Below are 70,044 nucleotides of genomic sequence, written 5' to 3' on the forward strand. Positions count from 1 at the left end.
TGGCAATCTTGATTCCAGCTTGTGCTTCATCCAGCCCAGCATTTCTCATGATGTACTCTGCATATAAGTTAAATAAGCAGGGTGACAGTATACAGCCTTGACATACTCCTTTTCTGATTCTAGTTAATAACTTGTCCATTGATGATGTTGCTGAAATGATATTTTAAGTGCTAAAAATGAGCCTATTGTAGTATAAAAAGCTCAGCCAACTTCCACCACTGCTAATATTTTTTGCCTTTTACTTTGATGATTAGGCACTTTCTTCAAGGAGAGAAGAAAAAGAGCTTTCGAATGAGATGACTCCGAAGTATAATTTGGCATAGGAGAGTTTACCAGGTGGGAGGTGTGCATGTGTGACTTTCAGGCTGGTAACGGTTGGTGGATTTCTCAAGTCATAAGAAATGCTGACCTACTCCAGGATGTCTCCTATGTGGCTCCACTGGTTGGAGCAGCACCTCCTCGATGTTTATTTGCATCCACAGTTTTGAAGCTCAGTTATCTCTGACGTTGTTGGCTCATTTATTCAAAAGGAAGAGAATGCTTACTGTGTGCCGGGTATGGTGTGCAAGATACTTTGAGTAGTATGTGTACTCCCTCTGCAAGGTAGGGATTTTCCTTGTTTTATGGAGGCAGAAATGGAAGTTCAGAGAGCTTTTTAAGCTTCTGAGTCTCTCACTGCTAATCACTGAGAGAGCTGAGATATAAACCCAGATTTCTCTGACTTTAGAACCTTCTTGCTACCACTGTGTTTTCTCAGTAACATTCTATCAGAGAATGTTTGTAGGCATTAATAGCTATTAATACTTTAGTGAGACTATTTGCTAAACTGGGAAACCTAGCTGAATTGGATATACTAGACGAATTGGATACACTAGCTGAACTGGTTACACTAGGGGAATACATGAACAGGTGGGCTGTTGCCGGAGGCTTTGAACTTGGCTGTAACACCTTCTGAGAGCCTGAAATACTGGTGCCCAAAGACTGCATGGGGTGGCAACTAGACAGGAGGAGTTTCACACCCTTTGACCTTTTTTCCTAGGGTAGTGCTTCTCAAATTTTAATTTCTTTTAAAAATTTTTATTTTTTTAACTTTTTTGAACTTCTAATTTTTTACTGGAGTATAGCCAGTTAACAATGTTGTGATAGCCTCAGGTGGACAGGAAAGGGACTCAGCCACACTGGCGGGATTTTGTTAAAGCATAGATTCTAATTTCCAAGTCTAGGGTGGAGCCCTAACATTTTGGATTTCTAACAAGCGGGCACATAATGCTGAGGCTGCTCATTAAGGAACTGCAGTGAATAACAAAGGTCCAAGGTAGACTCAGAAGGCGTGTGTGTGGGGTCATGGACTGGAGAGGTTTGGTAGACACATGGGTAGCTGGAGGAGTTTGAGGGGTGAGCAGTAGTGCAGCAGTTTTAAGGAAGGTGGTGGAGGCTGGGTGGTGGTGGTGGGGCAGGTGGGTGGTAGGCTTTCTGCTGTAGGTTCAGAGCCCAGGCTGAGCAGTGTCACTTGTCCATTATGGTGTCTGGTGAGTCACTGGATGTGGTGCTGCAGTACAGGTGATCCTTATGGCTCAGAAGCCAGCGAAAGCAGATCACGCTGAGCAGTGGAATTAGAGATGTGTTGGCCTGGCGGGCTGCGATTCATGGGGTCGCAAAGCAAAGCGTCGGACATGACTGAGGGACTGAACTGAATTGAACTGAACTTGCTTCATTGTCCAAGGACCCTTTGGGTATCATTCTGGAGCATTCAATGGCAAGCTTTCTGCACCTGAGGCTGTGAGAGGCTTTTTTTTTTTTTTTTTTCTCTTAAGCTCTGGTAGCAGAAAGGATTAGAGTAGCTGGCAGCAGATAAATAAGCAACCACAACTTTGTGGGTACTTACTTTTTTATTATCTTGAATTAGGGAAAAGTTGAAGCACTTTTAATAGGCAACACAGTGTGGGTAAAGGAGAGAATACTTATTGTTGGAAGGACTGAGTTTAAGCATGGTGTCACAGCAGCTGTGTGGCCCAAACTAAATCATGGAATCTCCCTGGACTTCCTCCTCTGTTAAATGGGGATGGCAGCCTGCTCAGTTACTGTGAGAGCTGACACTTACAGGAGTGCTTTGTAAACTGCAAGACTTTCTGTATATAGTTACTAATATGGAATATTAACATCAGAGACAGTAGGAATGGGAGGCTGCTTCCACGTAGGTGTGTGTTGCTTTCCAAAATAGGTTTTTAGAATCTGTCCTCAGCCCCAAATAAGACAGTTTTGTAGACATTCCCAAACATGAAATACTTCTGATCCAACTTTATTTACTTTTGGATGGGAGGCCTAAATTAACTAAATAATTATTTTAGTTTCTTATTTCATTTAAAATATTTAGATCTCAACAACACTATTCAGTTATATAAAAATATTTTCTAGAGTAAATAAGGGCTTTCCTTGTAGCTCAGTCGGTGAAGAATCTGCCTGCCTATGCAGGAGACCCAAGTTCGATCCCTAGGTCGGGAAGATCCCCTGGAGGAGGAAATGGCAACCCACTCCAGTATCCTTGCCTGGAAAATTCCATGGACAGAGGAGCCTGGTGGGCTGCAGTTCATGGAGTCGCAAAGAGTTGGACACGACTGAGTGACTAACACTTCACTTCAGAGTAAATAAGGGAAAGACAGAATATCGAGAAAAACTAAAGCCAGGTGACTTAATGACTGTGATTTTCTTTTTCTACAATTTTTGCCTCTAAAGTGTTTAGGTTTTGGGGATGGAGATTTGTTTAGCAAAGAATCTGTATTCTGGGGGAAAGGTGACAACTTCAGTCTTTTCCATACCCTTAGGCTGTGTTGTGAAACTGTAGGTCAGCGATTTAACCCCATTAAGTAAATTGTGGACTGAGGTCAGGTCACTGTCAATCCATACACTTTCAGGATTTCCTACCAGTATTGATGAGTTTAGAGGGAAGGACAAGATATTTTAAATTTCTAAGGTCAGTTGGGATGACCTTCAATTGTTAAAATAGAACTTATTTATAATGACTGACTACAGCCATGCTGATTTTAATCAAAATGGAAGTTATATGCATACATGTAGTCCTTAGGGTCCTTAGCCTACATTGACAGATATCTAGATACATCCTAGCTAACTTCTCAGTTTAGAGTTGAGAGGTAATGGCTAATTTCTTGAAATCATGTATAGTATATTTAACATTCATATTGATTGTTGTGAATTGATTCATAGATTTGACTCATTATTTTTCTACTTTTAAAGCGCTAACTCATCTACAGCAAAGCAATTTTTAGCTGAGTAGAGGGCTCCATAGGAGCGCAGGGGGACTTGTGATTCCCTGTCTAAGAACTGGGCCTCTGTAACCCGCCCCTTCCTTCCCTCCAGCGAGGCGTCACTATGTTGGGAGTTCAGCGGGCCAATCCCATGCTACTGTTCCCTCCCCACCCATCTTCCTGCTTTTTCCTCCAAAATTACTGGCTGACATTAAACACACCCATGCTGGCTCCGTTTTCACTTCAGTTATATATTTACCTTGGCAAGTGTGCTTGCTTATGTAAAATGAGTAGTGTTTATTTCATGATAACAGTAACCTTCAGAATATTAGTTTTTAAATATAGAATCGCATGCTTATAGAAATCCTTGTAGAAATGGCTTTATCCATCAGAGTATGGGATTATTTTCATACTTTATGTCTGTAAAGACTTTCAGTTTTCTGGAGGCTCATTTAACACAACCTGACCTGTTGAGTAAGACATGGGGAGTGCGCGTACCAGGCAACGCTGGTATTTGCAGGGCAGGAGACTGGCGCAAGTCGCTGAGAGCACACAGTCCGCCCCAGAGCGTCAGTGCTCACGCGCCTCCTGGCAGGGTCTAACTCATCCTGAGAACACACGGCGTTTGTATTTATTGTCATCTCACTCTACTGCGGCATCCCGTGTGTTCACCCAGGTCAGTCACTTGGAAGCGATCCCTGAATCCTCCCACCTTTTTGCTTCCTACGTCCAATGAGGTATCAAATCCCACTTCTGCTTTCCACCTATGCCAGGTAATCTCTCTGCCTCTGGGACAGACAGCTCTAGTTCAGTTCAGTCAGTTCAGTCGCTGAGTCGTGCCCGACTCTTTGCGACCCCATGAACCGCAGCACTCCAGGCCTCCCTGTCCATCACCAACTTCCGGAGTTTACCCCAACTCAAGTCCATTGAGTCGGTGATGCCATCCAACCATCTCATCCTCTGTCATCCCCTTGGGTGGGCATAAAACAGTAGCAGCAGCTGGCAAAATGGTTTCCATAGAAAGTCTCATCCATGCACATCTTTTTTTTTTAATTTAAATTTATTTATTTTTAACTGGAAGATAATTGCTTTACAATATTGTGTTTGTTTCTGCCATATATCAACAAGAATCTGTCATAGGCATAAGAATATCTGCTCCCTCTTGAACCTCCCTCCCACCTCCTACCCCAATCCACCCCTGTAGGTTGCCACAGAGCACTGGAGTTGAGCTCTCTGTTTCATACAGCAAATTTCCACTGGCTATCTAATTTACATGTAGTAATAATGTATATGTTTCAATGTTACTTTCTCAGTTCCAGGCACCTGCTTGAAACCCTTCATCAACTTCCCTTTATAACTAAGAAAAAGTCTAGACTCCTTACAGGAACAACAGAGCTCCTCGTGATCTAGCCTCTGACAGCACATCTAGTCTTCTCTCTGGCAGTTCCCCAGCCCACACCCCAGCCTCACCAAATAACTTGAAATATTACAAAGGCCTCATACTCTAGCTGTGGGTCTCTGTAAACGATGTTCCCAGTGCCTGGAACATTTTCTCCCAGTATTGCCTGGAATATTCAGGAGGGCCTGCTCTATTCCTGATAGAGAGTAGGCATTTAGTTCATATTGACAGAATGAACACCTAGCAGTCATATATGAACAGGGAAAGATGGTAGATGCGTGGGTCCCTGGGCAGCCTGGGGGAGCCTGTCCTGGCAATTACCCTGCTCCCTTCCTACCACTGCTGAGATGGCACCCCAGCAGGGCATGCAGCTTCCTATCCACATCTTGTCCCTCAGCACAGACTAGCTTACGGAGAGATGACAGCTAGCCTGATCTTCCGGTGTAAACTTAAACTCAGAGGAATTATTCCTGCTAAGGCCAGGGGCTGGGCCTCCTGCTAGAGATTTAGCTCCAGAGCGGCCTCTTCCTCTTCTTTGGAATTCTTGCTCCTTGGCTGTCAGTTGTCAGATTGTATGGTCTTCAGTCTGGGCCTTTAACTTCTCAAAGATTTTTCTTCCTCTTGTGTTTTTTAAATAATTTTATTTATGTAGTTGGTTATATTTGGCTGTGCTGGGTTTTCATCGCTGTATGTGGGTCCTCTCTGGTTGTGGCCAGCGGGGGCTAAACTCTAGCTGGAGTGCGTAAGCCTCTCGTGGTGGCTTCTCTTGCTGCGGAGCACAGGCTCTAGAGCGTGCAGGCTCAATAGCTGTGGCACATGGGCTGAGCTGCCCCGAAGCATGCGAGATCTTCCTGGATAAGGGATTGAACCCACGTCCCCTGCATTGTGAGGCGGACTCAACTGCTGGACCACCAGGGAAGCCCTCAAAGATTTTTCTCAAGAAGATAATTTGTAATTTTGAAAGTGGTGACACTTTTTTCTGTGGCTTGACAATGCCTTCGTGTCATTTCTTTTGTTTTCTGCTGCACTCTCAGCTCCTTGATGTCAGGAGTCATGCTGGGTTCTGTTTTGCTGTTTGTATCTCCAGAGACTAGAGCAGTATCTGGAGCATGACATAGTAGGTGCTCGGTAAATAATTCAGTGAGTCATGTGAATGAATATAGGGGTGAAGGAGCTGAGGTAAATTTTCAGTTTTTAAAAATGTTTAGAACTCTTCTTGATTTACAAAATTATCGCAGAGTTAGTACAGAGTTTCTGTATACACTGAATCCCCATTCCCCCTATTATTAGCATCTGACAGCGTTATTGGATCTCTTTCTCGCGCTCTTCCCTCTGTGATCTTTCCAGTTTTTTCCCCACTCTGGGCCTGTCCTTTTAATCTGTTGTCCAGAAAACTGGCTTTTGGTTACCCTGCTCTGCTGTACATTTTGTATGGCTAAGCCTGCGCCTGAGATTTAGCTAGGTGCCTAAGAAAAAACAACAGGGATTGGTCCCACTTTCTTGGGATTACAGCTCCTCCATTTGGAGAGAGATTTCCCCTCCTTCAGGATTTTAGGTGCCTACAGGCCCAGCTGCTAATTTTGTCACCCCGGAATTGTCTAGGGGCAGGGGCTCCAGAGAACGGAAAAAGGAAAAGAAGTACAAATGATGTCCCTCCACTGTCTCAACTTAGGAATCCCTTTTCCTGCTCTTGAGTCAATGAAAGGGCCTCTTCCAGAGCTTTCTCTGTGTGCGCCCCGACACCCACTCCTGAGTTTCACGCTGCCTTGGGGCCAAGATACAGGAGGGGGGAGAAACAGGGAACCTCCCTGCCTTTTCCGTGATACTTTGAATTTTGGTCTCTTCCCCTATCTGTCTACTACTGTTTACTTTGCAGAATCCTCAAATAGCTACTTCCTGTATTCTGCGAAGATGTTATAGCTGCATTCAGGGAGAGAGACAGGGAACAGCCTGCTTATTGTCCTTCCCCATCTCATCTGGAACTAGGACTCAGAAGGTTTAATTAGCTCTCAGATTTTTAATCTAAGTAACACATACAGGGGACTACACTATAGAGATACATGGATATATTTCCTTCAGGAGAAAATATGCCAACATATTAATCATGCTCATCAATCTATGAATGGAAGGATATAATATATTATTTTTCTTTTCTGTATTTTCTGAAATTTTCCCGCAGCTACCATAAATTACACCAGAATAAAACTCAACTTTTTTTTTTTTTTTAAGAAGGCCTACTATGGTTGAGTGCTATAATTAGAACCCCACAGCACCATTTAATCTGAAACGTTTTGCTTTTATTTCTCTATGAGAAATGAACCTAAAACAGCCCAGAAGTTTGGGAATGATGTATTGCTTTTTAGTTTTGGAAACATTTTGTTTATGCCAGTATTGGACACTGTTTTCATTACTGTAGCTTCTGTAGTTGAAATTGGAAAATGTGTGTGTCCTCCAACCTCATTTTTTTTTTCAAGATTGTTTGGCTATTTGAGATCTTTTTCAATTCCATATTAATTTTAATATAAGCCTTTATAATTCTGCAATAGATGCCTCTGGGATTTTGATAGAGATTGCATTGAATCTGTAGATTGCTTTGGGTTCTATTGCCATCTTGAAGATTTGTTTTCAAACCCATAAATATGGGATGTCTTTCCATTTAGGATTTTTAAAAATTTATTTCAGAAATTTTTAGTAGTTTTCCACTGTAAAACCTTGACCCCTGTTAAATTTTTATTTTATTATTTCTGATGCTATTGTAAATGGAATCATTCTCTTAATTTCCTTTTCATGTTATTCATTGATAGTATATAGAAATAACTGATTTTTGTGTGTTTATTATATACCCCAAAGTTTTGCTGAATTAGTTTATAAGCTCTAATAGTGTACTTTTGTGTGGATTCTTTAAATTTTCTATATACAAGGTTATGTTATCTGTAAATAGAGATAGTTTTACTTCTTCCTCTGCAGTTTCAATGGCTTTTATTTATTTATTTTTTCTTGCCCATTTGCTCTGGCTAGAATTTCCAGTACATTGTTGAATAAAAGTGGTGAAAATGGGTATCCTCTTGTTTCTTATCTTGGGGGGGAAAGCTTTCAGTTATTTACCATTGAGTATAATGTGAGCTGTAGGTTTTCCAAAAATGCTATTTATCATGTTGAAGAAGTTCCTTATACTCCAAATTTGTTGAATGTTTTTATCACTTTGATTTTTCAAGTCCTTTTTCTGCATCAAATGAGATGATTATGTGTTTTTTTCCCCTTCATTCTATCACTATAGTGTATTACACTGATTTTCATATTTACCCACCCTTGCATTTCTAGGTAAATCAACTTTGGTAATGATGTATCTTTCTCTTAATATGTTGCTGAAACATGTTTGCTAGTGTTTTGCTAAGACTCTTTCATCCATATTCATAAGGGACGTTGGTCTATGGTTTTCTTCTCTTCTGATATCTTAGTTTGCCTTGGTATCAGTGTAATGTTGGCCAGATAGAATGAGTTAGGAAGTATTGCCTCCTCTTTTATTTTTTGGAAGAATTTGGGAAGGATTGGTGTTAAGTATCCTTTAAGTATTTGGGGAACTTCACCAGTGAAATCGTCTGGATCTGGGGTTTTCTTTATTGGAAGGTTTTTGATTGGCAATCCAATCTCTCGTTTTTTTTCCTTCAGATGTTCTGTTTCTTTTTAAGTCAATTTTTTGTTGTTTGTGTTTCTAGAAATTTGCTTACTTCTTCCGGTTATCTAATTTGGTTACAGTTCTTGTATGCTCTTATGTTCCTTTTTACTTTCATAAGGTCTGTACTAAAGTCACCAACTTTATTTCTGCTTTTAATAACTCCAATCTTCTCTATTTGGTGTCTTTTGGTCCATTGAGCTAAATGTTTATCAATTTTGACTTTTTTGAAAGAACCAACTTTTTGTTGATTCTATTTTGTGTTCCTGTTCTCTCTTTCATTTATCTCAGTTCTAATCCCTGTTATGTTATTCCTCTGCTAGATTTGGATCTAACATGCTCTTTTCCCCTAGATTTTCAAGGTGTAAAATTAAGTTTTTGGTTTGGGATCTTTAAAATATATATATATAAGCATTTACAATTATACATTTTACTCTGAGCACTGCTTTTGGCTGCATAACAAATTCTGTAATGTTAATTTTCTTTCACATCAGAGTATGTTTTAATTTCATATGTAATTTTTTTGATTCATTTTTATTCAAGATTGTGCAGGTTAATTCTCATGTTTTGGTGAATTTTCTAGCTTTCTTCTGTTATTGATGTCTCTCCTCATTCCATTGTAGTCAAAAAAGATTCCTTGTATGATTTCAGTCTTTTCAGATGCATTGAAAGTTCTAACATATGGTTTACTCCAGAGAATATTCCATGTGCACTTGAGAATAATCTATATTCTACTTTCAAATGGACTTTTCTATGTACATTAGTTAGGTCTAGTTGGTCTACAGTGTTCTTCAAGTCCTCTCTTTCTGTATTGATCTTCTGTTTAGTTACTCTGCATATTATTAAAAATGAATACTTCAAATAGTTGAAATCTCCAACTATTTCTACCTTCTACCTTTAATTATGTCCATTTTGCTCTGTATATTTTGAAAGGCAATGCCAAAAAATGCTCAAACTACTGCACAATTGCACTCATCTCACACGCTAGTAAAGTAATGCTCAAACTTCTTCAAGCCAGGCTTCAGCAATACATGAACTGTGAACTTCCTGATGTTCAAGATGGTTTTAGAAAAGGCAGAGGAACCAGAGATCAAATTGTCAACATCTGCTGGATCATGGAAAAAGCAAGAGAGTTCCAGAAAAACATCTATTTCTGCTTTATTGACTATGCCAAAGCCTTTGACTGTGTGGATCACAATAAACTGTGGAAAATTCTGAGAGAGATGGGAATACCAGACCACCTGACCTGCCTCTTGAGAAATCTATATGCAGGTCAGGAAGCAACAGTTAAAACTGGACATGAAACAACAGACTGTTTCCAAATAGGAAAAGGAGTACGTCATGGCTGTATATTGTCACCCTGCTTATTTAACTGATATGCAGAGTATATATGAGAAATGCTGGGCTGGAAGAAGCACAGCTGGAATCAAGATTGCAGGGAGAAATATCAATCACCTCAGATATGCAGATGATACCACTGTTATGGCAGAAAGTGAAGAGGAACTGAAAAGCCTCTTGATGAAAGTGAAAGAGGAGAGTGAAAAAGTGGGCTTAAAGCTCAACATTCAGAAAACAAAGATCATGGCATTTGGTCCCATCACTTCATGGGAAATAGATGGGGAAACAGTGGAAACAGTGTCAGAGTTTTTTTTTTTTTGGCTCCAAAATCACTGCAGATGGTGATTGTAGCCATGAAATTAAAAGACGCTTACTCCTTAGAAGGAAAGTTATGACCAACCTAGATAGCATATTGAAAAGCAGAGACATTAGTTTGCTACCAAAGGTCCATCTAGTCAAGGCTATGGTTTTTCCAGTAGTCATGTATGGATGTAAGAGTTGGACTGTGAAGAAGGTTGAGCGCCGAAGAATCGATGTGTTTGAACTGTGGTGTTGGAGAAGACTCTTGAGAGTCCCTTGGACTGGTTGGATCTCCTGGGTGTTCATTGGAAGGACTGATGCTGAGGCTGAAACTCCAATACTTTGGCCACGTCATGCAAAGAGTTGACTCACTGGAAAAGACCCTGATGCTGGGAAGAATTGGGGGCAGGAGGAGAAGGGGACGACCGAGGATGAGATGGCTGGATGGCACCACCGACTCGATGGACATGAGTCTGAGTGAACTCCGGGAGTTGGTGATGGACAGGGAGGCCTGGCGTGCTGCGATTCATGGGGTCACAAAGAGTCGGACACGACTGAGTGACGGAACTGAACTGAATTGGCTTATCTTCATATTCACTGACTCTCTTGTCTGCCTAAATGTGCTGCTGAACCCCTCTAATGAATTTTTTATTTCTGTTATTATACTTTTGAGCTCCAAAATTCCCAGTTGGTTCATTTTTAAAATTTTGTCACTTTATTGATATTCTCTATTTGGTGAGACACCATGCTGACTTCCTTTAATTTTTTTCATCTATGGTTTCTTTGTATATTTGAGAATATATAAGACAGTTGATTTTAAGTCTTTGTTCCAGTAAGTATGAGTAAGTACAGTGCATGTACTTCCTCAAAGGCAGTTTCTACTAGTTTCTCCCCCCCACCCCGCCACCCCTTGCACAAGGGTTATACTTTTTTGTTTCTTTGTGTGCCTGGTAATTGTTTGTTGGAAAATGGACATTGTTTAATGTTATAATGTGACAACTTTGGAAAAAGATCTTCTCTCCCTGCCTTTGCTGTTGCCATTTGTTGGGTCACTGTTTCATGTTTTCCTGAACTATTTTGTGTTCTGTACTTTTGTCTTGTGTGAAGTCTGTGTTCCATGAGCTTGGTGGCTGGCCATTGTTTTGACAGAGATTCCTTATATACCAGGATCCTAGAACACAGACAAATGCCTTCCCAGTCTTTGCGGATTGTCTCCGTCTTAGGACATTCTTTAGTGCTTATCACAGCATCTGTAACTCTGCCTTACCCTCACCTTCCTGTTTTGAGAAGCCTGAAGTTCAGCCACAGATGATAATACATGGTCTTCCACTTGTTATTTTTGACATTTAGAGATTCCTCAGGGGTAAGTCACTTTCACTTTTCACTTTCATGCATTGGAGAAGGAAATGGCGACCCACTCCAGTGTTCTTGCCTGGAAAATCCCAGGGACAGCGGAGCCTGGTGGGCGGCCGTCTATGGGGTCGCACAGAGTTGGACACAACTGAAGCGACTTAGCAGCAGCAGCAGGGGTAAATCTAACTGAAAGTGGTATTTTCAAAGCCAAGTTTCTTCAGAGGTTTGTCAGCAAAGCTTTAGAGTTGAAGGTTGTTGCATGGAAATGAGATCAACTTTGGGCTTTTGACACACTGTATTGGGCATAGGTAATCAGTGGGGCTGCGTTGGGGGACATTGGGACAATTCCTGGGTAAGGGAGGATGGGACAGTCTGTGCATAAGGGAGGCTTTAATCTGAGTTCATGATGGTAGATTAGGGCTATGTAGTTGTTGTGGGTTCAGCTTTCTAGATAATTATGTTGTTGCTAATATCTGCCACTTCCATCTGCAAAGGACAGATGATGCTGCTATTTTGACTCTTGGTTGTAGTGCTGTTTCTGTTCTCTAACTGGGTAAAATTTATTGCAAGTGGGAAATCTTTGATCTAGTTCAGTGTTACCAGGGCCTTGCACTTTGTCTTGTTTTTAAAAGCATGCCAATGATTAGTATTTTCTCTGCAGCATCATGGTGACATTAAATAATTAGAGAAGTTGAAAATATCCAGCCACTGGGAGCTGACTGGTTAAATAATGTATTTTATAGCCTCATGTGGGATACTAGTCAAGTGCTAAAAATGAGATGTAAAAAGAGGAAAAAGTATATTGTCAACGAAAAACAAGACACAAATAACATACATATAGATATCTACTTTTTTTCTAGGAGAAAATCATGTACATAAACATATCAGGTGCTTGTGTGTTCACTCAGTTGTGTCACTCTGCAGCCCCATGAACTGTAGTCCACCAGGCTCCTCTGTCCATGGGATTTCCCAGGCAAGAGTACTAGAGTGGGTTGCCACTTCCTACTCCAGGGGTTCTTTCTGACCCAGGGGCTGAACCTGCTAATGCCTCCTGGGAAGCCCCTATAAGGTGCATAGGTGATATTTCATTAAATCCTTATTATGTGCTAGCAGTGTGCTTAGTACTTAACATGCCCATGTGATCTCGTATAGTTCTGACAACAGTGCTATGAGGTAGGTAATTATTTAACCCCCTTTAAAAGATGAGGAAACAGCACCCTTAAGAGGGTAAGAAACCCACCCCAGGGTGCATAGAGGATTAGAGGCAAAACAGGACCCCAGCCCTGAAGCCTATACTCCTATCACTGTGTTCTGTGTACTTTTTGTTAACATTCATCTGCTGAAAGAGCATATGGTGGCCTAGTATTTAGTAGGAATGTCATATGAGACTCATATAAAGTGGATTCTCAACTAGGTGCCTTCCAGATCCATCCCTCCCTCTGAATATTGTGTCCAGGCTGCAGAAGCCTCCTGCATATGTTTCTGAAGTGCTACTTCTCTGGACAGGACATTGTCCCTTCCACTTCCATTCACTCCCCCTCACCCACCCCCTGCCTCTTTACCCCATGATGCTATTAGTCATTTTGGAGTTCAGAGGGCAATTAGACTGCTTTGTTTTCTGACTTCTTGCTAGCTCTAGGAATCTGGATGCACACCTTGTTCTTAAAGCGTGGGAGGGGGGTTCAGGATTGGGAACACGTGTACACCTGTGGCGGATTCATGTTGACGTATGGCAAAACCAATACAATATTGTAATTAGCCTCCAATTAAAATAAATAAATTTAAATTAAAAAATAAAATAAAATAAAATGCAGAGTCATCACTTTGCCAACAAAGGGGAAAAAAAAAAAAAAGAACGTAATGACTATAGTTGTTAACTGCTAGTGTAATCCAGGTCTACAGCTTACATTAAACATTAGCTCATATTGCCTCCAGGTTTGAAACCAATGTACCCAGAAGAAATTTACAAAGGGACAATGATGTTGAAATATTTTAAGTGCAAACAGGATTCCTGTGTGTTGACAGGGACAAGGCCATGTTGTCTAAAGTCCCTATATTGATTCCTAGTTTTCCATTCCTTTCCAGTGGCCTTTTCCTCTTTGGACATTCTGCAATCTTGTGACTGAGCATTCCAGCTCCCTCTTTGTGAAATGCCTCTGATTGAATGTGTATATATAAAATCTCTTATTTTATCCCAGCAGAGGTGACTTTAATATGGAGGGATAGTACTGCCACTGTTGACCATGGAGGGGTAGTTCTGCCACTCTTGACCAGTTGGAAAACTTAGCATTTGGAGCACTGGAAAAAATTTTTTTGAATGTTCATCTTCTAAGTAAAGAGGGAATTCAGTTGCCAGAATTATTATTTCATACAACCGTGTTCTATTTTTTGCTTCCCACAGAGCAATGTTTGATGCATGAGGTTATGGTTGATTACATTTTATTGCATTCTAGTGGGAACCAGTTTCTCCACCCATTCTCACTCTCTGTGCTTTCAATTCCCTTTTGTTCCTTGGGCCAAAGGATGCAGCTAGATCTGAGAGCTGGAGAGAGTGAAGTAAAAGATGCTGGCATTTAATGCAAGAATTGGTTCAGTATATAATCCTACTTATTTTCTTGGTCAAAGCAAAAATAATGCAGATCTTGTGAGAAGGGTGTTTCTCAAGTGTATAGGACCTAATGTGTAGATGCTTAGTTTATCATATGGAAGCTTTGGGAAACTGGAGTCTGATAATTTCCCTATAATGAATCTGCCTCTCAGGATTTTGTTTCCCAAAAATCATTGTTCTCCATAGCCTATCTAGATATTTTTTAACATCTTGCTTGTTAACGTGACTGCCAGCATCTTAGAGAAGTTGACAGTTTATGTGATTTCTATTAGCAGAAAAAAAGTGGGCTCAAAAGCTTTTTCTCTAAATGAATCTATTGTTGAATGTCTAAACTGACTCAGAATACAGGTTCATGCTCTGCTCTGAGAAGGTAGAAGAAGGGGAAGAGCCCAATCCAGACAAGGTATGTGGGCGGAGGAGGCAGGGAACACAGAAGCGACGGCCAGCCACCCTGTGCTGTGATCCCAGCCTAAATCATATCCCTGGAAAGGAGTTTCTTACTTCCTATTTGTATCCCTGGGCAACCACAGACCCCCACCTCCTACGTGGGATGTTAGCCTTGGAGCACTGAGGAGATGAGCTGCAGAGCTAAAGCAGAGTCCCAGAGGAGCTTCAGTTCTGCAGAATCTATGCAGCCTTCTTTGCCATACATTGATCACACGCTTAGGGCTTGGGAGATGAGAGCTGAGGGCTAAAATTCCTCAAGGTAAGAAGATCCCCTCTCCCAGAAAATGGGCTCCTCCAGTTTTCTCGCATGATTATTCAGGTACTTTCACTTTTCCATATATAGGAGTCCCTCAGGAGCAAGCTCTGGCCAGTCAGAGGGAGTGACACACCCTCTCCAGTCCCTCCTCTTCGCCCATCCGCACCTTTACTCTCACGTGCTTGCGGGCACTTATGCAGAAGTGAGCCCCGTGGCTCTGCCAAAGACGAGCCTGTTGGGTTTAAAGGAGGAAAATTAAAAAAACCTTAGGCCAGGTCCCAGCATTAAAATTGTTACCTCGAAGAAGCTGAGTGGAGAAGTGTGAAGAGATGAATGGACCAGTGGATGGCCTGTGTGATCATTCTCTAAGTGAGGAAGGAGCATTCATGTTCACATCGGAATCTGTAGGAGAGGGGCACCCAGGTGAGTAGGTGGTCTTGGACAGATGGCAACCTATGCAGGGTAGGGGGCTGTTACTGAAGGCCTGGGAAACAATGTACGTAAATTACTATCAAGGATCTCAAGAAGAACAATATGCAATCTTTTTTTATTTTATTAATTTGCAGTTTTGTAAAACAGTCACTTGTTATGCAAATAATAGATTGTAAGTTAATGAAGCCAAGGGTCTGTGCTGCTGCCCACCACCAGCGTTTCCTTGGGGCTACAATAGAGAATATATGGTTGCTTGGATAAACATATTGTATGTGTAGAATGTATCATCAGGTATTCACTTTATACAGAGTTTTGTTTTGTTTTCTGGTAAAGCTTTTTTTTTTAATCAATGAGCAGCTTAAGTCAACAGAGAATGTTCCCACAAACAAGTCCACGGGTCACTAAGTTTCAAATGTAAAGCGTGTAGAGTTTAGAAATGAACAGCCATGCATTCTAATAGAGGCTGAGACAGATCTCTAGGTCCTGCAAGAAAATCCCGGCGTTTATTTTTTTTCATCTCTGAAAAGTGCAATGTGGATAAATGAGAGAGGCTTCCGTGAGGACCACGATGGGAGCCTCCAGTTTCTGGGACAGTGGTTCTCAGACTTCAGGGTGCCTCACCATCACCCAGTGGGCTTGTTAGAACACAGAGTGCTGGCCCCACCCCCAGAGTTCCTGATTTAATACGTCTTGGGTGAGGCTCAAGAATTTGTTCTGAAGAAGTTCCCAGGCAATGCTGATACTGCTGATGTGGGAGCCACAGTCTGCGGACCACTGATCTAGGAGAACCCTGGGGGCCAGACACACTGATTATGCTTTTAAGCACCTCTTGAAAGTTCACCAGAGTATTTGAACTTTTTGGTGACTTATCATCATCGAGTTTAATTTTTCTTCATCTTCCTCATCCTTGCTATTTCTCAAAGAGCTTTAATTTTTATACCTTGTAACTCAGCTTTAGATATCTCAGTGCACTGCCCCCTTCCATATGCTTTCGCCACTGGTTCTCAACTGGGGAAAGTCTTGCAACCCTTTCCCTCTAAGGGCATTTTGTAATATCTGGAAACATTTTTTGGTTGTTACAGCTATTCCAGGGGGTCGAGGCATAGCCTGATACTGGCAGTTAGTGGAGAGAAGCCAGGTGTGCTTCTAAACACAAGACCATCCCCCACAACAAAGAAATTTTCCAGCCCAAAATGTCAGTAGTGCTGCTGAGAAATCTTGGCTTAAACTGAATGTTGTTTGTAGCTTAGCTCATTTCAACGTAAACAGCATCTTTCATTCTGCATGACTTTATAAAGTTCCTAGGTTTACTTTACTCATAGTCTCAGATTCACTGCTATATCTGATGTATTTTGGACAGCTCCATGACTTATTAAGGCCATCTACAGGTCAGAAAATGGCCATATATAGAATTTGCTCCATGTGGAGGAAGTGGGTGCTTTTTCACAAACAGTGGCCAGTGGTCCCATTGTACACACAGCTATGTGCTCGGTGGACAGAAAATGAAAATTCTAGTCAATTGATTATTCTGTCTGCTTAATGGCAGCCATAATGGCAGCCCTTCAATTTATCTGATTTAGCTTATCACTGTACATTAGCTGTCCATGTAAAACAGTTTTTTTGGTGGTTTTCTTCTTGTCATTCCAGTGCTGAATGCCTCTCCATCAGAAAGATAAATTAATGCTTCCTTTTCAACTTCCAAGAAAACTATTAGCTATCTTAAGGCTACTAAGTGATATTGATAGAAAATTGAAAAGCCTTAAACAGTTGAGAAAGGACCTCCTAAGGCATTATCTTAATCTACGCAGCTATCTTAGTACCCTTGCTCAACTCCAGTTTATCCCTAATATCCCTACCCCATTTCCCGTGTGCACTGGAAACATGTCACCTGTGTCCTCTGAGCGAGCAGAGTCGCCCATGGTCAGCATGCGAGTATCTCCTAGGAGTCCTGATGGCTGGGTCTAAAGTGATATTTGAGCAGCAGGAGGCCTTTACTGGTAGGTGGTTGCAGGGGCATGAACTCAGGCAAACCTTGATTTATAACCAGGATCAGCAGGGAGATGGAAAAACTCAAATATATATTTAGCAGCAGCTTCTGAAGGAAAGATTAGAGAATTAACCTTCAGATTAACATTTTAACTACAGAATTTCATATGTACTTTCAAAATCAGAAATGCTTGATTCTGGGCCTGCATTCTTAATTTAAAAACTTATAAAATGACAAAGGGGACACAAGGAAATTTGAGAGGTGATGGATGTATATTCAATCTTGATTGTGGTAATGGTAACACAAGTATGTACATATGACCAAACTTACCAAATTTACATACATTAATTATATGCAAATTTTTATATAAAAATTATACTCCAATAAGTCTGGGAAAAATCTTATTAACTTACTAACAGTGGACTCTGTGGGTATTTTGAACACTAAACAAGATGTAATATGTGCAAATAGACGTCACTTTTATTTCTGAGTTTGTAAACATTGGCAGTACACATAACTCCAGAGCAAGAATGGATTTCTCCAGTGTCTACATGCTCGACCATGAGGAGTCTTTTTTTTAAATTATTTATTTTGGCTGCACTGGGTCTTCGTTGCTGTGCATGGTTTTTGTCTGGGTGCAGTGAGAGGGGGCTACTCTCTAGCTGCAGTGTGCGGGCTTCTCATTGTGGTGGTTTCTCTTGTTGTGGAGCACGGGCTCTAGGCACAGGGGCTCAGCAGTGGCCACACCCGGCTTGCTCCAGCACGTGACATCTTCCTGGACCAGAGATTGAACCTACGTCCCCTGCATCAACGGGCGGATTCTTAACTATTGGATCACTAGGGAAATCCCATCGACCATGGGGAATATTTAAGGCAAATCATAGAAGAACAAGATGAAGTACCAGCCCATGTTGCACTTTTGTCAGTCCCACCTTGATGAGGAGGTCAGACCCAGCTGCTGGGACATCAGGCCTTCAGGAGGCTGAATGATGGTGGGGAGGATCTCAGAGCGGCTTGTGGAAGTGTTCAGCAAAACAGCAGTGGCTGTGATGTCTAGAGGTTCTCTTGCAGGATTCTTAACAGGTGGAGTCATGGAAGTGGGTGTGGCTTTATGCACAGCGCACTATAACTGGTGGAACCAGCAGTACCACGCCTCTACCTGTTCTGTCCTCTTCTACCCGTCGGCCCTAATCTCACTGATGCCATTAGTGTTTTAAATTCTGTTTCTAGGACTTTTCTTAATGTTAGACTTTAAGGAAATATGCTGAGGAATGAGATATTTCTGTGTATCTTAGTTCCTTGCACATCTGTATCTATTATTTATTTAGATATAGTTAGATATTCCTATAAATCTAGTTTTCTATGAATGAGATACTTTTTGATTGGAACAATATACATGTGTGTATATGTGAATTACTTTAGACTCTTGTAACTGGCTTTGGAATATACGTTTCTTTTAGGGAATTCTATGACTTTATATAATATACATCATCCAAAATTAAGCCAAAAGTGGGAAGAAATAAAAATTCCAAAAATTTATAATTTCTTATACTTTAAAAGTGTCCTCTTGGGTAGACTTGATGTGCAAATTGACAAAATATCTAATCATTTTAACATTTCAGTTTTTAGGCTTAACATGTCTATGAATTTTTCTCATGTTCATTCTTGTCCAGATAAGATCTGTGACCAGATCAGTGATGCGGTGCTGGATGCCCACCTCAAGCAGGACCCCAATGCCAAGGTGGCCTGTGGTAAGAAATGCCTGACCCCTCCTGCTGGAGACCTGAGTGTGCTCAACTTGAAACCTGTGCCCAGGTTGAAACTCTCGGCACAGCAGAGGACTGGGGACTTCAGGGCCTAGAGGGCCCCGGGGTGATAGGACTCTTCAACTTTACAGAGGGGATCTTGGGTATCCCTCGGCCAAGATCATGGGGTAGGCGAGCTGGTGTGGAGACCAGAGCCCCACTCTCCTCACAGTCAGCAGCTTGTTTTGTCCGATGCTCAGACCCACCCTTCCCTCTCCAGCGCCACCCTAGTCCTCAGACTGAGCACTATAGGGACCCATGTCCCTCTCAGGGTGAACTTCACCCTGACGTGTTTATAAGTAACTTGCCTTGACTCTGTGCTCAGGACCCCATACCCTAAAGCCTGCAGTGGCACTTTAGCAGTAAAGGGGCAAAAGAGGCCTCATGTATGCTGGCTGCATTCTTTATGACCACATGCAGCCATTGTCTCGTTGCAATGCACACAGCAGCCTTAGGATTATTTCCATCCAACAGCTGAGGCTGAACAAGCAGTTCAGGATCGGACAAGTAGTAAGTGCGTGGTATAGAAACTTGGAATTCGTGTGCCCAATTCTTTCCAAAGTGCGGGTCTCTGAGTGCCTGTGAAGACGGTCAGAACTTGTGCTGGGCTGTACTGCCTGTTATCACTGTGATCATCCTTCTGGAGTCCGTTCCCTGTGTGGTCTCTTGTGCGGGTCTGTCAGCACTCTGGGAGGTCCAGGTGTGGAGCCCCATTAGCCAGCACGTGGCTGCTAGCCGGTCTCTTTGCCTTCAGAGACAGTGTGCAAGACGGGCATGGTGCTTCTGTGCGGGGAGATCACCTCCGTGGCCATGGTGGACTACCAGCGTGTGGTGCGGGAGGCCATCAAGCACATCGGCTACGACGACTCCGCCAAGGGTGAGGCCGGGTCCCCGGGACGGGGCCCACCTGAGGCTCTCCATCTTCTGGAAGAGCAAACACCTCTACTTCTGGGCCCACTTGCCAGGGTCCAGGGCTCGCAAGCTCTGGCAACAGCATGGCAGCCAGGCAGACTGGCCCTTGTCCATCTGTTGCTGACTCTGGTCTTGTTTACGGTCCTAACTTCTTAGAAGAGGAAGAAGCTCTGGGTCCAAGGGGCTGCCCTCTCTTGGGGACGTGTTGTCTGCCGGGCGCTGGGGCAGACCTCTGTGTGTGTGTCTTCCTACCTAATTGTTGGAGGAACTCTGCTCCACTCCCTATGATGCAAATGAAGAAACTGAGGCTTAGAGATGTCAATAACTCATATAGGTGGCACAATCAGTAAGTGGCTATCCCCAGTTGGGACTCTGTGCTTTCTGCTAAGCAAGGCTACTCTCCCACATAGAGAAGAAGGTGACTCAGTCCAGTACAGGTGCCGAAAGCAGGTGGAGGAGAGGCTGGTCCAGGGTGGCTCCAGTGCCAGGCAGTGTGGGAGCCTGTAACCCCAGGAAGAGGCCCAGGCACTGACTGAAGCTGAGGCGGAGCCCTGTGATGAGGTGGGGGTGAGAGAACTGAGGGCCCTGAAGCAGACGCCTGCACGGTAGGAACAGGCAGGTTGGGAAGGAGCCCAGCCTGGAGGGCGTCAAAGGACAGGGCATGAGGGCCCAATTCTAGGACTGGGGTACACTGGTCTATTTATTGGTTGTTTGGGGTGATATGTGGCATCTTTGTGGGTCAGGGCAGGCTGCGGTGACATGCACACGTCCTTTATGTGAGAGAGGCCCTCTCTGTGTGAAGGCCCAGACACATAGAAGCTCAGTGCGGCCACCTACCTGCTGGCTTGCCCAAAGGACTCACTTGAGCATACGGAAATTTTGCGGATATATCAAGAACCTCTGGGAAGAAGAAACCAGTGAGTACAGGTTGCTTCTCCCAGCCAGCACAAAGGGTGTTCACGGAGCAGGCATATTGTCCCAGAACAGCAGCTCCCTGCCATGTTACCTTGCAACCCTTCCCCCTGTTATGCCAAGAATAGCCAACTTATTATTTACTTATCCAAGAGCAAACTTTGTTCTGCATTAGGTAGCAGGAAAGTAGTTTCCCCAGGGGTGTTACTTCCCCTAGAAGAGAGAAGTGGGAGTGGGCCCAGCTCCTGTTGTCAGCACGCCTGCGCCAAGGGGACCGGCAGGCTGCGGGCTGGCCTGCAGTCAAAAGGCCCCCAGGCTAGAGGCTCCCACTGCTTTTTGCTGCAGAGTTGACCTTTCTAAGCCCTCCTCCTCTCCCCTTAGTGCCCTGAACTGTTTCCCCAAGTGACTTGGAGCCTTTCATTCTGTCTCAGCACTGAGATTTATTATTTACATAGGGAGTGTAAGGTAAAATGGGGATTTGGTGAGCCCTTGGCAGCTGAAGGCTGTTCCCTGGTTTGTGTATTCAGAAGCCTTCACTAGGAATAGGGGCTGTAGAGAACAAGGTGGCCTGGCACTCCTGAGTAGAGGCACTGCCTGGCATTAAGTGTGATGCGGTACGAGACGCTCGGCAGCGAGTCAGCGGCAGAGTGTGCCCTGAAGAGCCGGGGTGGGGGCCACTCAGGGATGTTTACTGAGAGCTGGATGGACTTGTGGAGGGGGACGGGGGTCAGAGGAGGAGCTTTCTAGGCAGAGGGTCCTCGTGGAGGTGGAAAAGGAGGTTGTGTTTAAGCTAAACCTGAGTTCACTTTGGTTGAGGGCTCAGCTGGGAAAGCCTGGCTGGAGCTGAGCAGATTCTAGTTTACTGCCTTTGGTGGTAGGTCTTCACTTGAAGCTTGTAGGTAAATCATAGGTTGAACCTAGGGGTATTTCTTGTGGTTTTATTTGTTTTAGTAAGCCCATTCTGGCCACATGGGTGGGAGAACAGATTGGAAGAGGGTGACAGTCAGTGTGTCACTGATACTTGGCTTTGTGGTGCAATCTCTGTACAGTTTTGCTCCTCATTCAGATCCATCCTGTAGCTGAGCCCAGCAAGACGGGGAAAACCAATTTGGGAAGAGTGTGCAGTGTGCCTAGTGGCATCCTCGTGGGGCTTCTTGGCCTGAGCTGCTGCTACCCAAGATGTCTGTGTCCCAGGCCCCAACCCACAGTCCCCAGCCTGGGCCAGGCAGGAGGAGGGGACTTAGCTCCATCTCTGTGCTTGAGCTTTGGGGGTAGGCTGGCAGGGGCCTCAGCCTCCAGAGGTGTGGTTTTTCTACTTTGCTCCAGGCCCTGTGTGCACCTCCGGCTCAGGGCACTCTGACTCGGGAGTGTCTCTGGATGGTCCACATGTACCTATTGTTCAGTATATTTGATACTTGGGTTTGGTGTATATTTCTGATACTTGGGCTCTGACAGGCAGTGTTGGAAGGGCCCTTGGTATTCACTTAGTGTAGTGATTTTCAACCTCAGGGAGAGCCTAAGGGGGCAGGCCCTTGGTCATCCACCGCCCTTCTACCAGAGCAGCCGTAGCTGTTATCTGGTTTCCATACTGCTGTTCTGTGTAGGGTATATATATTTAATTGAGGTGTAGTTTAATACACTGTGGAGGGTTTTTTTTTTTTTTTTTGACTAAAGAGTTCCATGTGATAGGATGAGAAGGATATTGACATTCCTCATCCTAGACCTCAGTTCTGAGCCCAGACTGATGGCAGAGACCACCCACCCCAACACTAAATGCCCGCTTGGGTGCCAAGCAGCCCCCAGGAGCTCCAGCCTCCCTCTGCTTAGGCCTGCTCTCCTTGTGTCCAGGCTTTGACTTCAAGACCTGCAATGTGCTGGTGGCTTTGGAGCAGCAGTCCCCGGATATCGCCCAGTGTGTCCACCTGGACAGAAATGAGGAGGATGTCGGTGCTGGAGATCAGGTCACTAAACACTAGGCGTGGGCACCGCATCAGAACTTCAGGGCAGTGTGCTCTGTGTCACAGGGCTGGCTGTTCGTGGGTAATGGACTGAGTGCGCTGTGGGCAGAGCTCCCCCGCCCCCTGTCTGGAGTCACACAGCCTAGCTGGAGGGCAGGATGGGTTGGGAATGCCCGGTGTGGCCTGTCTCCCTACCTAGAGTGTTGGGTTTGGGGACCCTGTCTTCCCCTTCACAAATACCCAGTATAAAAAGTCATATGCCTGGAAGGGTGGAGGACCAGTGGGGCTTTAGATCTGAAGAGAGTTGTCACCTGTAGCCTGGAATGGGTGTCTGCTACAGGGCCTGATGTTTGGCTATGCCACGGATGAGACGGAAGAGTGCATGCCCCTCACCATCATGCTGGCGCACAGACTCAACGCCCGCATGGCAGAGCTGCGGCGCTCGGGGCAGCTGCCCTGGCTGCGGCCTGACTCCAAGACCCAGGTGAGCCCCTGCTCTCTGACCCCCTGCAGGGCTCCAGAAATGCACCTCAAACTAACCCCTTCCTCTTGATTCTGGTCATATGTTAAGATCAAAATGTTCTGTCTGGGCACTCAAAGAATTGTTGAATCTGAAAAGAACTATTTATTTGAAAAATCTTCTGCTCCAGATAAATCTTTTCTTTTCTCCCCTGATCCGCCAACATTTTAGTAAGAAAAAGTTTTAAATACAGAAAAATGAACAGTTCTAGATTTTGAGGGGGCAGGACTTCTTAGCATATGTTTACTCTAGTAATATGATTCCCCAGTTCCTGGCGCAAACCTTCGTAACTGGTTTCAGACTTTTGGCCACTGGCTGTCAGGTCTCCATGTCTTGAGCAAAGCTTGAATACCCCATGAACAAGTGCTGTCTGTAGCTCGCTGCAGCCCTTTTGCTTTGCTTCTCATAGAAAGGATTTACCTTTGCTGATCCTGATGCTCTGTTGCCAGTGGCCCTGACCCCGTGTTCCCTGCAGTGATGAAATGCACAGAGTCCGGATTTGAGAGCTGGCGGTAATGCAAGTGCTGGCACATGCTGAGGCCTCTGTCTGCCTTCACTCTCCACATCCTGACAACCCTGATGGCCCCTTTCCTCGGAGCACCTTTACCAACTCTACTTCCGCACTCCAGTGGGGTCTGGACACTTCATTCTACATTCTCTTTCCTGCTACCCACACTTGTGGGTTATTTTCACGTCTGCACACTTGGCTTCCAGATCTTCCACCTGCAGGTCTGTCTGAATTACCAGCCCCCATTTCTCACTCTTCCTGCAAACACATGGGCCCCAGGAGTACTCCTCAGCTGAAGGGGTTTCATGGAGCCCACCTTCCCCGGCCCTCTCTATCTCCACTGTGTCTGGGTTACTCTTGTCCCTCTAGAACATCCCTTCTTCTCTGGCCCCCTTTCCCAGGCCAGGCTTTACTGTGTCCTCCTAAAGACTCTCTCTGTCTGGAAACTTCAGTTAACTTGCTTTGGACTTTGCTTTAGAACCATCTACAACTTTCTACTTCCTACTGGAGGCGAGAGGAGTACCCACTTGTTATTCTGGCATTTAAAGCAGGCATTTAAAGGTCTTCTAGCTTTACCTTCCTCGATCCCCACCCCCAGCCTTTGCTTAATCCATGCGCTTTCACTCACATTCCCTTCGTTTCTCAGTCCTTCGCACCTGTGATCTCACCCCTCACTTTCCTTGGAATCTTTCTCTGGTCCCCACCTGTCCTTCAGTGGCCAGCCTGGTTCCTGCCTCCTTCTGGTCTCCCCTGATCACTCTCAAATGGGACGTCTTCTTATCCTGCACTTGGAATTGGGCTCATGTGGTTTTATAGTTCAGCACGGTGCTTGTGACTCTGTCACGTTACTCCCCAAGTGTCAGGCTGCCCACGATGGAGGTTGCATATTGGCTGTACCTGGAGCAACAGAGTGTCTCTGTGGCCTGAAGGAAGCCCTTGGGACTTCGGGTGTTACCCACAGGACCCCCACACTGGGAAGTGGGTTCCTGAGCATCACTCAGGTGGTCTTCGAGGTGGTGGACAGAAAAGCTGAAATATGTAGGTTGCGATGGTACCAAAAGAAAGGAGCCTGCCCTGCCTGCTCCATTCTGTGCCAGAACTATGTGGGGATGGGGAAGAAGGGTGGAAAAATCCTAGAACACAGATGAGAAGTAAGTGGAGTGGCTCAGATTTCCTTCTCCCTCCTTGAGGGTGAGCACTGGAGGGCTCACCTATCAGATTCCCTGAAATAGCAAAGGCCTCCATTGTTTGCTTGGTAATAGTAGGTTTCTGAGTCCAGAGGGCAATGAGGGAGGGAGGGGAAGATGGGCCCTTCCAGGCTTTCCCTTCTTGCAAGGAGACACTGAATTCTCTTATAAATGTCCTCCGCCAGCCTCCACAAGGCTGTTACCCTGGGAGGGGTGCCTTGCCGGGAACAATGTCTGGGCCTTCTCGTCTACTGGTAAAGGATTTTTATCACCTGCTCATGGTGTTGACTGTGAACAGAATGAGCCTCTCCACCTGAACAAATTTTTGCTGCTGATAACTAAGAGCTGAGTGGCAGTACAAATGGCTATTTTTGTACCAGGCCAGAGTTGTGTTTTCCGCGGTGTACTTTTCTCCACATCTTGCTGACGTGAGATAAGCGCAATGCTTAGGGCCTTTTACTCAGCCACAGCTCTGCTTGGGGTTTGCGTCAGAGTTGGGGAGCCCAGGAGCAGTGGAGATGGACCTCAGCAGCAACTCAGGAAGCAAGCCTTCTCTGAAGGCCAGGTGCAGCGGGTCTGAGTCCAGAGCTGCTGCGGAGCCTCCCCTCTGGAGCTCCCAACCCCCCAACTCCGGCTTCCTCTCCCAGGTCTGGGAGTGCACGCAGCCCAGCATGAAAGGTGCTGTGCTCGGTACACAGCTGGTATGCATCTGCCCGTCGCCCTAGGATCAAGCATTGTGCAGCCAGGGCTCTGTCTCTTCCTTTTTCTGGACCCCACCCCATTGTTCTTTGGACCAGGCAGGACATAGAGTTTGATGGATATCGAAGGGGTCTTTGCCTTAGGCAGAGCCCCAGGGAGACATCATTTGCTGCCTGTAGTCCTATCAAAGCCCTTGGGGTGGGAGGAGCCTGTGCCGGCTGGTCAACGTCCCTGCCAGGGCCATCTGGCATAGCTGCACTTCTGCAGGCCCCATAGCCCCTCTGGGCACTGTTCTTGTAGGTCCACACTGCCTTGGGTAGCAGTGGGGCCTGGGGCTCCAGTACTGAGGGTCTCGGGTGACAGCCTTCTGCTGGGCAGAGCCCAGTTACCAGGCTGCACAGTTCCAGGTCACAGCCTCCCTTTGCTGGCTGTGCAATCTTGACCGAAGTATTTACATTCTGGAAGCCCATTTTCTCTCGTCTTTGAAATGGGGCTGGTAGCAACTTCTCACAGCATCTGGCATTCCTTGTAGCATAGAGTGCACACCCAGTCAATGCCAGCTTCTTTTCTTTCTTTTTCCAGCCTCTTCTGCCTTCCGCATCACTTCCTTCCCTCTCGCTCTGTGCGCAGCCCAAGGTGTGCAGGCTGGGACCTGGGCTCTCGCCCTCCCTGGCATGTTGGGAGAGGACAGGGTGCAGAAGCATTCTGTCTGCGCTGCTGCGGCAGTGATGCCAGCTGAGGCAGCAGGCGGAACAGCGGCTGGCTCTTGGGCTCTTCACTGACTGGCCTGTGACTTCAAGGAAGTTGTTATTCTTCGCAGAACCCGGTTTTTCTCGTTTGTAAAGTGGTGACAGTTGTGCCCAGCTTGCTGGGATGGCTGCAGTATTCGTTGATAATGCATGAAACAGGCACAGAACTGAGTACGCTGCAGGGACAGAGGCCCAGCTCTGTCCTGTGGCCAGCCCTGCAGGGGAGCTGCAGACACGATCCTGCTTTCTTTGTGCCTGCGGCTCTTCCTTGCTTTTGCCCAAATACCCGGAGGCTGGCAACCCAGGCCTTGCTGCTGCCTCTTAGCTCAATCACCCTGGCTCAGGTCCCTCCACCAGACAAGGTCCCTGGGCACATATGTTTCCAGAGGCCCTCCGTAGAGGAGCTGAGGCAGCGGGCATGTGGCCTGTGGACTCTCGTGTTCTTAGCAGAAGCCTGGGTGTCTTGCCTAGAGCCATGGAGGGTCAAGACAGGGCTTTAGTGGAGGGACATTTGCTGGCACACAGGACCCTCTGAGACAGAGGGAGTCGTCTGTTGAGTCACAGACAGAGGAAACTCTGCAACACCTGGGTCTCCAAAATGGCACTGATTGTGGTTGCGTGGGAATACCTTGTGCCTCCTGCCTGATCAGCTCATGGCACCGGGCAGTTATTTGCTATAAGAGTGTGATGAACTTCCCTGAAGGCCCTTTGAGGACAGGAGGCCGCCCCCACCCCCCCCGCCCGCCGGCTTTTGGGAGCCCTGTCCACCTCCTCGGCACCTCTGCCCAGCAACAGAGTGTCCTCAAGTCTGGGCAGGACCTCACATCTCCTCCCACCCTGCCACCCCCAGGTGACGGTGCAGTACAGGCAGGACAACGGCGCGGTCATCCCGATGCGTGTCCATACCGTCGTCATCTCCGTGCAGCACGATGAAGACATAACGCTGGAGGACATGCGCAGAGCGCTGAAGGAGCAGGTGATCAGGGCCGTCGTGCCAGCACAGTACCTGGACGAGGACACCATCTACCACCTGCAGCCCAGTGGGCGGTTTGTCATCGGAGGCCCTCAGGTGCATCCCTGTCTCCAGATGAGCCCTGATTTTGCTTACATCCCCAGCACAAAGCCTGCAGGAGGTGGTGGCTTTGTGTGACTCGGCCCTGAGTGAGATGTGAAGTCAGCTCACTTTGTGCAGCCTGCTATGTGCCCTCAGTACAGGAGGGTGGGGGACGTGTCCCGGGAGGTTCCCGGCCAAGGGGCTAGCTAACTTTCCATCACAGGTGCTGAGCTTGCCCTGGTATGCTTGCCCTGGTGGCATTTCCCGGCTCTTGGCCACATGTGACCTGCAGCTCTTGTGGGCACCAAGGTGGGGATACAGAGTGGCCCCTTTCTCCTGTGCCACAGGCATGAGCAAGCAGAGAGTGGCCTAGCCCCTTGGAGAGGCCGCTGACCACTGCCAGGCATCTCTGCTGTGGATGTGGTGGACGTGTTGCCATGTAACAGAGCTCTTGGGCGGGGTCCTAGTCCAGAGTGGCACAGAAACTCAGGGTGAATGGAAGTCCCGTATATTCCTGCAGAACTTCTCAGGGCCTTGGCGTGCTCAGGGCCTTGGCATGCTGCTTAGATCTGTGGATTTCTTAGTGGGGCGGGTGTTGCAGTGGTATAATATGCAGACTTTCCCCATGTCATTTAATATAGAGCCCCCTCAAACATCTTCTGTGGACTGGCATTGCATGGAATAGACACCGAGCAAACGGGGAACGATGTTTGCCAGGTGGCACCAGCCGGGGCTCTGCCCAGGGTATATTGGTCCCAGCGCAGTTCCCGTCTGAACTCGGGTTTCTCCATTATGATCAGCTCCTACAACAAAGGCTTGGGGAGCGGGCTGTGACCCCAGTGGCCCATCTGACGAGGGGCCTTTTTCTGACGAGGTTCCAGCTGGTGACCTGACCTCAGTGACTACTCAGTGACTGAGCTGGGATTAGAGCCCAGGGTATCTGGCTGACTCTCAGCCAAGGGGGCCTTTGGGAGACGTGCTCCTGGAAGCTTCAGAGACTGTCTCCAAGTCGTGGTCTAGTGGCCATCCCAGTGTTTGGCCACCCCTCCCCCCCACATCCCCCTTCTGTGTCTTCCTCTTCCTCCGCAGGGGGATGCCGGTGTCACTGGCCGAAAGATCATCGTGGACACCTATGGCGGCTGGGGGGCACACGGCGGAGGCGCCTTCTCTGGGAAGGACTATACCAAGGTGGACCGCTCTGCAGCGTACGCTGCCCGCTGGGTGGCCAAGTCCCTGGTGAAGGCAGGGCTCTGCCGGAGGGTGCTGGTGCAGGTGGGTGGAACCCCGCCCTGCTTGGACCACCACACCTGCCCTCAGGAGGGGCACACTGGCCTGGCGGAAGGCCCGCACTGCCGGAGGACGTGACTCTGTGCCATGTTGGGCTTTGTGGCCACTGTCCTGCAAACCCGGGAGTGGGATAGAAGCCTTCAGGCAGCAGGGCACGCGTGGAAACTGCAGCTGTGATGTGGCGGGTGTGTGTAGGCAGATGAGGACTGGGGTAGGGAGAGTGTATTGGGCAGGGAGTGTGTGGTTTCAGCAGCGTCTCCCTGAGGCACATCAAGGTCTCCGTGAGGGGCCTGTCCCTGACCCTGGGTTCTTCTGACAGGTGTCCTATGCCATTGGTGTGGCTGAGCCACTGTCTATTTCCATCTTCACCTATGGAACCTCCCAGAAGACAGAGAGAGAGCTGCTGGATGTGGTCAATAAGAACTTCGACCTTCGGCCTGGTGTCATCGTCAGGTAAAAGGGCCGTCCCTGCAGTTGGGCAAAGCCCTCTTTCCCCAACCTGGTGCTTGCTTATCGGAAAGAGAATCAGAAGGAAGGATGTTCAGCCCCCTAGAAGCAGGAGGGGCTTCAAGCTCTTGGCCTAGTACAGTGCAAACCCCAAATGCAGAATGTCTAGTTTTCAGGTTGAAAGAGCCCAACAGACACTGACTTCAGGGGGCCATCTTTGAGCAGGTTGGGGATCTTAAGAAAATAACTGCAAGAGCAGATGACTGGGAATTGAGTCAGCAAGTCTGGCCCCAACTGCTCTCGCTTCTAATGCCACCCCTGTTTTCTGGAGCTTGCAGTGTCGATGTTGGTTTGTGCCAGGTCAGTGGAGCAGAGTGTAGGCCAGAGTTCTGATTCCTGGTGCGTCTGTCTGTGTGATTGATCAGGCTGTCCTGGAACCCTGAGACTGTTTCTTAAGCGCCAGTGGCAGTCACCTTGTAAGGTGTGGCATGGCAGAGATAGGAAATTTAGGGAGAATTGCTCTTAAGCGGTTAACACCCCACACACTCATAGTCTGTTAATTACTCCTGTGCCCCCAGTTCAGAGAAAGACACTCCACTCCTTTTCCATTAAAACTGACCCTTTGTTCTACTGAACGCGCAGGGACTTGGACTTGAAGAAACCCATCTACCAGAAGACAGCGTGCTACGGCCACTTCGGGAGGAGCGAGTTCCCTTGGGAAGTTCCCAAGGAGCTTGTGTTTTAGTGCTGGTGGGGGCCAGGCCTGGTGAGCCCTGGAGGCTTCAGGTGGGACAGAGCCATGCTCCTCTCCTCCAGGACCCCAGCTCTCAGATCACCCCCTGCCCCCTTCCTGGGCAGAGCCAGGCCCCTCTGACTGAGCAGGAGGAAGGGGGCCTTCTGGTGTCAGGGCTCAGATCTCCTCATGACGCCAGTCACTATGTTTCCCTGCCTCTCCCCCAGACCAAGGTGATGTGAATTTAGTGGAAATAGCACCCCTGTCAGAGGAAACCTGCCCACTCACCCGCCCCCACAGCCTGGACCCTGAGCGGGCCCCTCCCTCCCTGGCATGTGCTGGGAAGATCTCAGGGCTCCGTGAAGGTCTGGGTGTGCCGGGCCACCCTTCACATCTGCAGCCATGTGGTCAACGACCTGAGCCTGGGCCTTCCCACAGACCCTCCCAGGCCATGCCTGGAGCAGAGGTGACAGCAAGAGACCACGCTCATCACTGATCTCATTGCTTCCTCACTGCGATACGATGAGGTGACACCTTGTGTTACCTGCATTTAAGGCGAGGAGGCCGAGCGAACTGTCACAGGGCCCACAGCTGCACGGGTCAGGGCCTGGACATGCGTCTGGGATCTTTGAATTGTGAGCCCATACACTTTGACCCCTCACCCTCAGCACCACCCCCCACCCTGATCTCACGCTAGAAACAGGTCTGAGTGAAGACATGAGGCTGTGACCTCTGTCCTGAAGATCTGAGGTTGCTGGGATTTAGGGGATCGACCCCCTTGGCGACCCCTGAGCAGTGATCTACAGAGCAAAGACAGAACCAAAGGGATGTTCCCTTTGCCTCTGTAATTTCAGAAGAGAGATCAGGCAGTGCTGGATATCCTGGCCCATGGGGCTGGGCTGGAGTTTGAAATTAAGAGGCACCTATGTTATCCCAGCCCCTGACTACTCAGGGACATGCAGGGTTGGGCCCATGGACTCCTCCAATGAGGGTCCAAGGCCAGTCCTGTCCCATATAGGGCTTCCTAGAGCAGAAGCAGCAGCTTGTCCCTTAAACAAGGGATGGAACCCTGTGTCCTCTGCATGCTTCTCTCTCTCTGATCCCTTTCTCTCTCTCGTTTCTCTCTCTTGTAACCCCTGCAATTTGAGTGCTGTTGGAATAAGTGGGTGAGCCTCTCAGATCCCCCTTCCAGAAAGGACAGCCCAAAGGCCTGAATTCAAATGATAAATGGTGACTGAAGTGGCAAGTCTTGACTCCTAGAGGGAGCTAAGTTGGCTGAGATGTCATGAGGAGATTTCTGCCTTTGCCAGGTGGCCTCGGGGGCCAGGGCTACCCCTGAGGCCTTGGGTGATTCTTGGCACATTAAGGTCTTAGAAGCTACGCATTCTCTTGCTTTCCCTTCCATGGCCAGCATCTCCCTGTACTCCTTCCCCAACCTGGGCCTCTGACTGCTGCACCGCTACCTTATCCCCCAATCCGCGGACCACAGGTTCAGGCAGGAGCCTCCACAGGTCCCCGGAGAATACTGGGGGCTGGCTTCTTCCTATGGCACTCAGTGCCAGCTCCAGCTGAGATGCACAGCTCAGGAAGCCTCATCTGGGCAGCAAACAGCCTGCACTGAACTGAAGGCCTGAAGCACAAAAACCTTTGGCTTTTCTCTTTCCATCAGGGGAAAGGCAGCTGTTCAGGGCAGAAAAAGAAGCCCAAACGACCGTAAAAACCTAGAGCTGATGTGTGATATGGAAGCTCAGGAGCCTCACAGGGCTCTGGTCACCTGGGAAGTCTCAAGTTCCTTTTTGGAGAGGGAGGCTTAGGTTTGCAGGTGGCTGAGTTCCTCTAACTTGGGCCATATTTGAAGTGAAAATTCAAATTTTTATACTTTCTGCACCCCCTGGGAGAAACAAGGTTTTCTTGGGTCAACACTGTTATATGAAACTGGAGTCTTTATTTGTTAATAGTGCCTGCTAAGCCAGTGAATAAAACTTTGAGAAGCAACTACTCTATGCTTAGTTTCTGTCTGCAGCCGCCCTAGACACCTCACCTCCAAGTAGCATCACCTCATCCATCCTGCAGCCAAGCGGCTGTCCTGCCCTCAGGTGGCCCGGCTGAAGTCTGGGCCATCCTGTCCACATGGGCTCCGGGGCCTCACTCCAGCTTGTGTATTATTGCTGCCTCACCTATTCATTCCACACCACACTGCATGGAGGTGGGCGGAGCCAGGAGACCCCCGTTACTCGTGGAGACCTTGAGGCAAACCGAAATGGGTGAGGACCCAGAGTGGCTGACAGGTGGCTTCCCCAGCCGTCGAGTGTGCCCCTCGTCCTCGCCTGGTTTCTTCTGCTTCCCCTTCCTGCAGGAGATCTGCAATGTGCCTGGCGCAAAGCAAGTGTTCAGGCAGTATTTGTCGGTCGGTTCAGTGACTGGAGTCAAGCGAGGTGAGTGAGCCAAGGGGGTTGGTCAGCAGAGTTGGGAGTTTGGTCTGGGAGGTGGTGGTGGATGGAGGATTTGGGGACTGAGAGGGGACTGGAAGCAATAGCAACCCAGCAGTGGATGGCTGGGGTGAAAGACTTGACATGAGGGACTCGGGCACAGTGTCAGGAACGACGACACAATAGCCAAGATATGGAAACAACCTGAGTCTGCCAATGGATGGACAAAGAGGACGCGTTCTGTGTGTGCAGTGGAGTGTCATTCATGAACAAGAAGGAGATCCTGCCATTTGCAGCAGCGTGGATGGAAGTTTAGGGCATTAGGCTACATGAGATAAGTCAAGGAAAGACAAACGGTATGATGTCACTTACGTGTGGAATCTACAAAAGCCGACCGAGAGTAGAATGGTGGCTGTGAGTGGGTGAGATGGTGGGTCAATGGGGGAATGGAGAGATGTTAGCCAAAGGGCACACACTTCCAGTTAAAAGTTCTGGGGAGCTGATATATAACAGTGATTATAGCTAATAGCACTGTATATACTTAAAATTGCTAAGCGTGTAGATCTTAAATATTCCCACCACAAAAAAATGATAATTGCATGACATGATGGAAGTGTTAGCTAATGCTCTGGTGTAATCATTTTGCAGTATATTAAGTGTATTAAATCAGCTCTTTGTACACCTTAAATGTATCCATGTTATAGGTCAATTATATCTCAGTAAGTCTGTGGGGAAAAAGCAGAGGGGCAGATGCCTGGTTCCTGGACTCTGAGATCTACTGCCTTCTTACTGTGGCATCTTCGTGAAAGAGGTTTGGGGGGAAGTAAGAGAGGCTGTGCTCTGAGTTCGGCTCCTATCAGCCTTCAGTTCAGTTCAGTCACTCAGTCGTGTCCAACAACTCCCAGAGTTCACTCAGACTCATGTCCATCGAGTCAGTGATGCCATCCAGCCATCAGTGCAGAAAAATGTGGGTAGGGAAATAACTCCATGTAAGCAGAAACTAACCAGAGGGAACCAGGAGAGTTTACAACCCCAGAAGTCTGCATCAAAGGTGCCATTGGACCTCCCTTTACAATATGGGAGTTCAACAGACCCATTTACTGTGACTGTCTCAAGACAATGTGAGCCTCAGGTGGTCATAAGGGAAATAATTCACTATATCTCATTTCATAAAAAATTTTGTGCATTGGAAAAACACAAAGATAAAACATAAGTGACAAATGGAAAATATTTGCAATGTCAACTTTAACGAACCAGAGATCAATAAGAAAGCAGCCAAACCCCAGAGGCAAATGAACAAAATACGAGAACAGGAATAGACAGATGTCATTAAAGTAATGGAACAAACCACCAGAAATGAATGTTGCTCAGCTGTATACATTTCAAGAAATAACAAAAAATGCAGTATTGGATCTTGGCCAAGAAATGGCTGGGGGGTGGGGTGGGGAAATATTCTTAAAATTCAGAGCTATCAAAGGCGTAAGGAAGTACGCACTTCCAAATACAGTCCCTGTGACTTGTCTGCAGACTTCCAAGAGGGTACTCGGGTCTTTCGTTCTTACCATTCAAATGCCATGTTTGTCTGGTTTGACCTCTGGGTCATAGGTGCCATCAAGACAGGGAGGGAGTGCTTTGCTCCCTGAACTGTGGGTCAGGTGGCCATGCCCCATCCTGAGGACGACCAGGAAGGCAAGGTTGGTGTGTGCTGAATGGATCATGGTGGTGGTGGTAGGGTAGGCATGCGACTCTCTTGGGAAACCCATGTCTATTCTTGGCTACCTAAGAGCAGGGCCCTCTCTTGTTGCCAAGGTTGAAGGGGCTCCCTCTAGGGTGTTTTGTGGAGTCCCAACAGGGTGGCCCTGGGACACTGGGGGCTAGAAGGAGCCCCTGTCCTCTACAAGCCAAGGCTGCAACTGCTGAGGCATTTGTGTAGCCTAAGTGGACTATTCAGATCCCCAAGTTACAGAGGAGGAAACTGAGGCTCAGGAGGGTGGGGCCACCTCTGAAGATCCTCACTCCATAAAGGGCTGACCCTGTCCCCAGGCAAGATAGGAACCACAGGTGTGGTGGCTGAGTCCCCTTCACTTCATTGCAAGAAGCAGCTGGATCATGTCCCACCCAGCACTGGGCCTTGCCATGCTGCTCTGGAGGGTATGAGGACCCTCCAACCTGTGTGTACTCTCCGGTAAGAGGGACAGCCCTGGGCCCCTGGGGAGGAGTAGGGAACCCCCTTTCACTTACCCCTGGACCCTGCGGGCCCCCCCCCACCTCCAGGGTCCCTGACCCCAACCACTGGCGCACACCTCCCTCCTCCTGACTGAAGGTTGGGTGCAGTGGGGTAGGGGTCTCTTGATATTTGTGGGTGATGTAAAGCTGGTTGGCTTGTTCTGTTGGGCTGAGGGTTTCCTAGACAGCTCCAGGGGGCAGCCCTGGCCAGGCTGACAGTGCTGCCTCCCCATCACCTCCCCCAGGGGTGCTCCCCCTCCCAAGAGGCAGGCGCCTCCACCTCCCTCCACGCACCTCTGAAGAGCAGTGTCCCCTGCCTGTGGCCAAGACTGAGCATCCTACCTAGGAACTTTCTCCCTTAAAAAAAAAAAAAATGTGGTGGGGGGAGAAGGGAAGAAGGAAGATCACCTTTAATTAGCTCTGGTTTTGGCACCAAATATCCCAAGGTCATGAGCTCCGCGGTATCTCACTTGTTTCTGTCTTACTTCTGTTTCTCTGCTTTTCTTATGTTTCATTTTCCATGTTTAACTTCTGAGCTCCAGATAGATTCCAGTGGCTTCTAGATCCAAAATTTACCCCAGAGGCAATTCTAGTTTCCACATGGTTTTCCACTTCAACTTTTTCACTTGTTTCTAGTTTCCCTGACAGGCAATTACAGAAAATAATCTCTGTTACTTGTATTTTTCAAAAAATTTTGAGCTTTTTGTTGTAGTCCAAAAGGGTGAATTTTAATTTTATGTGATGACCTGATGTCATTAGCATGTAGATTTGCATCTATTTCACTTTGTTGTTTAAATGTTTTGAATTATGTAAATCAGATACTCCAATGGACAGTAATTTTAAGCTTTCCTTAGGGAAAGCTATAGACGAGAGAGAACAGTAATGTGTGAATGCTCAGGCATGGCAAATGGTGGTTTCCTCCCTCCCCTTCTCTTCCTTCCCTCCTGCCTCACTCCCTCTCTCCTCCTCCTAACCATCCCTCCTTTTTTCTATCTTTTTTTCCTTCCCTCCCTCCTACCCACAGAGGGTCTCCAACAAGATGAACCCAAACAGATTACACCAAGATATAGCAAGATATTTAAATTTAAAAAGTTAAAGAGAATTTTAAAGGCAGCAAGAGAAGAACCAGCTCACATATAAGGAAACCCTTGTAAGACTGTCAGCCGATTTTTCTGCAGAAAGTTTGCAGGCCAGACAGGAGCTCTTGTAACTTAATATAAAAACAAACAAATAATTAAGAAATGGGCAGAAGACCTGAATAGATATTTTTTTTTTCTAAAGAAGACATTCAGATGGCCAACAGTCACATGAAAAGATGCTCAACATCACTAAACATTAGGAGATGCAAATCATAACTACAATGAGATATTACCTCAAACCTGTCATAATGGCTGTAATCAAAAAGAGAATAAGTAGGGAGTTACCTGGTGGTCTAGTGGTTAGGACTGTTATTCCCATCTCTCAAGAATTTCTACAATTTGTTGTGATCCACATAGTCAAAGTCTTTAGTGTAGACAATGAAGCAGAAGTAGATGTTTTTCTGGAATACCCTTGATTTCTCCATGATCCATGTTGGCAATTTAATCTCTGGTTCTTCTACCTCTTGGAAACCAGCTTGTACATCTAGAAGTTCTCAGTTCGTGCTGCTGAAGCCTAGCTTGAAGGATTTGAGCATAAGCTTGCTAACATGTGAAATGAGCACTTGTAGTTTTAACATTCTTTGACATCAGAATGAAAACTGACTATACAAAAAAGGTCTTAATGACCCAGATAACCATGATGGTGTGGTCACTCACTTAGAGCCAGACATCCTTGAATGTGAAGGCAAGTGGGCCTTAGGAAGCATTACTATGAAAAAAGCTAGTGGAGGTGACAGAATTCCAGCTGAGCTATTTCAAATCCTAAAAGATGTTAAAGTGCAGCGCTCAATACGTCGGCAAATTGGAAAACTCAGCAGTGGCCGCAGAACCGGAAAAGGTCAGTTTTCATTCCAATCCCCAAGCAAGGCAGTGCCAAAGAACTACCATATGATCCAGCAATTCCACTCCTGGGTATTTACCTGAAGAAAATAAAAACACTAATTCAAAAAGATATATGCACCTTAATGTTCAGAGCTGGGGCTTCCCAGGTGGCGCTAGTGGTAAAGAACCTGTCTGCCCTGGGTCTGGAAGACCCCTTGGAGGAGGAAATGGCAACCCACTCCAGTATTCCTGCCTGGAGAATCCTATGGACAGAGGAGCCTGGCAGGCTACGGTCCACAGGGTCGCGAAGAGTCGAACACGACTGAGCGACAGCACGCTAGCATGCACGTTCACAGCGGCATTATTTACGGTAGCGAGGACATGGGGCAGACTAAGTATCCATTGGCAGAGGAACGGACAAAGAAGATGTATGTATTTCATGAAATGGGAAGTGAAGTGTTAGCCAGTTGTGCCCGCCTCTTTGTGACCCCATTTCCTTCTCCAGGGGATCTTCCCAACCTAAGGATCGAACCCTGGTCTCCTGCACTGCAGGCAGATTCTGTACCTACTAAGGTTATTCAGTCATAAAAAGAATGGAATTCTGCCCTTTGCAACAACATGGATGGGCCCGAGGAGTATTAAGCTTAATGAAACAAAGACAAATACTGTATGTCGTCACTCAGATTTAAAATCTAATAAAATGTGGTATAACAAGGAAACAGACTTATAGAGGACAAACTAGTGGTTATCATAGTAGAGAAGGGGGGAGGGGCAAGAGATTAAGAGGTAAAAACTATGTTTCAACAGGTGACAAGGGGATATAGCCAATATTCATATTAATTTTAAATGGGGTATAATCTATAAAACACTGAATCACTGTTATATACCTGAAGCTAATATTATAAATAAACTCTAGTTTAATTAAAAAACCACAGAGATTCTAGATTTGGATCACGCATCTAATGATCCAGATGGAGTATTTGTCAGGGAGGGCATATTCACTGAGTCCTGGATACATTTCTTCTCCCTTCCTTGCCTGCCAGGCATTCTCTGCTCCTCCGCACCATCCCGTGAATGCACATGTGGAGTTCCTGGCAGCAAGGTGTTCTCTTCTTTTCCTCCAGGAAGCCAGGTTGGGCCCTTGAGCTAGCTTCTCACCAAGGGGTCATTGTTCTCCAGGTCCTCCCTTGGGGGGGTGGGTCTTCCCTGCATTCCCTCAAACAGAAAGTAGAAATGGATTACCTCTTGGCTTTCTGACCCTGCCCTTGGCCTTGCTAATCCAAATCCCCAAATTACTCCAAGGCCCAATGTAAAAATTCCCCTTGTCCAAATGTATTTTTGAATTAGCTGTATTTGTTTTTAGTTTAAAGAACTGTTTTTACATGTCTTTTTTTGTCTTATATTGCATCTCTGTAGTATTATAAACAAAGTTATGGATAGTATTTAGCAGGTAGTGGTTTTTAAAATGATTCCCATTATATTTTAATCTCTAGAAAATGTAATAAGGTAAATTTAAGCTGATGTAATTCACTAGTTCTTAACTATTATCTGGGAGAAGTTCAACCACCAAAGACATTAGACATATCGGAACACTGTTTCTCTGTTGAAGCTTCTGTGTGGCTGGGCGGTAAGAGAACAGCGGAGGTTGTGTCCTGGCACCAGGGGCTCCTGGTGGTCTGTCTGGATTTGTCTCCTGGTGGTCTGTCTGGGTCTGTCTCCTGGTGGTTGGTTGTCAGCAGGGCTGGACTGAGTTCAGTTACTTAGGGCTGCACAAGGTACACACAGGTTGGGATTCCCACCTCTCCAGGGCTTCTGGGCCAGGGAGGGCTTCGGCTTTTTCATTGAAGAGTGAAGCGCCTTCCCCGACGGCACCGCTGGCTGTGCGCCCGCTGAAGGCCTAGGAGCAGCCTGAGCCAAGATCTGGAGCAGCAGCCTTGGGGCTGGAGGCTGGGGCATGAGTCGCTGCGCCCAGTAGTCTAGCTGATCCAGGATCAAACATGCTCAGGGGTGGATGTGGATTCTAGGCAAAGAGCAAGGCTGGAGCTTCTGGCTGATACAGTAAGCAGTCCTGGGACCTGAGGCTTGGATAAGGTCTACCTTGCAGAGTGACTGTCCAAGAGGAGTCCGTCCAGAGCCTAAGCCTGTGGGCAAAGGATGCACTGGATCTTCAGGGAAATTTTGCCCAGGATTCTGTCAGATCAGGTGGGAAGAAGTTCAAACCTGACTCTAGAACCTGCAGACCGTGCTACTTCTGGTAAGTTATGGAGCGTCACTGAGCCTCTGTTCCTCTATTATTTAAGGGAGTAAAGATGGGCCCTGCAAAGGATATGGTGCATGTAGAGAAACCTAACAGGTGCTGAGGAGTGGACACTGCTTCACATCCGCATTCTCCAGGGACAGCACTGAGCCAGCCTCTGTGGAAATAGAGATGGAACGTCCAAGGGTGAAGACTCTATCAGGCTAGGTCAAGGGGAAAGCATATCCTCATGGCAGAGCCAGGGGAGTGAGAGGATTAAGTCAGGACTTATCAAGACCCCTGATATAAAACAGCCCTTCGTGAAGGTGGAATGAGTGAACAGGGAGAGTGATGTGCGACGTTTGTTTTCAGATCGGCTCATTTGACTGCAATTTTTCCTGCAGCCACCAGAGGGCAGAGCTGACCCATACATTTCCTATGGGATAGCCGTGGGCTGTAGGTTGTCACCCTGTTTATTTAACTTATATGCAGAGTACATCATGAGAAATGCAGGACTGGATGAAGCACAAGCTGGAATCAAGACTGCGGGAGAAATACCAATAACCTCAGATATGCAGGTAACACCACACTTATGGCAGAAAGAGAAGAACTAAAGAGCTTCCTGATGAAAGTGAAAGAGAAGAGTGAAAAAGTCAAAAAACTTAAAACTCAACATTCAGAAAACTAAGATCATGGCATCTGGTCCCATCACTTCGTGGCAAATAGATGGAGAAACAGCGAGAGACTTTATTTTGGGGGGCTCCAAAATCACTGCAGATGGTGACTGCAGCCATGAAATTAAAAGATGCTTACTCCTTGGAAGGAAAGTTATGACCAATATAGACAAAATATTAAAAAGCAGAGACATTACTTTGCCAACAAAATCCATCTAGTCAAAGCTAAGGTTTTTCCAGTGGTCATTTATGGATGTGAGAGTTGGACCATAAAGAAAGCTGAGCACTGAAGAATTGATGCTTTTGAACTGTGGTGTTGGAGAAGTCTCTTGAGAATCCCTAGGATTGCAAGGAGATCCAACCAGTCCATCCTAAAGGAGATCAGTCCTGAATATTCATTGGAAGGACTGATGTTGAAGTGGCAACTCCAATATTTTGGCCACCTGATGTGAAGAACTGACTCATTTGAAAAGATCCTGGTGCTGGGAAAGATTGAAGGCAGGAGGAGAAAGGGATGACAGAGGATAAGATGGTTGGATGGCATCACTGACTCGATGGACATGAGTTTTAGTAAGCTCCAGGAGTTGATGATGGACAGGAAAGTCTGGCTGCAGTCCAGGGGGTTGCAAAGAGTTGGACAGGACTGAGCATCTGAACTGAACTGAGCTGTGGGCTCCCTTTTGTGAATTCTATTGGGAATGATGAGCCTTAAGGCTCAGGGATCACCTTCTGCCTCTGTAGGTACAGAAGCCATTCACAGGCCCTGAGAAGTCAGAACCTTTTTCTTAACATTCCATCTCTGGAGCAAGCCCTTTTCCTCAGGGGGAGGGATTATGCACACGAGAGCCGGATCCTTAGGTTCCTCAGGAATCCATATGGGACACGCAGACCATCCAACTTTCGCATCTGCTCTTCAGGGGACTTTAGAAGGCAAAGGGAAGGACTGATCAAGGTCACTGAAGACCCTGCCCCAGGCACCATCATCCCCCACCCTGCAGCAAGCCAGGCCTCAGGGCCACAGCTGGGAACCAGGGGGCTTCCTGAGTAAGGATCTCCCCAGGATTGTGAGACTCGGGCACAAACAGGAGAGTTTGTGGCACTGTGTCCTGCCCCCCGCCCCCGACCTTTCATTGCATGCACCAACCTGGTCTCCTTCCCTCCTTGGGCCCCTCTGTTCCTCTCATGAGTGTCTCCCAATCCAGCCAACTCTCCTCGATTCTCTGGGGCTGTGGAACAGCACTCTGCTGGCCACTCGGTTTCCTCTACATCCATGGTGTGGCTTGCATCCTTGTGGGACTCTGATTAGTTCACTGTTCCCTTCCCTGGTTCATGTTTATCTGAGACACTTATCCTCAGCCTACTCTTACGCACTTCTTGGGCGCAGGCTCTTTCTCCTCCTCCCTGTTGGTCTTTGGGCCAACTGGGATCTCATGCAGAATCTTTGTTTGTCCCATGGATGTCTGTAGAGCTGTGGGCAGGCAGAGCCATGGCAGAGGGCACAGCCCCAGGACAGGACTGCTGGGTTGCCGAGACAAGGCTCTTTTATGGAAGCAGACGTAGCTGGTGGCCAGTGGCCCTGCAGGGGTCACCTGCCATAGTTGAATTCCTGAAGGCCTCGCCTCTCTGAATGTGCCTGCAGACCTGGTTCCTGGCCTTGGGCAGTGTGGGGGCCACGGCCAGTGTGTGCCCTCTGGTCTTGAGTTGGGGCTTAGCCATGTAGCTATCCACTCTACCCATTCCAGTATTCTTGCCTGGAGATTCCCATGGACAGAGGAGCCAGATGGGCTACAGTCCATGGGGTCTCCAAAGAATCCGACACGACTGAGCGACTAATAGAAATGCTTTCACTTTCATGTAGCTTAGGGGAGTCCCAGCTCTGGCAGAGGATGGGGCTGTGCTCAGTTGGCAGCAGGCTGAGTTCCCCTGGCTCAGGTCATATATGAAGCACAATTTAAGTTTTTTACATTTATGCGTATAGTCATAATTTTCATATTAACACCATCTCCCGGTAAACCAAAATGTGTTTGGTTGAAGCTATTTCAGAGACATATTGATTGGAATCTGGAGTCTTCACTTGTTCCTAGTCAGTTTCTCCTGGGGCAGTGATTCCAACGGTACGTGGGATGGAGGGATTGGAGGCAGCAGCAACATAGCAGAGAGCAGTTTCAGAAGACTGTGGAGTTAGGGGTGATGTAGAGGCCAGGGAAGCCTTGCTTGCCCCTCAGAGGGCGGACACTGGGCTAGTGTGTGAGGCGCTGGCCCTGCTCCCTGCAGATGTGGGACACTCCATCGAGGATCAGATTTTCCCCACATCCGTCCCCCTGCCAGGACCACTACCTGAACTGTGGTCTCATCATCTCTTCAGCTCAGTGAGGTGGGGTAGCCTGTGGTCTGACTGCCTGCCAGGGTGCTGTGAGACAGCAGGGTAGGAGGGGCTGAGACCTCCTTCTCAGCCCCATTCTTGAGCTGCTTTAAGCTGAAAGCTCCAGAGAACATCCTCTCTTGAACATTCAGGTCTTTTAGAAAATGAAACCCAGACCATAGCCGATCTTAGGCCCACATCTTGGCCTGAGGAGACATTGTTCCAACATCCCGGGTCACTGGGACAAGCACTGCAGGGCGTTCATGCCCAGACGCTTTGGGCCCTTCTGAAATGTTTTCTAAAGTCTAGGATGAATGTACTGAGATATTCTTGCTGTAATCTGAGTTAATTAAATACAGGAGGGCTCGCAGAAGGGCACTGCACATGGGAGAGTAAACCATGTGGAAGGACCCAAGAACAAGCCTCTTTACAGAGCTCTGTGCAGACTCACACTGTTGACTCCATGCTGTTCTGGGGCCAGGCTCCCAGGTGGAGGCCAAGGCTGACACAGGAGGGTCACTTGTGTATCAGGATGTGGGCTCCGACGTTCTCTGAGGGACAGTGGAGGGCCTGGGTGAATGTAATAAATGAAAATAATAAATGTGGGGGAGGCATGGGGAGATACATGATGGGAAAAGTCCCTCTGACTCCAATACAGACATGAGGCTGGAATCAGCCAGATCAGAAGCTGGTGGTTCTGCAAATCAGGGGGGAAAAGAGAGTTCCATGTTGTCCTGAGTGTGGGATTCCTCCCAGAACCCTGTAACTGTTCAGCGCACAGGCTAATGTGCGTGTTCGATTCGGATGACCAGGGCCTCCTTGATCCTGGGATAAACTAAAGCGTTGTTTGTGAAGAACTTTGCAGGCTGTTGAAAGTCTTCTCCCTATCACCGTGTAGGTGGCAGACAGTCTCTCTAACTCCCTGAGGCTGGGATCCAGAGGCAGCCCATCCTGCATCCTTCCCGGGGAGGTGAACCCCAACCTGCTTGGGGCTAGTCCCTCTGTTCACCTGCCCCACCCCGTAGGCTGTGTTCAGCTTTGCTTCCAGCAGGCAGTCACATGTTAAAAAGCTCCAGAGCCTGAGTCCTGGCTGCTGCCTCCTCTCTGGGCTGAGCATGTGTGCTTTGCAAGGTGTCTGAAGCCCACTGCCCCAGAGAAAGGGACTCTCTGATTCTGTGAGAAACCTCTGCACATGGCCAACATCTCTGCTTTGGTGGACACTCGTCCCCCGGAAGGCTGGTCAGACACTCTGGCCACATGGTCCTTTCCTTTTCTCTCTCCCTGCCTGCTGTCCTGATGTAGCCATGGGAACTCCCTCGGGAGAGTCACTCTTGTCCAGGTGGAGGCAGGGCATGAAGCAAGCCCTGAGTATTCTCACCCCTGGCTCCTGGGTATCCCCTGCCACTTCAGGAGAACTGGGGCTTGTTTTATTTTTTATGTTTTGGCCACACTCCACAACACGTGGGCTCTCAGTTCCCTGACCAGGGATCAAACCCACGCTCCCTGCACTGGAAGCATGACGTCTTAACAACTGGAGTTTGTTTTAAAATAGCAGCCTCATTTGCACCCGCACACTCTCCTGCTCACACAGTGGTCGGAGCTCAAGATGATTCACTTTGACCACGCGCTCCCAAATTAGACCCATGAGGCGACAGCAAAGCCAGAGGAGATCTCTGTTCAACCTCTGCAGGACCAGGTCCCTGCAGGGAGGGCTGCCAGACGAAATATAAGATGCCCAACTGCATCTGAACCTCAGATAACCAATGAGTAATAATATTGCATACTTACAGTAAAAAGATTATTTGTTCCTTTGTGCACTGTTGGTGGGATTGTAAACTGGTAAACAGGTCTAGTCACTATGGGAACCAGTATGGTGGCTCCTCAAAAATTTTAAAATAGAACTACCAGATGATCCAGCCATCTCAGTATATATTCAAAGTATATATCTGAGTATATATTCAAAGGAAACGAAAACAGGTTATCAAGAGATATCGGTATTCCTGTGTTCATTGCAGCATTACTCACAATAGCCTAGTATGGAAATAACCTAAATGTCCATTGATAATAAGATGTGGTGTATACTACCATGAAATATTATTCAGCCATGAGAAAAAGGACATCCTGCCATTTGCAACAATATGGACACACCTTGAGGACATTATGCTAAGTGAGATAAGTATTAGTCGCTCAGTTGTGTCCAATTCTTTGCGACCCCAAGGACTGTAGCCTGCCAGGCTCCTCTGTCCATGGGATTTCCCTGGCAAGAATACTGGAGTGGGTTGCCATTTCCTTCTCCAGGGGATCTTCCTGACCCAGGGATTGAACCCAGGTCTCCCGCTTTGCAGGCGGATTCTTTACCCTCTGAGCCACCAGGGAAGCCAAGTGAGCTAAGTTGGAGACAAATATTGTATGATATCTACTTTTTTTGTGGCAGAAAATACAATCAGAACACTCCAGACAAGAGAAGAATCATGATCAAAGACATGGAAAGCAGCACTCAGTTCTGTGAACTTGGAGCATCATCCTCTGAGAAGCTGCAGAAGGGAGAATTGATGGAACAAGAGATAAAGAAAGAGGTAAGGCCAGGTAAATAATTAATTCATGATTTTATTAGAATTTTTATGACACACTTATATATATTGGCATTAAGTTATATAAGTAACTTGTTAAACAGATGACCTAAATGATGAAATAAAACACCACATGATACTCTTGTCACTGTTTAATGAAAGTAATATCTGAACCAGTGCTAATTTCTTCATTTTGATGGTTAGGTGGAAAAATATCTATGTATAAAATATAAATTAAGGTACTAGGGTGATGGAATATCATGGTTTCAGAAAAAAATTTGTACTGCCCCTGCATCTTTCCTATAGGCTTGATAGGAAATTTAATTTTGATTCAAAATTTAAAAAGGCTCAAGAAGTTATATAACCTGATCAAAACCACATGGATAAAGAGTGGCAGTTCCAAATCACAACTTGAGTATTTCTGACTCCTAAGTCCACCCCACCCCCCCACCAACCACATGGCTCTGACCTCCAGGCTGCCTTCCCCAGGGCCCTTCAAAATCTGCCCAGGAAGACCCTCCCTGTTCTTGTTCCCTCACCCCAAGAACCACACTCCCTCCAAGCCAAGTTGAAGCCCTTAAGCTGGACCTGCTCCCCACTTGCCCCAGCCCAGTGTTGGCCCTGGCTCCCCATCCCATGCCGGCAGAGTCACAGGCATGTGACAGGTGGCAGCAGGGCAGCTGGAAGCACTTAGAGCTCCAGATCAGCTCTGACAGGCCTCCTGCTCCCAGGAACGGAGTTCCATTGGCTAGCCTCCCACTCTCCCTGTGGATCTCAAGATGTTCAGACCACTCGCAGGTAGGCATGGCAATCTTTCCCTGTCTTGGTTCTCCATTGATACAATCCTGCATTAGAGATTCCCTCCTAATTAAGTGGCTTGAAGAGGGAATCTCTTCCATTGTCTTCACAAGTCATTCTACTACTTAAAGATATCACCACTGCAGGTCATTAGACATCACCATGGTCAAGACAGAAAATATGGCTTCCTGCCCTGTCTCCCTACCACTGAGCCTGCCAAGGCAAAGGAGTGGGGACCCAGCCAAGGGATCACCTGTGCCAGTGAACCATGTACCCATCAGCTCAGCCACAGACCCCAGAAGCGGGAGTTGGGAGGCTCAGGAGTGGGCCATGCCCCTTGACAGACAGTTTGTTCCAGCTCAGTCTGATGATCCCTTGGCTTGAGACATGACCTCTGCGTGGTTTAGAGCCACAAGGATGCTTCCAAGAGCCAAACAGGCTCTGGAACTGGAATGGCCCCAGCGGACAGCCCTTTATAACACTGATCTGCCTCTCTGCTCCCCTGGGAAAAAGAGTCCTACTATGTTCTCTCCCACTGGTGGGCTTTCTGAGGGTAGTGATCCCAGGAGTGTGAACATGTCACTAGCCAGGACCAGGGGCCTGAGACCCAGGAGGGGGAAGATTTCCTTTGGCACATGCCTCCTTGTAAGTGCTCTTGTCCTTCACTGCGTGGGAAACTGGAGGGATGGAGGGAGAGTGGGTGACCCCCGGCCCATGGGAAATTTCTCTTCTTACCGACCTGGAGTTTCTCGTTAGCGGATTTTCTAAGTGCCTCTCCAGCCTGAGTGCCTGTGAGGAAATGTTGCTGAGTAAACAAGATGGCGGCTTCCTGCCTGGCCCTTCTGGTGTAGAGGCCCTTGTGCCAGGAGCCTCTACAGGGTGGAGAGGGTGTCTGGGGGCCTACATCAGTATAAATGGCACCATCCACCTGGCCACACTGCTCTGGAGGCAGGGAGCACGGGCTGTGTTCGTGCAGGTGAGTTTAGCCCTGTCCTCTGGGTCTTCCCCAGGGTGAACCAGCCCAGCAGGCACAGGCTTCACCACGGGTCAGGTGCAAAGGAGGGTCCTCCTCTGTACTACTGGGAGCTATTCCATAGAGTCCTAACTATGGGTGCAGGATGATGGGCTTGCAGATATCCTCATTCTTCACTGTGCTCCTAGGCCAAGTCCCTTCTCCCCAAGGACTCAGCAGGGCCAGCAGGGTTGGGGCAGGGGGAGAAACAGCCTGCCAAGGAGAAAGGGACACCAGAGCAGGGAGGAGGGGACTCCCTACTGTTGACCAACTGGGAATGGCCAAGCCATGGGCCCTGGTCATTTCTCCTCATCCTCAGGATCGTGATCCCTCAACTCAAAAGGAGGCCATCTGAGAGTATGAGGGACAGATAGAATGAGTGAGTGAGTGACCACTTCCTTCCTCCCAGCAGCCTGGGAGGTACAGGCCAGGACTGCCTCCAGGGCAGACGTGTTAGGGGAAGCCAAGAGAGTTCCCTGTGGGTACACAGCAAGGAACAGAGACTCTATTAGAACCCAGGTCCTCTGACTCCAGAGCTCTTTACAACCCCTCACCTGCCCAGGTAACATGCCACCTCCAGCCAAGGGAATGGGGCATGAGACCATGTTAGGTACCAAATGATGCTGGCAGTTTCCAAGAATAGTTTGGGTCTTTCCAGAGTTCCTGTCTGTACCAACCCAGCCCTCGGGCCCCAGCATGTGCTGAATCTCGACAAAGCAGAGCAAGGGGAAACCCTGATAAATGCTTCAGAGGGGCCACGGCCCTTCCCTTCCGCAGGAGGAGCCGCTGGAGCAGGCGCCATGCTGCTGTGCTCTTTGACCCTTACCCTCCTCTGGATGGTGGCTTCTGGCCTCGAGTGCGACATGAAGGAAGTTTGTCTTGGAAGCCCTGGCATTCCTGGCACTCCCGGATCCCATGGCCTGCCAGGAAGAGATGGGAGAGATGGTATCAAAGGAGACCCTGGGCCTCCAGGTAGTGGGAGCTGGGGGACAGTGACCTGATTTCAAGGGGACCACCTGCCCAGGTGGGTCCAAGGGTCAGCTGGATGGTGGGTATTTCCTGGGACCCTTAGACTGGAACAGCCCTGGACGGTCTATCCTCAGTGCCCGTGGAAGAACAGGCAAGTCAGCCTGGCTGAAATGGAGGTCCAGTCACTTAAGCCCCAACTTATTGTGGGTTGCAGATACCATACATCCTCCTCCCCCTCTCTCTGCAGGCCCCATGGGCCCCCCTGGAGGAATGCCAGGCCTCCCTGGGCGTGATGGGATGAATGGAGCCCCTGGCCTCACTGGAGAACGTGGAGAAAAGGGAGAGCCTGGCGAGAGAGGTCCTCCAGGTGAGCTGGATGGGGCCAATGGGCAGAGGCAACTGGACACCATGCCCATGTGTTCAGTTACATGAGGAATGAAGGGGGTCAGACAAAACTGTGCAAGTTCCCAAAGGGCATCCCTGAGGTGTTTGGGATGTGGGTCGTAAGTGCAGAGTCTGGTGGCAATCAAAAGTTTTCTGTGCATTACAACTGCTGACAGGAAGATACGGGACATCAGGTGTGGGAAATGGAATAGCAATGGGAGGAGAGGAGGCCCTTCCTGGGGCTGAGGTGTATGGGCTCACATGGACCAAGGAGCAGACAGATGATGAAATTGGGGGCCCTGCTTGCCCAGGGGACCTCTGGAGCTCTAGGTTTCTTACTATGCCTTATAGCAGCAATCAGGGTTCATCAGAGTACAGAAAGAACCACATTTGCTCTTAATGGAGGGTGGGAAAGGGGCCCTGCCTAGGAACTAGAAAACTCCACAGATATGGACAGACAGAGCCATGGAAGGACAAGGAAGGAAAGAAGAGCAGGGAAGGGGCGAGCAGGTACAAGGCTGCACTAAGGGATAAGCCTGTAGGGAATACGGAAACACACTCCGGCCTTGTGGACCCTTATGACCTGGGGCCTGGGTGGTGGCTCTAGACAAGTGAAGGGCAGAATTCCAGGCTTGCAGTTGATCTCAAATCTGCTTGGCAGCAAGTGGGGTTGTTGTTGACCTGTTGATCCTCTCATCTTGCCGGGGATCTCTCTACAGGGTTTCCAGCGTATCTAGATGAAGAGCTCCAGGGCACACTCCATGAGATCAGACATCAAGTCCTGCAGTCATGGGGCGGTAAGGGGTCCCCCTTGGGGCTCTATATGGTAGGGGGTCTCCCATTAGTTCTCCTCATCCTCAGAACCAGGCTCCAGAATCTAGAGACTTGATGAACAAGTGTAGATGTGGAAGTCATTTTTTAGATGTTCTTAAGTGGCCAGAGGTGAGAGAAATAGACATGAATTATCTCCCTATGTCCTGGGGAAGCAAGGTCCCTATTGATATTGCTTTCTTTGATTCCCAGGAAATTGCACAGTTTATGACACATAATAATAAGTAATTGCTAAATGGGTGAAGGAATAAACAGAATCATGAGAGCATAGAGGAGAATCCAGAAAGCCTGGGATTGGAAGGAGGAGGGATGACAGAGACAGGCAAAGATAAAGAGACTGGGGAGAACACAAAGGTGGAGAGCCTGAAGGGAAGGAGGCAAAGAGGTCTGTGGCCTGACCTGGATTCTTCTGCTGTCAGTCCTCATTTTGCAGGGGTCCATGCTGGCAGTGGGAGAGAAGGTCTTCTCTACCAATGGGCAGTCACTCAATTTTGATGCCATTGAAGAGTTATGTGCCAGAGTAGGTGGACACATTGCTGCCCCAAGGAGTCCAGAGGAGAATGAGGCCATTACCAGCATCGTGAAGAAGCACAACACTTATGCTTACCTGGGGCTGGCTGAAGGCCCCACCACTGGAGACTTCTATTACCTGGATGGAGCCCCTGTGAATTATACCAACTGGTACCCAGGGGAGCCCAGGGGCCGGGGTAAAGAGAAGTGTGTAGAGATATACACAGATGGTCAGTGGAATGACAAGAACTGCCTGCAGTACCGACTGGCCATCTGTGAGTTCTGAGCAGGCGCCAAAGCCACAGGATGGACAGAGTCCTATCTTTCCTTTCAGCCTCCATCCTGGGAATCCACCTGGTCTATGGACCAGATGCTATAATTCCTTTGTGGCTATCAGAATTGAAGGCACTCTTGAGCACTCCACTCCTGGGTGGATCCTAACTCCTCCCCAATGATCACTAATCAATCTGACTCCCCCGGAACCCCTTCTCAGCATTGCACTCTTGGCAGCCACTCTAACTTTGCCCTTCTGCAAGAGACAGGTTTCTTTCCTCCTCTTCTTGTCCAGTTCCTTCATTTATAGATGGCAACAGTAAGGTCCTGAGATGAAGGTTCCCTCCAAAGCACCACACAGGGTGCCTGCTTCCTGGTCCCTCTACTCTGTCTTTGCAGCTCACTGCTTGCCCAGCCTCATCAAGATTTAGCAGTTCTGCTCAAGCACAATGATAGGTGGGCTTCTGAGAAATTTCACACATGTGGAGCTAAGGATACATTTGGGTTTATCTATCAACCTGAGTTCTGTGGGGAGGCATCTTGTTAGGCTCTCCATGAAGTCAGAGGGTCAGGTGGTGCTCCAGCATGATGGAGGCCAATTTATTCCTGGTGATTGGCAGGTATTATCCACTTCCTTGAGTCTTGGGGTGTCAGCCAACACCTCTAAGGAAGATCTCACCCCCACTGTAGACATTACCCAAGTAACTGCCTGCTGATGAACACATTCCCCACCTCCTCAGAACTCAGTGAGGAGTTCACACGACTTGTCACACCACCATTTATTGAGCACATACTATATACCAAGCACCATGACATGCTCTTCTAAAACATCTTATATGATTTAATCTTCACACAGTGTCATGGGACAAGCGTTATTTTCCCCAATCTTTTATATAACAACACTGAAATTTAGAGAAGTTAAATGTTTTGAGTTTCTTTTTTTAAACATGAAGCAATTGGCAGAGGCTGGTTTCAAACTCATCTACCTGGACCTGAAGCTTATGCTCATAACCACCCCACCTTCTCATTGAACAGAGATGATTCAAGTGTAATAAATCATGAATGTGTTAACATGAGTTTCCACTGCTTTGGTTTCAAGAAACATTTCTGTATTTTTAGAAATCAAGTTAAATCTGGCTCTGAACCCCCACTTACCTGAAAAGTGGGAAGTGCAATCTCAGGTTAAATTTTCTTTGTTGGGTGATAGGGGCCACCTGGTTCCATCCTGGAAGCACATTGGGCACCATCATTCTCTCTACCACCCACACATGCAAAAAAAATAAGACAAAAAGTTACTGCCTACCTTTCATTTTAAGAACCTACCACTCTATGGCCAGGGTGGTGGTGAATCAGAAATTAAACAGATTTTAATGACAAAGCTAGGGGCAATAATCATTTGGAGTATATTTTAAATCAACCCCAGAAAGTTTGCATTCTAAAGAAAAATATATGTAAAAAATTATGAGACTGTATATTAGTTTGAGGAAAAGAGTGAGCTTCAAGGCTTCAAGATTGTACATATCTATAAGATTATTAAGATTCTTGAACTTGTTATAAAATTTGTGAGTTACATGGATGCATTTCTTAATGTTGAACAATTGCATTCCTGGAATATACTCAACTTGGTCGAATGGCTCATATTCTTATAGCACTTTCAGTTCAGTTCAGTTCAGTTGCTCAGTCGTGTCCGACTCTTTGTGACCCCATGAATCGCAGCACACCAGGCCTCCCTGTCCATCACCAACTCCCAGAGTTCACTCAGACTCACATCCGTCGAGTCAGTGATGCCATCCAGCCATCTCATCCTCTGTCGTCCCCTTCTCCTCCTGCGCCCAATCCCTCCCAGCATCAGAGTCTTTTCCAATGAGTCAGGTCTTTGCATGAGGTAGCCAAAGTACTGGAGTTTCAGCTTTAGCATCATTCCTTCCAAAGAAATCCCAGGGCTGATCTCCTTCAGAATGGACTGGTTGGATCTCCTTGCAGTCCAAGGGACTCTCAAGAGTCTTCTCCAGCACCGCAGTTCAAAAGCATCAATTCTTTGGCGCTCAGCTTTCTTCACAGTCCAACTCTAATGGCTCATATTCTCATAGCACTTACTACATGCCATATATTATACTTGTACTAACTCATATAATCCTCATTAACCCTAATATGTAGATGCTTTCATTATACCCAGTTTAAAAATGAATCAGTTCAGTCACTCAGTTGTGTCCAACTCTTTGTAACCCCATGAACTGCAGTACGCCAGGCTTCCCTGTCCATCATGAACTCCCGGAGCTTACTTAAACTCATGTCCATCGAGTCAGCAATCCCATCCAACCATCTCATCCTCTGTCATCTCCTTTTCCTCCCGCTTTCAAATCATTCCCAGCACCAGAGTCTTTAAAAATGAATACTGAGGCACATATAGGTTAAAATGATTTTCCAAAGATCATGCAGCCAGTTCATGGCAGAAGTGGGCTGTAAATACAGGAAGTCAGAGTCCAGGGACTGGGCTATTAACCATTGATGCATGACTAGATTTTAATAACTATTTTTTACTTCAAGCTTCCTCGCGGGTTTCCTATTTTCTCCACATCATTTAATTATCCTGATATTAGTGGCTACTAGGGAGATATTCTTCTCACATTTAAAGCTGCTGTTCCCTGAGTGTCTGCTCATGTTCACACAGCCAAGTCAAATACCAAAGGGGTTAGGGTGTTTACTCCACACACTCTAGTGGGAAGTGCTGCAAAGTACCACGGTAAAGGGCATGGCTATGTATTTCTGTGAAAAGGAGACATGAGAAACCAGGAGCAATCATTCAAGCCACTGTGGACCTATCTGCCAAATATATTTGATTTTCCAGAGAACAAGGTTTTTGAAATTTTATTAATAGCTCTATGCTGCTGCTAAGTCACGTCAGTCATGTCCGACTCTGTGCAACCCCATAAACGGCAGCCCACCAGGCTCCCCTGTCCCTGGGATTCTCCTGGCAAGAACACTGGAGTGGGTTGCCATTTCCTTCTCCAGTGCATGAGAGTGAAAAGTGAAAGTGAAGTCGCTCAGTTGTGTCCAACTCTTAGTGACCCCATGGACTGCAGCCCACCAGGGTCCTCCGTCCGTGGGATTCTCCAGGCAAGAGTGCTGGAGTGGGGTGCCACTGCCTTTTCCAATATCCTGTCCTAGCTGTATGTAACTCTCTCAGTTTCAGATTTCCCCCTTTCTGGGAGGCCTGCTCATTTGCTGTAAGGTGTGAGTGCTCTTTGTCCTCTGAGCCTAAGGGCCCTTCAGCATTATGTCAATGGCTTCAGGAAACATGATCCTGGCGTGTTGGCGGGAGGCGGCGATCTTCTCTACAGTGGGCTCCTCTCAGTGCCTGGCAGGCTCCTTGATGACGGGAATCTGGGAGGCTTGCTGAACAGGGTGCGGTGACTAGAGTACACAAGGGCCAATGACCCTTGAGGAGCCAAATCACCAGTCATGCAGTAAGGTCAACGGGAAGTGGCCCCACCCCCCGGGACAAAGCAAACCTCTAGAGTCGCTTTAGTTGTTAGAATAAGTGTTTCAAAGAGTGGGTGTAAGTTTAGGGGAAGGCAGGAATTCAAAGTTGCATCAGGGACTTGAAAAAGGCCATTTGATCAGGCTCTGGAGATAAGAACTGGATGCTCCTGGAAACCCAGGCGTGGAGGAGCCATGGACTGATCTGGTGTCTGCCCTGCTCAGGGTCTCTGCTTCTCTCCTCGCTCTGTCAATGGATCCTCGCTGTGTGCCCAGCCCTGAGTTACACCCTGGAGACAAGGAGGTGAATCAAAGGCAGCTCCTGCCCTAGAAAAGAGAGCACAGATATCAGCTCTAGGTGGAGGGAAGTCAAGAGAGCCTCTTTGAGGACACGGTGCTGGAGGATTCTTTTGTTTCATAATGTTTATTGAGCACTGATTCTGTTCCAGGCCCTCTTCTAGGTGGGGATGTAAGATCCCTGTTCTGATGAACTTCCTGTTCGAAAGGAGTGGGCTGGTCAATACATATGGCAACCAAAGAAATAAGACAATTTTACATAGAGATGGACTAGAAGCAGATAATTAAAACAGAGAACTATAATTTTGTGATAGGGCTTTTCCCAGTGATATCACTTAAGCTGAAATCTGAATGACAAGTAATTGTGCAAAGATGGAGAGAAGTGTTCTTAGCTAGATCACCTAGCACAAATGCCCATGTTCAACTCCGAATTTGAGTTATTTACAGACACTTCCTCTCCTTGTGCCTAGGCCTGTGATGCACCCAGAGAGTACAGATAAGGGATGTTCTGAATGAGAAGAAAGGGATGAGGTGACTTCATTTTGTAGGTCTTTAACTCCTTCCCTCCTAACCCCAGTAAACTAAATATGGATGAAGGGGGTGAACTAGGCAGAACAACTGATACAGAGGTGTGTACTCATGTGTGTGTGTGTGTGTGCCTGCCTGTGTGTGTATGTGTGTGCATGAGCATGTGTTTGTTTGGTAGGGTGTGTATGCATGTCTCTTCCAGAAATAAATATTGGGAAAGAACTGTCCTCTGTGATTCTGATCCATGGTCTGAGAATCTGTGATTCTAGATGGTCAGATAGCTGAGTGGTAGAGATGGATGTGTGGGAGGGAGCAGTAGGAGGTATCTGGGGTGCTGCAGTAGAGAGCTGCCCAGTGCTAAGGTGGAGAACACACCAGCAGCGTTGGAGAACTGCCCAGGATATGGCAGTTCTAAGGATGGTTGTTCATTAATCTGGGGTTGAAGGCCAGTCCACCACTGTCTCTGCTCACTAGACTAGTTGGGGCTGACGTTGCTGAGGCATCCGCCAAAGGCCCAGGCTGGAGGACCAGCTTCCCGGCCACAGCCTCTGTGCTCTGAGGAGGCCCTAGTAGGTCATTTGTGGAGGACAGAAGTGGAGGCCTGGGCCAAGAGTCTGGCCATTTGACTTGATCCTGGTGAGTTCCAGGCAGGGGCTATGGTGGGGTCATCAGTTTCCCTGAGGGCCTCTGTCTCTCTCTGACCTGGGGCCTTGTGCCCTTCCTGGATCTAGTTGACCATCTGCAAACTAAAGGTAGTCTTTTCAGCCAAATGGAAGGATGGAAGTGGGCTGTATATGCTAGCAACATGTTTAGCTCTGGCTTTGGTCTGTAGCATAATCAGGGGAGGTAAAGAAAGGAGAAAGGTGAAGATCTGATCAAGAAAACTCCCTTCCTGGACTTCCCCAGCAGTCCAGGGGTTACCCACCAGTGGTTCCATCTCTGGTCCAGGAGCTAGGATTCCACATGCTGTGTGGTACAGCCAAAAACGAGATCAATTAATTCCCAAATTCAAAATCCTAAAAAAGAAAGACATTTCCCTTCCAACTCATTGCTTCTCACTGAGTCTTGGAGAAAAGAAAGGGTTAAGAGAGCTGACAGGCCAGGGGAGGCAAGGACAGATGCAGCAGTATGAAGCAGCTCCAGGGACACTGGGGTTAGAGGCCAGAGATAAGCAGAGGGGCGGGGGGCCCACAGCGGCTGGGCTCCAAAGGCTTCCTGGGAGGGGGCCAGCTCAGGCAAAGACAGGGTGGGGATCTGATGGCTGGATGGGGTGCAGAGCCAGAGAGGCATCCGGGAAGCTTGCAGAGAATCCTGCCAGGAGGAGGAACATGAGCTAACCCCACTGGGCCCAGAGTGAACAGAAATTTTAGAAGCCTGGGTTCTGGCTGGACAAATGGCCTCTCCGTGGAAAATTCAAATGAAGGGAAGGAGGTAAATCTAAGTCTCAGTTGGCTGGGATCAATGACCAAGAAGCCTCCATTCTCAGGGTCAGAATAAGGTTCCATACCTCAGGGCAATCTGGGTCCCAAGTCCCAGCAAGTGCCTGTCACAAAACAGAGACTCTATTAAACAAGATGATTGACAGGCTGTTGGGAAATAGCTGTGGTTCTGAGGGTGGTTGGGACCCTGGGGTGTGAAACAGATTTTTATGTGAAATGAGAGAATGGATGTTGTAAAAACAGGTGCCATCAAGCAATGGGCCTTGTAGGACCTTGCGTCACCTGCAACAGTTTTGAGTCTAGCTTTAGGGTCCATGGGGGGGGATGGAAGAGGGAAATTTAGGCTATGTAGACCTTCAAGAAAGGGAGTTAAGAGAGCAGCCAAAGCTCATGCCAGCAATGAGCTCTCTTTGCTGGGCCATCAGCTGTTCTAAAAGGAACAGGGCCTGTGTATCATGTGCAGATCCCACGGGCTCTCATGCTTTAATGCTGCCTGAACTACCAGGCCTTGAACTCACAGGGCAAAAGAGCCCCAGGGAAAATGGGCTCCTATTAGATTACTCTTGCATCTAAATTTGTGTTAGCAAGGAGATCCAACCAGTCCTTTCTGAAGAAGATCAGCCCTGGGATTTCTTTGGAAGGACTGATGCTAAAGCTGAAACTCCAGTACTCTGGCCACCTCATGCGAAGAGTTGACTCATTGGAAAAGACTCAGATTCTGGGAGGGATTGGGGGCAGGAGGAGAAGGAGACGACAGAGGATGAGATGGCTGGATGGCATCACGGACTCGATGGACGTGAGTCTGAGTGAACTCTGGGAGTTGGTGATGGACAGGGAGGCCTGGTGTGCTGCAATTCATGGGGTCGCAAAGAGTCGGACATGACTGAGCGACTGAACTGAACTGAACTGAATTAAACTCTAATACAGTTTACTTATCCTAGTAGTAGTTTTCCTAGTAGCTTAGGAGTAACTCGGAGCCAAGAGTTGTGATATTTCCCTATGTCAGCTGCCCTGAGCACAGGGCCCAACACATCAGTTGTTGTTCAGTAGCTCCAAGAGTTGTGTCCAGCTCTTTGCGGCCCCGTGGACTGCAGCATGCCAGACTTCCCTGTCCTTCACTGTCTCCCGGAGCCTGCTCAAACTCATGTCCATTGAGTCAGTGCTGCCATCCAACCATCTCATATTTTGCCACCTTCTTCTCCTCCTGCCTTCACTCTTTCCCAGCATCAGGGTCTTTTCCAATGAGTTGGTTCTTCGCATCAGATGGCCAAAGAATTGGAACTTCAGCATCAGTCCTTCCAATAAATATTCAGGGTTGATTTCCTTTGGGATCCCATTGAAGTCCAAGGAACTCTCAAGAGTCTTCTCCAGCACTGCAATTCGAAAGCATCAATTCTTCAGCACTCAACCTTCTTTATGGTCCAACTCTCACATCCATACATGACTACTGGGAAAAACATAGCTTTGACTATATGGACCTTTTTAAGCAAAGTGATGTCTTGGCTTTTCAATATGCTGTCTAGGTTTGTCATAACTTTCCTTCCAAGGAGCAAGTGTCTTTTAATTTGATGGTTGCAGTCACCGTCAACAGTGATTTTGGAGCCCAAGAAAATAAAATCGGTCACTGCTTCTAATTTTTCCCCTTCTATTTGCCATGAAATAATAGGACCAGATGCTATGATCTTAGTTTTTTGAATGTTGAGTTTTAAGCCAGGTTTTCCCACTCTCCCTTTTCACCCTCATCAAGAGGCTTTCTAGTTCCTCTTTGCAGAGGTGGTGGCAAATGTTGGCTAAACAAAATAAGATGAAACTATTTTCCTCAACTCTCTTCATTCTAAGGTAAGGATCATGTCCCTGTTTTCATCACTTCCTGTCCTCCTGTGTGTGATGACAGTGTCCTTCTCAAATGCAAAAGCCGTTGAGGATACTCAGAAGACCTGTCCAGTGGTGGCCTGTGCCATCCCAGTCACTAACGGCACCCCAGGAAGAGATGGGCGAGATGGACCCAAGGGAGAAAAGGGAGAACCAGGTAGATGACAGGCCAGTCTTCTTAAACCTTTGCCCCAGTAGGAGAGCGTACTCTCTAAGGGGTCTAGCGTAGAGACAGGAGGAGGCTCATCTTTCATTATGGTGCATGCCTGTGAAAGGGCATTCTCTAAAGATGCTTCTTTGGCTCTCCAGGATCCCTCACTGCCACCCTGGAATTGGCGGTATGTGGTTGTCCTTAGAGAAGGGGTGTCTTGTTTGCTCAGGGAGCTGCCTTAGGACAGGCCATCCCCGGGATGCAGGAGGATCTTTCTTCCTTGAGTCACCACAAGTTGAGTGGTGGTTTCTTGGGGTCAATCAACTATCGAGCTTTTGGAGAAAGAGAATGAGTGACAGCTACTTCTTCATATTTCCTTCATCTTCCAACAGGGCAAGGGCTCAGAGGCTCCCAGGGCCCTCCAGGGAAAATGGGGCCTCCAGGAAATATAGGGAATCCAGGGCTTCCAGGACCCAGGGGCTACAAAGGAGATCGTGGCGCTAGCTCGGGTAAGGAGCTCACCCCAGCATGTAGTAGGGGCTGAGGGGACGCAGGCCTTGGGAACTCCAGGCCAGGTGGAAGGTGCCCCGTCTCCTGCTGCCCCACTGGAAGATGCTCAGCTCTGCTTCCTGACCCAGCACTCTTGTTCCTCTCAGCTCCTCGGGGCCTGAGGGGATTTCCACAGCTGCCTGGGTACAGACTCCCAAAGTCCGCCAGCTGCTCCCTGAGCAGGCCGCTGTAGGCTGTGTGCCCTGGCCTTTCTTCAGCTGCAGCAGTCCAGCGCGTGGTTGCAGGCTGCAAGGATGGAGACGGGTCTTCTCTGCTCTTACTTTATGTCTGTTGTCACAAGAGTGGCATGAAAAGTGCTGGCCTCATAGAATGCCTGGATAATGGGGGACATCATAGCAACTTAGTTCAGAGTAAAATAAATTCAGTAACAACAGAACCAAAATGATGACCTCTTACTAATATTTATCTACTGGCCTATCAAAATAATAAATGTATGCAAGAGTCTGCATACAATAAGAAGTTAAAATAGGATTAGGAAAATTTTTCAAAAAGGAGAATAATTTGTTGGGGCTTTCTTATGAATAATTATAACATTTAGAAATATATGAAGAAAAGGACCCAGAGCTATAGTTTATGGAAGTATTATTGCTACTACTATTATTATTATTTCCAGAGTTATGGCTTACAATAGTTACTAAGTATACTTGGGAAGGCAGGAATACATTTTATTTTCCTTTTGCTTCTTTTTATTTTTTAATTTTTCTGGAATACTTTTTACTACACTAATACATACATGTATTTTCAAAATACTCTGCTTTCCAATTTAAGGTCCTCTTCTCAATAAATATCCTCTCCCTATTGCTTTACAGTTGCCGAGGCTAAGCTAGCTAGCTTGGAGGGACAGATAAGGAACCTGCAATCAGAACTGGATCATGTCAAAAAGTGTAAGCTTATTTTCTGTCACCAATGTGTTCTGGATTCTTTTATCTCCAGCAAACTCTAAGTTTTGGGGAAGAGTGGAAAAGAACTTACATGTATGACCATTTATTATATATCAGGGCTAGGTTGGTTGTCATTTTCTTAATAATATGATTTCATTCAATCCTCTTGCCATCCCTATGTATTACACCCATTTTATTGACAGGTGAGAAAAAAATAGGTCCAAGAAGTATGGATAATTAATTCACCAGCATACAGTTAGGAAGATGGAGGAGGATGGAGTGGGGGTCTGCTGACTCTGGGATCTTTGCTCCTTCCTCAGCACCCATGGGTCTCAGATGGGTATCCACGCCTCTTTCTCACCCTGGTGCCCACACCTGGCAGTGGGGCTCTAGCATGTTTCCCTAGATTCAGCAGTACAGGGACAATTTTTCCAGATATTTGTCCTAAGGGTGGGCTATCCCAGGAGATCCCTGGCTTGCTGCCAGGGGCTTGCCTTCACTTTCTTACCAGGATCTCACCAGAGGTGGTGAAGAATGGGGCTCAATCCCAGATTCCCAGAGAAGGGCTTTTTCATCTGTCCAGGGCTGGGCTCTAAGCCAAATCAACCCCACCTACCCTTTGTGATTTCAGTGCAAACCTTCTCCTTGGGCAAAAAGTCTGGGAAGAAGCTGTACGTGACCAATGGTGAAAAGATGCCTTTTTCCAGAGTGAAGGCTCTGTGCACTGCACTCGGGGCTGCCGTGGCCACACCCAAGAATGCAGAGGAGAACAAAGCCATCCAGGACATGGCCCCCGACACCGCCTTCCTGGGCATTACAGATGAGGTGACCGAAGGGCAGTTTATGTATGTAACTGGAGGAAGGCTAGGCTACAGCAACTGGAAGAAGAATGAGCCCAATAACCATGGCTCGGGGGAGGACTGTGTGCTCCTCTTACCAGACGGGCTCTGGAATGACATCTCCTGTTCTTCCTCCTTCTTGGCCATCTGTGAATTTCCAGCCTGAAGAGGCAAGTTCCTCTGCACACAGCCCCCCCCCCCACCCCCGCCCCACCCCCTGCAGTGACTCCCTGCTGAGCTCTCTGCTGCTCTGGAAAAGAATTCTGTGTTTATTTTCCCACATCCAGTGTTGACTCATTCTTTCTTGGGGATGGGAGGAAAGTGAAGGGGTGTATTGGATTGCCGGAGAAGGAAGTGAAAAGAGGCTGACAGTGGGGCATGAGGGTTTCTGGTCCAGTCCATGGCAAAGGACACTGTCCGTCCTTCCTAAAAGCACAGCACTGGGTCAGAGTCAATTACAGAAAAAGCAAGCAAACTCTCTCCTTTTTTAGTGAGGACACTGCAGCCCAGCTGATGGATCAGTGGAGGACCACATCTGTGTCCAAGCAAGCATTAGTCTCAGCCTCCAAGGGATCCAATTCCCATTTTTCCAAGTTGCCACTACTTGGTGTCAAAATCTCCTTCCTTCTGATGGCTAGCCCAGCCCTGTCTACAACATAAGTGTTGTCTTAGTTATTCATGAGCTACCCCTGAAAATCTCTCACTGCCAGACTATAACTCCTGGCATGGGTAACAATGAATAGTCTTAGGAATCCCTTCGTTTGCTCAAGTGGCTGTGGTCTCCCTGCAGCCACTGCGGTGATCCCAAGGAGAAAGGGCAGCCTCTCCTTGCATACTTTTAGGAGACTGATTTGACAGTGCAGCAGACGCCAGCATCATAGAAGCAAATGGTCAGGCAGGCTGTGTCGTTCCCCACAGCATCACCGGTCTTAGTCCCTCCACGTGCAGCATCCCCTTCCTTCTGTGACATCCTCATCCCATTATAGGTCAATAGGTCCATGATTAGAAGAGACAAGAGGGAAACTTCACAAGGGTGAGTTTCATACCCTGGAGGGGAAGTTGTATAGCACCATCCAGTCAGCAAATAAAACCTCCCCTCTGAGCAGAGTTCTGACACCATCTTGGCTGACAGTCAAGCTCAAGACCATGGATGTTCTTGAGCATTCTCAGGGTGGTGGAGCTGAGATTATATAAAGCCCAGGCAACAAACGGAGGGAAGAGAGTGAATTCTGGCTCCAACTGTAGGTCAATCACAAAATGAGATTGAAAATATTTCATGAATGGGCTAAGGACCACTTTAACTTAGTGAAATATCTTTGTTAAATTAGTTTTCCACTTTATTTTTCTTTGTATCCAAACTACCAGAGGGGGCACTTTGTACTTGGGAAACACTTGATGAGTATTTGTTGGAGTGGTGCACCAAAGACTTAGCAAAATGGATGAGTGGGTGGAATATTGAGAATTGAATATTATAGGGTAGAGTTCTCTCCAAGCTGTGCTTCATCTGCAAGGCTATCAGGGTAGGGGCGGGGTGTGCTAAAGACACTGGGGCTGGCAGGGTGAGGGGGAGAGTGCCTTGTCCGTGGCCTCTGGCCCAACACGATGGTCACATCACTGACTTTTCAACCTCCTGAAACTCTTTTTCAGGCACTGCTCTTGGGGGCAGTGAGAAGGGTGCTTTTGTGATGCAGAGCTGAGCAAATCACTATTTGCACTTCAAATCCAAGCTGCTTGCCAAAGAAATGGGGAAGTGCCCAAAATGTATGAAAGAGGCATATATGAAACATAAAGAATGTAGGCTATGGCAAATGGAGGAAGGAAAGTTGAGAAACGTTTTAGAAGGAAAGAAGATACATAGATGATGACCCAGAACAAGAGAATTATGGTAACCAAGCATGAAAATTACACCTGAATTTTATCATTGCCAAGATGAAAATGAGAAAATGGACAGGTAACCATTATATAATTCTTTCTATTTTAATAATAAGAATGAACGGGGATGGGGACCACTTCTACCCTGGGATGAATATCTCCTTTGTTTACACTGTGCAGAAGGGACAATGTCTAGCTATAAATTTGAAGAGGATACAGTCAAGTGCTTCACAGGAATTGTTTCCCAGTATGTAATCAGTCCTGAATATTCTCATTCAGAATTTGTAGCGGGGAGGAAGCACCATGGAAGGAACTAGAAGAAGGCTGAAAGGGAAATGGAAGAATTTGGAAGGACTGATGGTGAAGCTGAAGCTCCAGTACATTGGCCACCTGATCTGAAGAACTGACTCACTGGAAAAGACCCTAATGCTGGGAAAGATTGAAGGCAGAAGGAGAAGGGGACAAGAGAGGATGAGGTGGTTGGATGGCATCACCGACCTGATGGACATGAGTTTGAGTAAGCTCCAGGAGTTGGTGATGGACAGGGAAGCCTGGTGTGCTGCAGTCCATGGGGTCACAAAGAGTTGGACACGGCTGAGCTACTGAACTGAACTGAATGTAATGAGTGCCCCCTCGGTCAGGGAAATGTAATAAAAATCTGTGGATGAGCTCAAATTCTTCCATTTCCCTTTCAGCCTTCTTCTAGTTCCTTCCATGGTGCTCCCTCCCCGCTACATCCCTCATTCATTAGAGATTCACATTCATGTTCTGAGAGCTTACCATGAAATCCAAGACCCGATCCTGCTCCCCTACACATAAGCCAGTCCTGCTGAAGATCCTTATGGATTCCCTTTTGTCTTGGCCCACCTTGTAGGACAGGAAGCTTCTCCCCAGGCTCTTGGACAGGTAGAGCTGGTTCTCTCCCTAATTGAGCACCTGATTGTCTTTTAAGAGTACCTGTCTCTATTGTATGCCTGGCAGCATTCTTCCCTCAGTCTAGGATTGAGGGAACCGCCTCCCTAAATTCACTTTCCAGTTCTTATCAGCAAGCAGTGGGGCCCATGCTGATCAGCTCAAGAAAACATGGAGTTAATCTAAAAATGGATTCTCATGAGAGTCCAAAGATAGAAACTGTAGTTAAGCCAGGCTTCCCAAGACCCGGAACAAGAGGGAGATTATGGATTTCAAAAGACTGTCCAGATAATCTCTCTCAATCTCTCAAGTGCTGAAAGCAGGCCATTTTCCTTTTCTAAAGGGCATATGATGACTGAGATCTCTTGCACAGGGGAACTAATTAAGCCAGGTGCTCCAAGGACAGACCTCAGGGGCCTCAGGCAGCACATTTCCACTGGGGCTTCAGGACTCTGAGCAGCCTCTTGAGTCCTGTTGTTTGTTCTGACGGAAGAGGAGTCTTCGCCATGACATGCTGGCTCCCTGGACCTCAGTTTCCCTATCTACAATCTGGTCTGTAATGGCTTCTCGTTTTTAAAGCTGGATGAATCCATGATCACACCCAGTTTCAGACCTGCAGGGCCCATCTCAGTGGCAACGCTGCAGGTTCCAAGGATTGTCTTCCATTTTTGTTACCTGACAATTTTTTCCAAACTAATCGTGCCCTGAACAACTTATCACCAGTTCTCAGGTTCATAGAAAGTCATTCTGATTGAGTTAGAATAGAAAATACTCCCTGCTCCTAAGATGTGGACTCCAAGTTTAAATTATGTCTGTAAGTCAACTCTCTCCTGTGAAAGTATAGATACAGGTTTCATTCCTGGACCAGAATGAATATAACCACCAAAACCTGCAACATTCAAGCCCAGGCTCCAGCCTGGATTATGGATCCTAGCTCAGCAAGACCTTGCAAAACCTGCAGGGCGGTCTTTGTCTGGAATCTTCCAGCTCTGCTGTTCTCACTTTTCAGTTCAGTTCCATTCAGTTCAGTTCAGTCGCTCAGTCGTGTCCAACTCTTTGCGATCCCATGAATCACAGCACGCCAGGCCTCCCTGTCCATCACCAACTCCTGGAGTTCACTCAAACTCATGTCCATCAAGTCAGTGATGCCATCCAGCCATCTCATCCTCTGTCGTCCCCTTCTCCTCCTGCTCCCAATCCCTCCCAGCATCAGAGTCTTTTACAAAGAGTCAACTCTTCTCATGAGGTGGCCAAAGTACTGGAGTTTCAGCTTTAGCATCATTCCTTCCAAAGAAATCCCAGGGCTGATCTCCTTTAGGATGGACTGGCTGGATCTCCTTGCAGTCCAAGGGACTCTCAAGAGTCTTCTCCAACACCACAGTTCAAAAGCATCAATTCTTCGGCGCTCAGCTTTCTTTACAGTCCAACTCTCACATTCATACGTGACCACTGGAAAAACCATAGCCTTGACTAGACAGACCTTTGTTGGCAAACTAATGTCTCTGCTTTTGAATATGCTATCTAGGATGGTCATAACTTTCCTTCCAAAGAGTAAGTGTCTTTTAATTTCATGGCTGCAGTTACCATCTGCAGTGATTTTGGAGCCCCTCAAAATAAAGTCTGACTCTGTTTCCACTGTTTCCCCATCTATTTCCCATGAAGTGATGGGACCGGATGCCATGATCTTAGTTTTCTGAATGTTGAGCTTTAAGCCAACTTTTTCACCCTCCTCTTTCACTTTCATCAAGAGGCTTTTTAGTTCCTCTTCACTTTCTGCCATAAGGGTGGTGTCATCTGCATATCTGAGGTTATTGATATTTCTCCCAGCAATCTTGATTCCAGCTTGTGCTTCTTCCAGCCCAGCGTTTCTCATGGTGTACTCTGCATATAAGTTAAATAAGCAGAGTGACAATATACAGCCTTGATGTACTCCTTTTCCTATTTGGAACCAGTCTGTTGTTCCATGTCCAGTTCTAACTGTTGCTTCCTGACCTGCATCTAGGTTTCTCAAGAGGCAGATCAGGTGGTCTGGTATTCCCATCTCTTTCAGAATTTTCCAACAGAGATTATCTGGGTGCTAATAAGATCCTCCACCCCTGCCAGGTCTTGCATTGTAATCACCACTATCGATTGCTCAGTGCTCAGTCATGTCTGACTCCGTGCAACCCCATGGACTATAGCCCACCAGGCTCCTCTGTTCATGGAATTCCCTAGGCAAGAATACTGGAATGGATAGCCACTCCCTTCTCCAGGGAATTGTCCCATCCCCACCCCAAACTCCTTATCTGACTGCTGAAGCAAGGTTGGCCCAACCCCAGCCATCATTGCAATGCCCTATTTTATTTTATTTTTAGCAATTATAGTTACCTGAAATCATCTTGACCACTAACTTATATCAGTATGGCAAAATCAATGCATGGATAGAAACCTGGCTCTACCACTCTATAGCTGTGTGACCCTGAGCAAGTCACATATACTCTGTGCTTTAGCTGCCTTCTTGGTAAAATGGGGGTAGTAGTACTGCCCACCTTACAGGGATGTCATGAGGGGTAAATGAACTGATACAAGTAAGACATTAAGAACAGATCAGCCTGCAGTAAGTGCCGTGCAAACATTTGTTCTCACTGCTCTTGTATTACCACACTACCACTCACCTCTGTAGTTCCAGGGCCTAGAAAAGGACTCACTCACTTGTGTCCATCCTTTGCGACCCCATGGACTCTACAGTCTATGGAATTTTCCAGGCCAGAATACTGGAGTGGGTAGCCTTTCCCTTATCCAGGGGATCTTTCCAACCCAGGGATTGAACCCAGGTCTCCTGCATTGCAGGTGGATTCTTTACCAGCTCATCTATCAGGGGAGCCCAAGAAGTCACATACACACTCAATAAAGTTGGATACATAAACAAACAAATGAATGACTGAATCTAAATCCTCCCCCAAAATGTGTGATCCGACTCCCTTCTCTGGAGCTTGACTCAGCTTCAAGCTGGACCCAAAAGAGAAGTAGTCAGATTTGTTTTGGAATACAGCTCTGGGCACCGCCTCCTTTCTTAAGTAATGGCGTCCCGTGATTTTGTGCCCCAGGAGCTGAGGCCTCCTGCTGCCCTCTGCTGGCATCTGTAAGACAGGATCAGCAAACAAAGATCACAAGGCAGCCAGGTGAGAGGCGGGGTTCTGTCAGAACTTTGAGACTTCACATGATCCTGCTTCTGGCTCATCCCCTTCCCCCGTTGCTCCACTCTCTTGGAAGGCCTTTCCCTAAAAGCCCCTACCCGCAGGGCCATATCCAGATACCCCACGCCCACACATGTCTCCAGCACCCTGGACTCACCAGCTTAAGACCACACTCACTGTGGGCACTCTGGACCAGTACCCTAGGGCTCTGGGCTGAATTCCAGATTAGAGAGAAAGCAGTGACCTTTTCCTCCTCCCTGACCAGGAGCTGTAACCATGCCGAGCCCCAAGACAAGGACATCAAATCTGACCCCAGGCCACGAAGTTAAAGTGAGGGAGGGCTAAGCTGAGATGCCAGATTCCTTTCATCCTTGTCCTGTTTAATTATGACCAGTACCTGAAAGGAGATGAATGTATTGCTTTAAAGTTCTTTTCATCTTTTTCATGTTTGTGGTTACATCTTTCTGATCTCTACTGCTCTGGTTGTTAATGTTTTGTCTTTTTTTCTTATATGGATTTATCAGGATACATTTTTCTTATTTGACTTTAAAATGTTTGGTTTCTGGGTTAATTTATCATTTCTTTTATTTTCAAAATATTTCATTAATTTCAGTTTTATATTTATTTGTTTTGTCTTTTTTTGTTGTTGTTGTTTTTAACATTTGTTTCAAAATGATTAAACTGTTCAATTATTTTCAGTTCATATTTTTATGGTTTAAAAAATTTTAATGGCAAAAGTAAGACATATTTTCCTCTGAGAATAGCTTTAACTATAGCTTATAGATTTTTGGATACTTGTTACTATTTAATATGAGTTTCTTTAATTACTATTCAAATTGTGCATTTGTTCATGGTTCCATACTATTGGCCATCATTATTTCTTTTTATGAATTTTCTCTTTTAATTCTCACTTTATCTTTTCTACTTAGGTATTAATTTTTTGTGCAGATATATCAATATTTTATTTGGGTTTTTGTCTCTGACAGTCTTACTGTTTTTTAAAATCTGGATGCTATTTTATTTCCATTAGAAAAATACTATCTATATAAAATTTAGTCCAGTTTCTTTTCCTTTATGTTTTTCATTCAAACTTAAATGCTTTAATTTTCCTCAAGTAAAAGCAGAATCATATATCTGACATGAGGACTAAGTATTTCACATCATTAAATTAATAGGATTTGATTGAATTAGATGTGCTTTTTATTTCTCGGGAATAGTAACTCATCTTTCCTCCATGTTATTTCCCTTTACTTTTGTGTTTCTGAGAATTATGTAATGCCTGTCTGTTTCCCCACATCCAGTAATATGAGTGTTCTAGAAGTGTAATTTATAACATTAGTAACTAGATTCATCATTAACCTTCAATTCATGTTCAATTCTCCTTATTAAGTGGAATTTCCATAATCATTTCAGATGTTTCCATCATCCTTACACTTTCCAATGAAGATTGTAAAAATGAAGACATTAATTTTAAAATCTTATTTAAATTCCAGACTAAACGACACTGGAGATCAGTGTCATTCTAAAGGAGATCAGTCCTGGGATTTCTTTGGAAGGAATGATGCTAAAGCTGAAGCTCCAGTACTTTGGATACCTCATGCAAAGAGTTGACTCATTGGAAAAGACTCTGATGCTGGGAGGGATTGGGGGCAGGAGGAGAAGGGGACGACAGAGGATGAGATGTCTGGATGGCATCACCGACTTGATGGATGTGAGTCTGAGTGAACTCCTGGAGTTGGTGATGGACAGGGAGGCCTGGCGTGCTGCGATTCATGGGGTCGCAAAGAGTCGGACACGACTGAGCGACCGAACTGAACTGAACTGACCCTGGGCCCACTGAGAGTGATGCTATCAGGAGAGGTCCTTGCACAGCTGCTGCTTCAGTCTCAACCCGGCCTCCTTTTGGCAAAGTAGCAACCTGCTACTCTGAAAATCTTGTTTGTAAATATCACTGACAGTATTGAAGTCATTTATGTCAGCCAGCAAAACAGTTGTTTTTACCACATTTGTGAAGTCCCAGCCTGCTACTTTCAGAATTTTACCCGTGTTTGTGAGAGGTTGTTTAGCTCTTTCTGCCACTCTCCTGGCACAAGCTGTCTACCTGCAGAGTCCATGCCTAGCTGTCCTGAAATGTGTATGGTCCTGTTGACTAACACAGCCTGATTGCAGGGACCAGTGGCCACTGTGGCTTTTGTCGTGTGGATCACCTTTTCTTTTTCTCCAATTTGTTCTTATTTTTATTTATTCTTTAAAAAAATTGGAGAATAATTGCTCTACAATGTTGTGTCAGTTTCTGCTGTACAACAATGTGAATCAGCCATATATATACATATACCCACTTCCTGTTGAGTGTCCCTCCCCCATCCCACCCCTCTAGGTTATCACGGAGCATCAGGCTGGCCTCCTTGTGTTATTCAGAAGCTTCCTGCTAGCTATCTATTTCACACATGGTACTGTATATATTTAAAGATGGCATGGCTAATCCTTTTCTCTCACTGCCCTTCAGAGTCAACTAACCTGTATACTACTCCTTCTTGTATCTCGCTGCACTCTCTTATAGTCTTAGATTGCTCTTGTCCCTTCTAAGACTGCATAAATCATGACTTAACATTTTCTTCCGATTTTGATTTTTATACATAACTTGAATCTAATTTCGTTTTTCTTCTAAATGCTTAACCTTTTAGCTCAGCATTATTAATTGAAAGATTATTTTCCTGCAATTTGAGGAAAAATAAATAAATTTTAAAAATAGAATTATTGTTTATCTTAATTATGCATATATAAGATATATGTGTATAATATATGTATATTTGGACCCACTTTTGGACTTTGTTATTTTTTACATTTGTTTATTCCTATGTCAGTAATACGCTATTGTAATTATGTTAGCTTTCTAAAACCCTTTAAAATGATCAAGTCTATTCTCATTATGTTTTTAAGTTAATTTTTATGTCTGTTCTAGGATGTTTATTCTCTCCCCAGAGCTTTGGAATCCTTTGATGAAGTCTTCACAGCCTCAGTCACTCTTTTGCGGGGATTGAGTCTTTGGAGAATTCACATTCCCCACATTCTCTTTCTAGTCCCTCAGACTCTCTGTAGCTGGGGACGAAGCATCCGAGGCTTGTTCAAAACCCACCACTGGTTTTCCTCCTCTTCCCATCCTGCTCCATCCTTCTGTTCACAGAATGCCTCTGCCTGGCCTGAGGTTGCCATCGGACCTCTTGGCCCTTACCACTGAATTGAAGTATTCAGGGAGGTGGCAAGTGCACAGAGAAGCTGGCAGTGATGTCATGGAGCTGTTTCTTCAGATCAGAGAGCCTGGAAACATCTTGAAGTCACCTTCTTCAGGGATATAAATAGACCTACAAGTAGGACTGAAGGATCTTATTCACTCAACTCTTCCACTTACTTTGTTCATTCCTTCCCCTTACTAAATAAATAAGAAGAGTACCATTTCGCTCAGGCAGGGCCCCCTCGAGTCCCTCTGGCTCCAAGTTGTTTCAGCCAGCCAGTCTGAGAGACTGCTCTGCTTAACTAAATGGAGATCAAATATGTGAATATTCAGAATGTATCCAGTAAGGATGGGCTACATAGTAGTAACAACTCTAAAACCACACTCAAAATCAAGTGGATCTAGGTGAGCCCCAAGGGCATTTGTTTTCCATGCATTTGCTCAGGTGTCCAGAATCCTGGGATGTCCAACCTTATAATCACCAACATTTCTGTGCTCACCAGGGCAGCAGAAAATTGGGCATTTCAGCAATGTTCACTGGCCTTCATCTTTTCTGTCTAGGAGAAACACATGTCACAGGGCAATGTCTGCCTCCATAAGGCCTCTCTTATTGAAACATTAGTGAAAAACAGTAAAATCTACCAAAATCTACCTATCTAGTAAAATCTACCTTGTCATTAGTTATACAGAGGCCTAATAGTCCCAGACAATTCAACTGAACAATAATGAGTATCTAGGTCTCTGAATATATTGGTGCCTCCACAGGAAGAAGGCTCTCCTCTATTCTCCTGGTGAAAAACATTTTACAATCCATCCATTCTTTTCCAGTTTACACTTTGAGCACCTCCAACACCCATTGCTGAAACACAATTTTATATCTGATCTCTAATGTTAAGGAAGTTCCGGGTTTTAGTATATGTGAAGGCCTGAATAAATGTTTGGCATACCACTTAATATTTTACTTTTTCTGATAGGTACCTGGTTTCTTTGCTCTACTATATAAAATGCAGGTAACCTGAAAAAGTCCACCACACCATTAAGCTTGAATTAAGGACATCTGGAAGGTAAGAGTGATCAAGAATGTTCTGAATGTAAACAACTCAAATGCCAGTGTTGTATATCAGCAAAAAATTCAGAACAAAGCTAGGGTCCTAGAAAAGTTAAAAAAAAAAGGGGGGGTGTTCCTATAGGCTGTTCAGTATAGGGTGTGGGCTGGGCTGGTGACAGGACAGCTGAGAACCAAGAGGCAACTATAGAATATACTTGAGAACACACTATAAACAGAGGCTTCCCTATGTGGTTGTCCCCCCTCCAGACATGGAAGGATGTCTTCTGCCCACGATGTCAGCTGGCATTGTGAGTGTCTTAACATCTCTCAACAATAAGAGGCCCACAGCTCTGGCTTCACTTGGCACCTAGGCTACTAACTAGGCTCATGGCTACTGTGGTTGGGGTGGGGCTGATGTGGTTGGAGATCCACGTTCACATTTGCTCATGACTGACGGTGCAGGAGGGAGAGACCTCTGTGATCAAGAATGGTTAAAAACCTGCATTTTCTGAAATCCTTGCCTCTTTCCTCTGCTTTAATCAGACTGTGTCTGCAGAGCCTGAAAACTCTCCCTACTTATTCTCTGTGCTGGAGAGATGCAAACCGGACTCCTGTGGCCCACGGTGCGGCTTGATCTAAGCTTCTTTCTCAGCATTTTCAGACTTCAGCAACACAGATTTTTTTC

General features: G+C 46.8%; 3 protein-coding genes and 1 pseudogene across 5 annotated transcripts; 3 read left to right on the forward strand and 1 right to left on the reverse strand.

Annotated features, from left to right (window-relative positions):
- Positions 1-14,723: 14,723 nt before the first annotated feature.
- Positions 14,724-31,825, forward strand: MAT1A (methionine adenosyltransferase 1A). Its single transcript, XM_040242579.1, has 9 exons — positions 14,724-15,060; positions 18,730-18,807; positions 19,616-19,738; positions 22,534-22,646; positions 22,984-23,127; positions 27,157-27,375; positions 28,450-28,632; positions 28,967-29,100; positions 29,737-31,825. The coding sequence occupies exons 1-9, from the start codon at positions 14,967-14,969 to the stop codon at positions 29,837-29,839; spliced, it is 1,191 nt and encodes a 396-aa protein (XP_040098513.1). The 5' UTR covers positions 14,724-14,966; the 3' UTR covers positions 29,840-31,825.
- A 14,129-nt stretch (positions 31,826-45,954) lies between these two features.
- LOC120865355 (pulmonary surfactant-associated protein A) lies at positions 45,955-50,138 on the forward strand. Of its 3 annotated transcripts, XM_040242585.1 has the most exons (6): positions 46,018-46,059; positions 46,415-46,474; positions 46,873-47,067; positions 47,312-47,431; positions 48,168-48,245; positions 48,699-50,138. In XM_040242585.1, exons 2-6 carry the CDS (start codon positions 46,471-46,473, stop codon positions 49,073-49,075), a joined length of 774 nt encoding a protein of 257 aa, XP_040098519.1. In that variant the 5' UTR covers positions 46,018-46,059; positions 46,415-46,470; the 3' UTR covers positions 49,076-50,138. The 3 variants fall into 3 exon arrangements, with proteins under 3 accessions (XP_040098521.1, XP_040098519.1, XP_040098520.1); XM_040242587.1 differs by lacking the exon at positions 46,415-46,474 and having other exon boundaries at positions 45,955-46,059; XM_040242586.1 differs by lacking the exon at positions 46,018-46,059 and having other exon boundaries at positions 46,455-46,478.
- Positions 50,139-53,839: 3,701 nt separating this feature from the next.
- On the forward strand, positions 53,840-59,307 carry LOC120865357 (mannose-binding protein A-like). Its single transcript, XM_040242590.1, has 5 exons — positions 53,840-54,003; positions 56,646-56,835; positions 57,222-57,338; positions 58,209-58,283; positions 58,912-59,307. Exons 2-5 carry the CDS (start codon positions 56,655-56,657, stop codon positions 59,283-59,285), a joined length of 747 nt encoding a protein of 248 aa, XP_040098524.1. The 5' UTR covers positions 53,840-54,003; positions 56,646-56,654; the 3' UTR covers positions 59,286-59,307.
- A 5,579-nt stretch (positions 59,308-64,886) lies between these two features.
- LOC120865132 lies at positions 64,887-68,249 on the reverse strand (annotated as a pseudogene).
- Between the last annotated feature and the right edge of the window lie 1,795 nt (positions 68,250-70,044).

The sequence above is a fragment of the Oryx dammah genome, unplaced genomic scaffold (genome assembly GCF_014754425.2).
Source record: "Oryx dammah isolate SB20612 unplaced genomic scaffold, SCBI_Odam_1.1 HiC_scaffold_6, whole genome shotgun sequence".
NCBI lineage: Eukaryota > Metazoa > Chordata > Mammalia > Artiodactyla > Bovidae > Oryx > Oryx dammah.

Bases quoted from the DNA above. Each gene is read 5' to 3' on its own strand.
- MAT1A (XM_040242579.1), top strand. From the start codon at position 14,967: ATGAATGGACCAGTGGATGGCCTGTGTGATCATTCTCTAAGTGAGGAA. The intron at 15,061-18,729 runs GTGAGTAGGTGG...ATTCTTGTCCAG, and splicing joins TGTAGGAGAGGGGCACCCAG to ATAAGATCTGTGACCAGATC. The intron at 19,739-22,533 runs GTGAGGCCGGGT...CCTTGTGTCCAG, and splicing joins CTACGACGACTCCGCCAAGG to GCTTTGACTTCAAGACCTGC.
- LOC120865355 (XM_040242585.1), top strand. The intron at 47,068-47,311 runs GTAGTGGGAGCT...CTCTCTCTGCAG, and splicing joins AGGAGACCCTGGGCCTCCAG to GCCCCATGGGCCCCCCTGGA. The intron at 47,432-48,167 runs GTGAGCTGGATG...ATCTCTCTACAG, and splicing joins TGGCGAGAGAGGTCCTCCAG to GGTTTCCAGCGTATCTAGAT.
- LOC120865357 (XM_040242590.1), top strand. From the start codon at position 56,655: ATGTCCCTGTTTTCATCACTTCCTGTCCTCCTGTGTGTGATGACAGTG. The intron at 56,836-57,221 runs GTAGATGACAGG...ATCTTCCAACAG, and splicing joins GGGAGAAAAGGGAGAACCAG to GGCAAGGGCTCAGAGGCTCC. The intron at 58,284-58,911 runs GTAAGCTTATTT...TTGTGATTTCAG, and splicing joins ACTGGATCATGTCAAAAAGT to TGCAAACCTTCTCCTTGGGC.